The sequence below is a fragment of the Silene latifolia genome, chromosome X (genome assembly GCF_048544455.1).
Source record: "Silene latifolia isolate original U9 population chromosome X, ASM4854445v1, whole genome shotgun sequence".
NCBI lineage: Eukaryota > Viridiplantae > Streptophyta > Magnoliopsida > Caryophyllales > Caryophyllaceae > Silene > Silene latifolia.
The window spans coordinates 215,702,862-215,774,950 of NC_133537.1; positions in this window are offsets into that span (position 1 = coordinate 215,702,862).

The following is a 72,089-nucleotide window of genomic DNA, read 5'->3' on the forward strand; positions in this document are numbered from 1 at the left end:
GACTCTAGTTAGTGTCATTGCGACCCCGTCGCCATGCATTAAACACTCCAGGTATTTTTGAATTGTTTTGAAATGTTTTATTTTTGAAATCGTTTTAAGTTTTCAGACGTAAAGTTGTACACAAACTGTCGATCAAACGCCGCGATTTCAAAGCATGTTGTAGTCCGATAATCATCGGGTGTTTGTTGGAGTCTCGGCAGATACTGGGTATCTACAGTTGGTTAAGAATATATGTAATGAAAGATCGTTGTAGAGGGATGGAGAAGAGTGGTATATAGTGAACTTAGCAGAGACATGCCGTGATGTGGATTTGCAGATAGTGAGTGAGTTTGGGAATTTGTATTATCAAGAGGTGAAACTAATGTGTGATTTCCTTGGGCAATTAACGGTATGAAATGAGTTTTGGGATTGGTGATGAGTGTGAGTGATAGCATGACATGGTCTGGACTGATTGGTGATAAGTGTGAGTGATAGCATTATAAGAGAAGATCTATGGTAAGAAAGAGTGAGATGATACTAATATGAAATAATGGGATTCGATTTTTTGAGCAATGAGAAGGTAACTGGAGCACTAAAGAATTATATAGAAGTAATAAGGAGTTGAACTATTAATTGGTATTGTTGAGTGTAAAGAGAAAAGAAGGATAAAAAGTAAGCTGAGAAAAATGTTGACGGGAGTTATGTGATATAGAAGTAATGAATCGTCGAGATGTGTGATACTATCATGAGGATTTGAGTTAATGGATATGTAGGGGTTCCAGGACGACATGTTAATCATGAGTTTCGAGGAATTAAGGAAAGTAAAAAGCTTGGTGAAGAATTTGCACGATAGGAAATCTTGGTGATGAGTTGGGTGACGATACAATTAATGATAGTATTGGGAAGAAGGTTGAGGTAAATTTTGTTGGTGGATTTGATGTCGTTATTTGGAATGCTAACCGAAGATAGGAAATGAACTGTTATATTTAGGGGTGAGTGTAAGAGATTTGTTATACGAGCAGTGGTGGTATTGTGGTGTTGTCACTAGTGGTTAAGAGTGATGATAAATAGTAAATATAGTGTAATACCCCATATTTTGATAGTAAGTTATGAGAATAATTTATGTAATTTAATAATTGATTAAAGACATTTCTAATAATAATTACAAGTAAGACGATAATTAGTTAATAAATTAATAATCCAAGTTGTGAATTGGGCTTAGCTAATAATCGAGTGTTGGTAGTGTGCCATTGATTAATTGGACCGAAATTTATTAAATGGGTGTGAGTGTAATCGGGATTTATATCGGGAATTAATAATAATATAATATGGAAATAATAATATATAAAAGTAATAATAATTATATCAATAATAATAATAAGTTATGGCAAATAATAAATTAGTAAATATTGTATGAGGAAATCCTATTTATGTTAAGATTACCATATGTAATAATAATAATAATATAATGGTAATTATAATAATGATAATTTCTATGCTAATTAGAATAAGGTAAGATATAATAGTTTCCTAATTGATCTCGTATTCTCTATGTTCCACACTATAAATACCCTATTAAATCTGAGAAATTAATCACAAATTAAAGAGGAGGAGCTTTAGGAAACGGAAAGAAGAAGAATTAACAAAACCAATTAATCGGCTCAAGGTAATATTTCAGACCATCTTATGTATACATTTTAGCATATTATAACTCGATAACTAGACCACCATAGGACTCGGGATTTGGACCTAGAACAACCTTGGACTGCCAAGATTAAGACCTGACCATTATTGACCGTCGTTGACTAAGGTTGGGGTGGTTTTGAGGCGGCTAAAGGTGGCTGGTCAGGAGGGGTGCTGCGGGTTTGACCGTGGGTTTGGGATTAATAGTTGAACCCTTATTTTGACCAGTCGTGACCTGGGCAAGGGTTGGTTGTGATGGGGGATGATGGGCGGTTTGGTTGGTGGTGTCTGAGTGGCGGAAGGTGGTGGTTTGTGCGGGTGGTGGCCGAAAATCGTAAAGCACAGGGAAGAGCAGGGGTTTTGACGCAGCTAGTTTAAGACGAGTGTCGTGTCTTTGTTAGGGGACCATTGGAGAAGTGGGGACCATACCTGGAACCACCGTGGGACAGTGGTGTCAACGGTGGTGGCCAGAGGTGGTGGATGTGGCTGTAGTGGTGATGGCGAGGGGTGTTTTACACGGGGGAATGAGTGTGGTTGGTACTGTTGATATCGGGTTGGGAGGTGGTTGTTTAGGGCGTGAGTTTTCAGGATGGCTGTGGTGCTTTGGCTGGTGGTTGTTGGTTTTCAGGGTGCGTCAAGCTGCGGGTTAGGAGGTGTCAGGCGTGGGTGGAGCTATTGGTGGCTAGGGGAGGCGTGAATGACGGGTTTTGGTGAGGGGTTGGACACGGTGTTGCCGTAATGTATGATTGGTATTGGTATTTTGTTTTCACGTGGTTTTAGGGGTTTACATGGGTTAGGTTTAATTTAGGTGTTGACTCGGGTTTTGGGAAGTCGAGTTTTTAATATAATGAATTCATATTAGTTTTACAATTAATTATAATTAATGAAATAATTAGTTTGTGATTGTAACTCGGGTTATAATTATTAATTAATCGGCGTAAAATATAATTAATTTAATCGATGCATAATTAGTATATATAATTAATATAATTCAAATATAATTGAATAATATAATAAATTGGATAAATAAATAAATAATTGACTTGAATTATAATAATTTGATTAGGTGACGGTTGTGAAGAATTATAATCGGATCGGATTTGCTTTATTTACTGGATTGCTTGAGCTGCGTAATTGGAATTTGCTTAAGAGGTAGGGATAAATTCTACTCAACTTTTACCCGATAATGTTTGTTGGATGGTTTGTATTAAAGAGAATTATTGATCGTATGTAAATTGTGTTGGTTGATATCATTGAAATTGTTGGAAGGGAGAATTATATTGTATATGTTAGATTAGTTATGATGGAGTTACTGCTATTGCATCGGTTATTCAGTTAAATACTGGCAGACATCCCTTCGTGGTGATGTAGATTATTATTGTGGTTATATTGGCAGACGTCATGGTAAGGGCCTTCGGGTGACGTATTTCAGATTTATTCTGGCAGACGATATTTATCGTATTTACTCGAGGTAGGCCCCAGATTGGTCTGCAGGCCATCTAGTGGATATTAATCAACTCTATGTTGAGGCAGACATTAACTTTGGTAATGTAGAGTGTGTTTACTCACCTTCGGGTCGAGGCTGCCCAGGCCAGGGATTGGCGGGATGATTGTGTAACGAGTATAGCTCAGCTGAGGTGTGCTAAGTAAAAGGATAGAGCACGTTGTTAGGGGTTTGTGCAATGTAAAAAGGAAATTGGATTGTTATCGTATGTTTTTGTTGTTAGTATTTATTCCTACTCAACCTCGCGGTTGACTGTGTATTCGTGAACACCTGCGGTGAATCGTTTTATAGGGAGCAGATTTGACAGGTACTAAAGGTTAGCTGACTTGGGAGCTTATGGGTTTGCGTGAGGATTTGGCAAGACTACCTAGAAGTCTAGATCACTTAGTTATTTTATCACTCGGTTGTATTTATTTCCGCAGCAAGTTTGTAATTTATTTAGTTAAATTGTTTTAATAAGTTAAAAGTGTTGATTATTAAGTTTTAATAAAGTTCGTTGGTTCTGTTTTAATTTGTACTCACTGCCTCGGGAAACCGAGATGGTAACGCTCTCATTTACTTGGGAATGTCTAGCTAAAGGCTTCCGAATAAATGGGGGTGTTACAAAGTGGTATCAGAGCAAAACGATCCTCAGGCCTAACCAATGAACAATAATGAACTTAGGATGTGTCTAAATAAAATGAACCCCGGGTAGAAACTGTTAGGAGCCCTTTTTAGTGCGGTTAAGAAGGCGCCCTTAATTCGTACCATAGCCCTCTCAGTTTTGAACCGGAAACCCTGAGAGAATACTTGAGAGTGTGGGATAATTTAAAATGAATATTGTTTATTTTGCCTCGGAAGTTTTGTTTGCCTTGTTTGATTATTGTTTTCATTGATGACTGTGGTTACAGGGACGTAACTTTGCTTCTAGGAAGAGGGGATGTGATATGATTTTAAGCATTGGTAGATGTGTATGGTTATAGAAAAGTGTGACGGTATGTACTTGTGGGAGGCATAGTTGTGATTAATATGTGAAGCATGATGGGTATAAGCGAAATTGTGAAGAATGTGATTTTGGTTGATTTCTCGACATTTTATCCTTAATTGTTTTGGCTGCCATTTACTGTCTGTTTAAAATTATTGTCCGAGATTTTTATGTGTGATACCTTTGTGAGTTAGCTTTCATATGCCACTAGTCTCATGTTCAAATAATATATGGTTTAGGAGTAATAAATATTTTAGTGGACAGTGGTCGAAATATTCCTGTACAGTAATGTTTTCGCGCTATGTTTTTGTAAAATATTCCATTTAAAAACTATTTATTTATGAGATATAATTCCAACTCCATTGTTTAAAAGATTCGTATATGTTTCTAAATTGATAAGTCACGTTGCAAGGTAAATTTTTGACAATTAATAGTGATTTTTACAATTTGACCTAAGTTTCTGACAAGTTGCTGTAAAATTTCTGTTTCGACCTAGTAAATTGTAAAATGCATTATAAATAGACCTTATGGGCTTTTGACTTGATCCTTTTTCTCATGGTTTACTAACTCTCTGTATTTTCTAAAAAGTATAAGTTCTCAAGAATTAATTCTCTTATAATTATTTATGATTTTTAGAAAATATGACATGTTTTCCTAGCCTTGAAAAGTAGAAGTTTTTGTTTCTTATCTTTTGAATATTGATATTTTGATGTTATAAATTATGTCAAGTTGGATGACATGTCTAGTGATATGCGGAATGTGTTTCCCTAAGCGTATATATATGATCACATTAAATGTATCCATGTCTAAGTTAGATATCATTATGAAGAAAAGGTTAAACTAAACAATTATGCGTATTTTGTTATGGATTATTTTTTAGTCTGGCAATGTAATCGTCAATAGCTGAAGTAATAAGTTGAAGTTTAAAAGAAAATTAGTTCAAATATCATTTATGGTTGGTTTTGCTATTTAGAAGTAAATCAAAAATTTTGTATTCATTTAACGATTAATTAGTGTTGGAAATGAAAGTTGTTTTATATTACAATGTGTGCTTTATGTTTTATGGCATTACGATAATGATTTGATTGTTCCTATGGCTGATATTCCGAACTTCGGGGACGAAGTTTATCTTTAGGGGGAAGGAATGTAATACTACGGATGTCTGAGTTATTGTTGTTATACTTTGTGAAAATTGTAAATGGATGATTGTGTTGGATGGTGCTTAGTTATGAGAATGTTTATAGGTGTTGTGGTGATAGTTGTGGGCGAACTTCGGGACAAAGTTCATTTTAAGGGGGGAAGACTGTAATACCCCATATTTTGATAGTAAGTTATGAGAATAATTTATGTAATTTAATAATTGATTAAAGACATTTCTAATAATAATTACAAGTAAGACGATAATTAGTTAATAAATTAATAATCCAAGTTGTGAATTGGGCTTAGCTAATAATCGAGTGTTGGGCCGTGTGCCATTGATTAATTGGACCGAAATTTATTAAATGGGTGTGAGTGTAATCGGGATTTATATCGGGAATTAATAATAATATAATATGGAAATAATAATATATAAAAGTAATAATAATTATATCAATAATAATAATAAGTTATGACAAATAATAAATTAGTAAATATTGTATGAGGAAATCCTATTTATGGTAAGATTAACATATGTAATAATAATAATAATGTATCACTATGCCTTCTAATTGTATGTAATTGGAGATTATGATCTTTAATGAGAAGCTTATATTTCCCCCCCAAAAAAATAATAATAATATAATGGTAATTATAATAATGATAATTTCTATACTAATTAGAATAAGGTAAGATATAATAGTTTCCTAATTGATCTCGTATTCTCTATGTTCCACACTATAAATACCCTATTAAATCTGAGAAATTAATCACAAATTAAAGAGGAGGAGCTTTAGGAGACGGAAAGAAGAAGAATTAACAAAACCAATTAATCGGCTCAAGGTAATATTTCAGACCATCTTATGTATACACTTTAGCATATTATAACTCGATAACTAGACAACCATAGGACTCGGGATTTGGACCTAGTGCAACCTTGGACTGCCAAGATTAAGACCTGACCATTATTGACCGTCGTTAACTAGGGTTGGGGTGGTTTTGAGGCGGCTAAAGGTGGCTGGTCAGGAGGGGTGCTGCGGGTTTGACCGTGGGTTTGGGATAGATAGTTGAACCCTTATTTTGACCCGTCGTGACCTGGGCAAGGGTTGGTTGTGATGGGGGACGATGGGCGGTCTGGTCGGTGGTGTCTTAGTGGTGGCAGGTGGTGGTTTGTGCAGGTGGTGGCCGGAAATCACAAAGAACAGGGGAGAGTAGGGGTTTTAACGCAGCTAGTTTAAGACGAGTGCCGTGTGTTCGTTAGGGGACCATTGGAGAAGTGGGGACCATACCTGGAACCACCGTGGCACAGTGGTGTCAACGGTGGTGGCCAGAGGTGGTGGAGGTGGCTGTAGTGGTGTTGGCGAGGGGTGTTTTACATGGGGGAATGAGTGTGGTTGGTACTATTGATATCGGGTTGTGAGGTGGTTGTTTAGGGCGTGAGTTTTTAGGATGGCGGTGGTGCTTTGGCTGGTGGTTGTTGGTTTTCAGAGTGCATCGAGCTGCGGGTTAGGAGGTGTCAGGCGTGGGTGGAGCTATTGGTGGCTAGGGGAGGCGTGAATGACGGGTTTTGTTGAGGGGTTGGACACAGTGTTGCTGTAATGTATTGTTGGTATTGGTATTTTGTTTTCACGTGGTTTTAGGGGTTTACATGGGTTAGGTTTAATTATCGAGTCGGGTTTATTTAGGTGTTGACTCGGGTTTTGGGAAGTCGGGTTTTTAATATAATGAATTCATATTAGTTTTATAATTAATTATAATTAATGAAATAATTAGTTTGTGATTGTAACTCGGGTTATAATTATTAATTAATCGGCGTAAAATATAATTAATTTAATCGATGCATAATTAGTATATATAATTAATATAATTAAAATATAATTGAATAATATAATAAATTGGACAAATAAATAAGTAATTGACTTGAATTATAATAATTTGATTAGGTGACGGTTGTGAAGAATTATAATCGGATCGGATTTGCTTTATTTATTGGATTGCTTGAGCTGCGTAATTGGAATTTGCTTATCAGGTAGGGATAAATCCTACTCAACTTTTACTCGATAATGTTTGTTGGATGGTTTGTATTAAAAAGAATTATTGATCGTATGTAAATTGTGTTGGTTGATATCATTGAACTTGTTGGAAGGGAGAATTATATTGTATATGTTGGATTAGTTATAATGGAGTTACTGTTATTGCATCGGTTATTCAGTTAAATACTGGCAGACATCCCTTCGTGGTGATGTAGATTATTATTGCGGTTATATTGGCAGACGTCATGGTAAGGGCCTTCGGGTGACGTATTTCAGATTTATTCTGGCAGACGATAGTTATCGTATTTACTCGAGGCAGGCCCCAGATTGGTCTGCATGCCATCTGGTGGATATTAATCATCTATATGTTGAGGCAGGCATTACCTTTGGTAATGTAGAGTGTGTTTACTCACCTTCGGGTCGAGGCTGCCTCGGCCAGGGATTGGCGGGATGATTGTGTAACGAGTATAGCTCGGCTGAGGTGTGCTAAGTAAAAGGATGGAGCATGTTGTTAGGGGGTTGTGCAATGTAAAAAGGAAATTGGATTCTTATCATATGTTTTTGTTGTTAATATTTATTCCTACTCAACCTCGCGGTTGACTGTGTATTCGTGAACACCTGCGGTGAACCGTTTTATGGGGAGCAGATTTGACAGGTACTAAAGATTAGCTGACTTGGAAGCTTATCGGTTTGCATGAGGATTTGGCAAGACTACCTAGAGGTCTAGATCACTTAGTTATTTTATCACTCGGTTGTATTTATTTCCGTTGTAAGTTTGTAACTTATATAGTTAAATTGTTTTAATAAGTTTTAATAAAAGTGTTGATTATTAAGTTTTAATAAAGTACTTTGGTTCTGTTTTAATTTGTACTCACTACCTCGGGAAACCGAGATGGTAACGCTCTCATTTACTTGGGAATGTCTAGCTAAAGGCTTCCGAATAAATGGGGGTGTTACATATAGTCATTTTAAAGAAAATGATTTTATAGAGGCCGAAATGATATGTATGGTTGTGAGAGAGTATAAGATGTGGTTAGAGGAGGCGGTTGCTAGTAGTTGAGTATTAGCGGTATGGTTATATTTGGCAGGAGGTGATGGTTGTGCGAATGGGAGAATGTGTAATGAGGGGCATACGAGTTAAGCTCGGGCGAGAGGTAACATTTATCAAGTGGTAACTTACGTGTTCAGGATTGACTAGTTGGAAGTGATTATGGGTCTATGATGTGTATAAATGTTTGTGTGAGGTTCTGACCTCACGAGAAATGGTATGGTGTGATAGTTATAAAGTTGTTATATGAATGTTTTGTGATATATGTTGGGTACGGTAAACTAATGGAATGATGTTCAAAAGTGATAGTTTGGGTGATCTGGCATAGCTAGTTATACTTGTATGTGTATTCATGATATATGTTTATTCCGTGAAAAGGTATGGATGATATTCATAAGATTCTTGTCTGTTTATTCCGTATAATATGTTGTGTTGTGATCTAGTAAAGCGGTCTTGAGTAAGTTTGCTTGTCCGGGAAGTTGTGTTTATGGGAATTGTATAAGTTGTGATGTCTATCGGTATGGTGGTGGTGCCTCGGGTGGTGATCCGGGCACGGTACTTCGTATTGTGATGCGAGTATTTTCGCGCTGCGGTGCGGCTGTTGGTGGCGGTGTTGCGATGCCGTCATCGATTGTGGTAGAGTAGACGGGATGAGTATGATACGAATTTTTGAAACTGCATACAAGTTATATATATTGTTGTTTTTTTTACTGCTGTTTCTTGTAAGTTTCGTTCGGATATATAGACTGTTGTTTTGTTTATTGATGTTTCTTACCAGTTTCAGCGTGGGTGTGATGGTAGAGTATGATATGGGAGAGAGTTGTGTATGTTTTTGTTGCCGGCATGGTATAGCAATATTCTGTTGATGGGACACAGTTGTGAGAGGTTGTTACAGTAATTTTGATCTTGCTTTATGATGAGGCATTGGTAGACATAGTAATGGCAAGTGAATGGTGGAACATGTGTTGTACTGATCTGAAAGCTGCAAGTGGTTCATAATCTTTTATTAGGACAGTGAGTATAGGGTGTTGGAAATTAGTATCATGTTAAGTTATGGGTGAGTTTTGCGGTAATAAAAGAAAAGAACTTGAGGATCTAGTGTGAATGTGTGTAATAATTGTGGATCATAAGTTATTAGTATGGAGATAAGTGCATGAATAGAGAACTATGTCATTTCGGCGGTAATAGGGAACAATTGGAGTATTGGTTATGCTAAGGATCTTGTGGTATAGGTTAGGTGGTGTGCCGAATGAATTGAGGTATGAGAACTGTTTAAGTAAGAGAGCCTTGGAAATAGGAATGGTTATAGGTGTTGAGGTCATAGGCGGTTATCTTTGACATGTCGTGGTGATGAGGATAAGGAGAAGATATAGCTAAGGATTTTGTATTAGTGAGTTACGAGGACGTAACATTTATCTTAAGAGGAGTAGGATGCAATAAAAGAGAGTTTCATGGTTGTGCATGTTATAGTATAATTGGAAGTAGAGTGTTGGTGTAGCATAAAGGGTGGATCTTTGTTGTGATTGATTTTATTAAAGGTCATGGCCGTGCTTGTCGTAGCGTGATGTTTAGGAGTGTGAGAATATTTTGATAGTGTTGACAGTTGGATGATGAGGTAATGAGTGTTAGTAAACTTCGAGGACGAAGTTCCTTTTAAGGGTGGTAGAATGTAACATTCCGTTTGATGTTTGTGAGTGTCTTGATATTGTTTTTTTTCTAGTGGATAATATGTTATGGAGCTAGCAGCGTTTGTGTGGATGGTAGTTGGTAGTGTATGGAGTTAGTGTCCAGAGAGTGTATAATGTAGTTGATACCATATCGTGAGCTGTGTTGTGGAGGTAGGCATAGTTGGTGGAGTTGGTGTTAAGAGTTCATGTTTTATAGGTTGGGGTTTTGTTTTGAGTTCTTAGTTGCGTTGTTGTGTCTTGATCGGCTTAGTATGTTTGTTTTGAGTATGGGTTGAACTTCGGGGACGAAGTTCTTTTTAAGGAGGGAAGACTGTAATACTACGGTTTTATGTGTCTATGGGTACTCTATCGAGTGGGGCTTACTCTATCGAGTAAGTAGCTTTTTACGGAAAACAGTAGTCTGCCTGTAGGGTACTCGATCGAGTAGGTTGGGGACTCGATCAAGTAGGTTGGGGACTCGATCGAGTAGGGGTCCCTCGATCGAGTAAGTCACTTACTCGATCGAGTAAGTGTGTTTTTACGGGTTGTTTGCCGGGTTTTGATAACAACGCGAGAAGGTTATAAAAACATATTTCGGCATTTCTTTTCACACTTACTTCATAATAACTTTCACAAAAGAGAAAACAAGGTTACACAATTCTCCTCTCTCACATTGCTATCAAATCCTAAGGGCTAGAGTCGTCAGAACGTTGAGTTCTTTACGCCGTTGAGACCGTCGCATTGTGGGTAAGATCCTAGTAAAGTTTTTATATCGTTTCATTGACTTTAGTTGAAACCCTAATTGGTTAATTTGGGGGTTTTGGGGAGTATTGTTGATGTTATATTATGATTGTATGATTGTATGTTTGATAGTAAGTAATTTCATTGAAGGACAATGTTGATTAGCTGATTGTGACGATATTGGTGATAGTTGTTCTAGGTTGGTTCACCTACTCAGTACTGTTGGTCGTCTAGAGTGTCTTTTGATGTGTTTTGGTTGTTGTAGTGTCGGTGTGGTTGATTGATTGTGATAACTGGTTGTTGTTGCGTTGTTTCATTTATCGTTGTTGTGGTGCAACTGATTGTGATTGTTTGTCTATGGTTCTTGAGGTGCGTTCTCGGCTAAGTGGAGTCACTTGCGGGAGTGGCTTCACGCCCGTTGTTCGCCCTCCGCGGAACCCACCACGGGATGGGATGTCCACATTAATGGACAAGGGTTTATCGCTCGGTATGATGAGCGGGGATTTGGTGGGTACGGCTGCGGTCCCCTACTGGTAGGGCTGGTCCAGTGGACAGTCGGTGACAGTGATTGGTTGGAGGAGATGTGATGTGTGTATGTTCTATTGTGCCTGTGTAGTGTCTGTGGTTGGTGTGTTTCTTCAGTTACTGACCTTGTGTGGTTTTGTCTTGTTGTTTGTTTCTGTTGTGTCTGCCGTGATGCCTTATTGTGAGCAGTCAGTCTTAGCAGGTTATGATCTGGATGTTAGTTGCATGCTTGGCGGGATGAGTCTTTCACGAGTTATGACAGAAGTAGTCCACATAGCTGACAGTACTTTGAGTTGTATTTTTATATACATGTACCTTTAGTTTCGTTAATCACTATAATATAACTTAATTGTTCTTTTATCGACACTTGATTATTACTGTCCTCGGGGAACCGAGATGGTGACGCCCTTATATGCTAGGGAAGGTCTTGTTAAGGCTCCTGAGTATATGGGGGTGTCACACCAACACCCGTACTCTTGAGGTCCTAACTCAAAATGATAAGGAGGGATTCACGGAGTTCCTAACCCGTTGGAGGAGAGTAAGCACTCAGTTGGTCAGCAAGCCAAGTGAGTCGACTTTGGTAGAAAAATTTGACAACAATCTCTGCCCGGTGTACGCTAACTTAATGAGATAACAAAACATCAAGATATTCCAGGATCTACGAATCCTTGGGACCCGCATCGAAGACGACCTCCGAAAAGGTGTCCTAGCCAAAACCACCGGTAGAGGCTACCAGGGATCTGCATCAACCAGATCTCGCCCCTATGGTCAAACAAACAAAATTGACGAGGTCAGCCTCCTCGAGCCAACCGCGAAAAGAGCTGAGCGCCCTCAAAGAGTGTTCACAAACCTAAGGTCAACTTATGCAAGCGCCCTAAAAAGGCTTATAGACCAAGGGAAATTACAACCAATCGGACCCACTCCGGATCCATCTGAGGCTAAGAAGACCCGTTTCTGGAATCCTAATGCCTACTGCCAATACCACCAAGGGAAAGGTCATGACACGGAAACCTGTTTTAAGCTCAAACACGTCATTCAGGACATGATCGAGAAGGGGGAATTACCTTTGCCTCCACCGACAAAACCAACCAACAAGAAAAACCCTTTTGGAATACATGCTATCTCCGATGACGAGCCAACCTTGGATTGCTCACATCTCATCTTACCAATTGATGACGAGGTAAATGCCTTATAGAAGGATGCCTCGGATGGGGTATTTGTGTTCAGCGCCGCAACCATGCTTGCCATGGTCCAAGAAGTTGAGGAGGCTATAGCCAGTCTTTCCGAAAGGATTACTCGACTTGACGACGCTTACCGCTGGTTTATTTTCAACCCACCAACACCAACACCACGCCCGAGGGAGGGTCCTCCAAACACCCAAAACAACCCTCACCAGGAAGGATTGCTCCCGCGATCATTCTAGCATACAACCCATAATAATCAACCCCACAACAATCACCCCCACAATAATCACCCTCACAAAAATTTCCCTCACAAAAACTACCCATCGAGGAATACCCCTTCGAGGTACCCTGGAGATCCCGAAGTCAATGGTATCTGGAGAGACGACGCTGAGGATATCTATGTGGTTCCGCGAAAAGAGAAACAGGAAAGAGAGATCGGTCATCTTACCCGGTCCGGACGCCCCTAGCAAAACCCAAACAACTCAACGGTCGTTCCAACAATGAATGACCGGGTTATCCCAGACGCGGACACCCAACCCAAGGCTCCCGAAAATTCGATCCTCAAACAACTGCAAAAAGCAAAAGCCAAAATTTTAATTTGGCAACTTATTGCTACATCCTTCGAGCATCGGCAAGCTCTAGTGCAAGCCTTAGGAAAACAGACTGTTCCCTCTACCTCCTCCCCTGAACAAGTGGTAGTACACATGACAAGGGATGTCCCCGACTTGAACAATCCGATCATCTTCTCTGATGAAGATATCCCTCCATTCGGAGCCAACCATGACCTGGCCCTATATATCACCGTGTAATGCCTCAAAAAGAATGTGCCTATGGTCCTAGTGTATGACGGATTTGCGGTTAATGTCATTCCCTTCAAAACGGCTCATAAACTGGGTATCAAGAAAACTGATTTGGTCCCAACCAATCAAGGAGTACGCGCCTATGACGGCACTCGTCGTAAGGTTGCAGGGCTTCTCACCCTAACTGTTATAACCAGACCTTTGGAATGGCAAACCAGTTTTCAGGTAGTCGATATCGACGCCTTCTTCAACATGCTTCTGGGACGCCCCTGGATTCACACCGTCAAGGCAGTTACCTCAACCCTTCATCAGAAAATCAAGGTCCCCTTCAACGGGAAGACGATCACAATTCCCGCTTCCCCAATCAAAGCCGTCATGGAAAAGGGAATGGCCTCCCAAGCCATTGAAGAGGACAACAGTGAAATGTGGGGATTCCAAGCCGTGAATACCCTAACCGACGAATCAACACCTTTTGATTGTGACCCGTTTTCCAACCTCACGGTCAACTGCATTCTGATGCACCAGGGTTACTTCCCGGGTCTACCCCTCAATCCACTGAAGAACACCTTACCTCCCTTGAAACAGGCTAAGGTCTCAAACATCCCCTTCGGGCTAGGCTATGAACCTACCAATGAAGACATCCAGGAGATGAACCTCCTAATACGGAAACGAAGGAAGCACGGAGTTATTCTCCGTCCCTATCATTTGACCCTCAATGGATACTTTGTCCCCGAGAGAGAGTCCGAGCTCTACCACGGCTTTCCTGAGCCGGATTATGATTCCATGGCCAAGGTCAGGCACCCGGGGGTAGAAGTCTTTTAAGACTGCAATTTCATCCCCAACAATACCAAAGTTGCATCAACCAAATCTAAATCAACCCCATGCCTCGACGGACAAGTTGTCACTCTCCTCTTCGGAGAAGACAACATTAAGCACCTCGGCTATGAGGACATCATCAATATTACTCTAAAAGACAACCAGTTTGACCCCACCGCCTTAATCTCTGATACTGACCCAGAGAAAACTACACAAGGTTGGAGGAAAACCGTCAAGTGGACCGATCATCAAGGCCGCATTCTCAAGATTACAACTGGAGAAGGCCCTATGTTCAAAGAGGGAAGTAAAGAAGAATCTGAGTCGGAGTCGAAGTCAGAGTTAGAGTCTGTCTTAGCTCCTAGCACTCCTGATGTCCCAGTCAGAGTCCCCTTCCCACTATTTTATCATAAACTTGTGGCTGCTTTAGAGGTTGAATCAACGAGGGTCATCCCCACTCCCATGGAAGGTGACAACCTGGAGCTTGTTCCAGGGGCCACCTCCTCTACTATGTCGCCTCTTACTGCCCACGAGATGTCTGTCCTATCCGAGCTTTTCGCTCAGGTCAACTTAATGAACGCTAAGTTTGCTTATGACTCGTCTTAATTTAACTGCAATGCAATTCTGAACGACTATGAGGAATTTTACTTGAGTGACTACCCACCTCACCTAGCCAAAGAACTTGACAAATGGGAAACCAGGACCCCCATCATTGAGGAGACTGAACCTATTAACGTAGGGACCAACAACACACCTCAAGAACTTAGGATAGGGAGAACCCTTGACCCCTCGGAAAGACAACAGTTCATTGACCTCCTACACGTATACAAGGACGTATTCACCTAGTCTTACAGAGACATGCCTGGGATCGAAAGGGAGATTGCGGAGCACATGATACCCATTAAGCCTGGAGCCAAACCCGTAAAGCAAAAGTTGCGCCGAATGCTCCCTGAATGGGCCTTGATAATCAAGGAAGAAGTAGATAAACAGTTCAAGGCCGGGTTCATCAAAGTGTTTGAATACTCTAACTGGGTGGCCAACATTGTTCCTGTACCCAAGAAAGACGGAATAATTCGGGTTTGCGTAGACTTCAGGGATCTGAACAAAGCAAGTCCAAAGGACGACTTCCCTTTGCCACGTGTTGACATCCTGGTGGACAATACCGCCGAGCATGCTCTCCTATCATTCATGGACAAGACTGCATTCACTACACAGTGGTGTACATACTACTATACAGTCATGCCTTTCGGCCTCATCAACGTCGGAGCAACCTATCAAAGAACCGCTACCACTCTCCTATATGATATGATGCACAAGGAGGTAGACATATATGTCGATAACATGATCGTCAAATCAAAAGAACGGGATGGCCAAATCAACGCCCTTCGGAAATTCTTCGCTCGTCTGCGGAAATACAACATCAGACTGAATCCTAAAAAGTGTGCATTCGGGGTCACCTCCGGAAAGCTCCTGGGACATGTCGTAAGCAAAAGAGGCATTGAGATTGATCCAACCAAAATCAAATCCCTCCACCAAATGCCTCGGCCTAAGAACGAGAAGGAAATTCGGGGATTTCTCGTTCAGGTGTAGTACATCAACCGCTTCATAGCCAAACTCACCATGATTTGTGAACCAATCTTCAAGAAGCTTCGTGCCTCCGATCACACCGATTGGGAGGATGACTGTCAAAAAGCCTTCGACATGATAAAGGAAATTCTATCCAAACCTCCTGTCCTCATGCCACCTCAACAAGGAATTCCCTTATCCCTATACCTGACTGTCAACGACACAGCCATGGGAGCAATGCTACCACAAACAGTCGACGGCGAAGAACGAGCCATCTACTACATCAGCAAAAAGTTCATCGAGTATGAGACAAGGTACACCCAACTGGAAAATACATGCCTTGCCCTAGTATGGTCAACAAAGAAGATGCGGCACTACATGCTCAGCTACACGGTTCACATCTACTCCAAGATGGACCCGATCAAATACATCTTCGAAAAACCCGTACTAAACGGAAGACTGTCTAGATGGACACTCATGCTATCCGAATTTGATCTCAAGTTCGTACCCCTCAAGGTTATCAAGGGAAGGGCAGTCGCCGATTTCCTAGCAGAAAATCCTGTCAACGAGGATCCTACGACTTACACATGGTCACTTCTTGACGAAGATATCCTTTGTGCCGACACCGACGCATAGGGCGTATACTTCGATGGTGCATCTAATCTGAGAGGCTTCGGGGTAGGAATCCTTCAAATATCACCAGAGGGAGAACATGTTGCGATCTTGGTCAAACTAGACATCGGCGTCACCAGCAATGCCGCCGAATATGAAGCATGCCTCATCGGCTTACAAGCAGCCATAACACTTGGCATCAAGAGACTGAGGGTTCACGGCGATTCCTCACTCATCATCAATCAGGTGTCCGGATCATGGAAAATCCGAACTGACATCTTAGCTCCCTACCGAGCAAAAATCAATCAAGAGGCCGAGTTCTTCGACCGAGTCGACTACTTCCACTTGCCACGATAGGAAAATCAATTTGCGGATGCCCTAGAAAAATTTTCCGCGCTCGTCAACATACCTGACGACATGTCATCAATGCCCCTATGTGTCGAGAGAAGGAGCTACCCAGCCCACATCTGCGCCATCAACAACGACGAGGAAAACCATGCCGAACCTTGGTACCAAGTCATCCTCAACTACAAAACCCAAAACGAATTCCCTCCCAACTCTGATACAAGAGGACAAAGAGCCATCTGTTTACTTGCATCACAACTCGTGATAAACCAAGAACAATTATACAAAAGAACACACCAAGGGATTCCTCTCCTTTGCATTGACCATCACAAAGCCAAAAAGGTCATGAGAGAGGTCCACGATGGAGAATATGGCCCTCACATGAGCGCAATGATGCTGACCTGAAAAATCATGCGGTTAGGCTACTATTGGACCACCATGGAAGCCGATTGCCACAACTACGTCAAACATTGCCACAATTGCCAAATCTTCGCCAACATACAACACATACCACCGTCCCTTTTATACACCATGAAATCACCCTGGACTTTCTCGACCTGGGGCATCGACATCATCGGGAAAGTCAACCCGATAGGCACCAAAGGGCATTGCTTCGTCTTCATCGCCATCGACTATTTCACCAAATGAGTGGAAGCACAATCCTATGCAGTCTTGACCGCCAAACAAGTGGCCAAGTTCATCCAGGACAACATCCACTACGCCAGATCTGGCAATCAATAAGGAGCATATCACAACAGTTTAATCCATTTAATACCGACACTTAGATTACCGTTTCAAAATATTGGCGGAAACCTAGACCACGCTAATAAGAATAACGGTTCTCGTCGAAAACCGTTCTTATTATAATGTGGCAACGCTTGTTTAACAAACCGTTATAAAAAACGTTTAACGGTTTCCAAAAGCTCGTTATAAAATCTCTCTTATCAACGGTTGTTAGACAACCGTTACCATTTTAAGAAAACGGCATTTCGAAAACCGTTACTAAATTAGCAAGAGTAACGGTTTGTGTTACCCGTTGTTATGTTATAGATACGGGTTTCTTATAACCGTTATCATTTGGTATTATGAAAGAACGGTTTTTCAATTCAAGCGTTGTGACTATTTGATTAGATTTCTCAGTTTGACCACTGCATTCAAAACTTTATCAGAACTTTAATAAATATTCAGTTTGACCAACCGTTTTCAATTTGACCAAAATAATTCTATAAATATGACTTCATAATGTTAAAATCTAAATTATCAAACATTTACTCTTTAATTTCTCTCTAAATTTCTCTCTTAAAAAAATATGGCTGGTGTATCGGAGCTACAATCACGTAATCGTTATGCACAGCCTTTTACTTGTATTCTCCATAATCTCCCGGTTCGTTACGATGAGAATGGAAAGGGTTTAAACCCTATTTTTTGGTGGTTGTGGCAAATGCTTCATGACTCCGGTTTTACTGCCGTTAAAAAAGTGTACCCTTTGTCTACAAACAAGCAAGATTTTATAGGCTTTGCTTTTATCGAGTTTGACGAAGCCAACTACCATGATAGTTTTCGGCAGGCAAGAACATTCGGGGCTAGATTTGCAGCGAAAGATGCGGGGAAGAGGACTTTTATTCGGATGCTAAACAAAAGGGCCCTTATCTATGGGTTGCGACCCATCTTGATCATCGTCTGCTGACACATTATCGGAGGCAGTACATTCCTGCCAACGTGCCTATGTCATGGGAGAAAGAGGCCATTCCACCAGCTGCGCTGCCCGCTGATGATGAACAGTCGATCTACGACTTAATCTATGCCGAAATTGGGCATGAAGACTATCCTAATTATTCATCAGATTCTAATTAAGTCTTTTATTATTATCTGACATTATGAGTTGTATTTTGATTATGGTGGTTATTTGAATAAAAGGTTAATTATTTATATTATTTCTTACTACGTTTTAATCAAGTCCTTACACTCAAATTCAATCCACCAAATAAAATATTATAATGACTAATTTTCTACTTATAATAATAAAAAAGAATGGAAACGGCATAATAAGATAATAAGAATTGGAACCGTTATGTCAATAATAAGACAAAATGATAACAGTTCTTTGTTAAGCCGTTATCATATTACATATATCAACAACGGTTATTTTAAAGCCGTTGTCATATTACAACAATAAACAACGGTGTTTCTTAAAACCGTTGTAAAAACATATCCCGCGCTATGATAGCAATATAGAGTTTATTTTTTTAGGGTGTTATTTATAATGAAAAACTAATTAAAGAAGTCATCTTTGCCGTCGTCGCCGTCATTAATCTTTATAGTTTAAAAAAGATAATCTCATTTTCATAGCTACTGGCTTATATATGGGTCGTACTTGGATGATTGATGGGGAAATTGGTGATCCCATTTATAATGATAGAATTGCTGAATTTTACAATTTCGTTAGTGAAAATTTTCATCTCCACTCATCAATCCCCTGCACTTGTAATAGATTTGGTAATATTAGGGTTTTGCCTATCCCAGATGTCAAAATAAACTTAGAAAAGAATAGTTTCAGTATAGGTTATAGGCGTTGGATTTTTCATGGAGAATTAGAGGATGAGGATGGGGAATCTGATGTAGAGGTAAATAATCATACACCTGAAGCTGTTGGTTTAGATATACGGGATGGGGCATATGATGTGTGTGTAAACAATCGTTCACCTACACCTGAAGTTGTTTTAGGTGAGAAGTTTGCTGAAGATGATGGATTCAATGATTTTGAAGCTACCGGTGATGGGGAAATAAATGATGATGATTTAATTGAGAAGTTGAGTCAATGTGAAATGCCTTTATTTATTGATTGTAAGAAGTATACCAAATTGTCCGCGATGGTAAAGTTATATAACTTGAAGGGGGCAAATGGGTGGAGTGATAAGAGTTTTACGGATCTTCTAGTTTTGTTATGTGACATGCTTCCTGACGGTAATGTTCTTCCGAGTCGGACATATGAGGCTAAAAAAATGATTAGAGAATTGGGCATGGAATATGAGAAAATACATTCTTGTCCCAATGACTGCATATTGTACCGTAAAGATTATGAGAATTTATTATATTGTCCGCGCTGCTCTGTGCGGCGTTATAAGACTAAGGATGGGATCCCAGCTAAGGTGTTGTGGTATTTTCCAATAATACCAAGATTCATAAGGATTTATTTCAATGAAGAAGATGAAATAATGTTGACTTGGCATAATAGTGGAAGGATTGAAGATGGAAAGTTAAGACACCCAGCGAATGGTCAACAGTGGAAAGAGTTTGACGCTAAATATCCTGACGTCGCCAAAGAAGCAAGGAACTTGCGTCTAGCGCTTTCCACAGATGGAATGAACCCTCATGGAAACATGAGTACCCAACACAGTACTTGACCAGTTGTGTTGGCCATCTATAATTTGCCCCCATGGGTTTGCATGAAACGGAAGTATCTGATTTTGTCTTTGTTGATATCTGGCCCTCGACAACCTGGAAATGGCATAAATGTGTATTTGGAACTACTTCTAGATGATCTGAAGATTCTGCGGGAAAGAGGGATACCGGTGTTTGATGGTTATAAGAAGGAAAGTTTCAATCTGAGAGCTATGTTATTGTGTACAATAACTGACTTTCCGGCATACGGCGATCTTTCTGGACATACTTTACATGGGAAAGAGGCTTGCCCATTGTGTACATGGGAAATCGTCGATGGTTATGCCCTGATCATCATTATCGTAAGCTTCACAAGGCGTTTAATGGGTGTCCTGAGCAACGTGGGAGTCCTCAGATTTTGAATGGTCATGAAGTGTATGATAAAGTGAAAGATATTGAGATAACGTATGGGAAGAAGGGACCTAAGTTGTCTACTCGTGGTTATAAAAAAAACCACATTTTTTTACCAAACTTCCGTATTGGCGAGACCTCCCGGTTAGACATTGCCTAGATTTTATGCACATTGAAAAGAACATTTGTGATAATATAATCAATACTCTGCTGAATGTCCCGGGTAGGACAAAAGACAACAAGGCAGCTAGGGATGATATGGTTGAGATGGGTACTAGGCCCGAGCTGACAGCTATAACAAAATGAAATCGGACTTTTTTGCCGCCTACAGCTCATACTCTTTCAAAAAAGGAGAAAAAATAGTTTTGCGAATGCTTGCATGGTATTAAGGTGCCAGAGGGCTATTCATCGAATATTAGAATCCTTGTTTCGTTGCAGGACCTAAAACTTACTGGTTTAAAGTCACATGACTGTCATACATTGATGCAACAACTACTAGCTGTGGCCGTTCGTTTCATTCTACCTCCAAAGGTAAGACATGCTATAATTAGATTTTGCTATTTCTTCAAATCAATCAACAGTAAATTCATTGATCCCGATGAAGCGGAAACTTTGCACGAGATCCTTGTCACCAGTCTTTGTCAGTTTGAAATGTATTTTCCTCCCTCATTTTCACTATCATGGTTCATTTGACTGTCCACCTAGTCCGGGAAGTTTTGTATCTCGGACCAGTGTATTTGAGATATCAGTACCCATTTGAACGATTGATGAAAGTTTATAAGGATTACACATCTAATAGGTATCGTCCAGAGGGGTGTATTGCTGAGTGAGCAATTATCGATGAAGCTCTTTCGTATTGTTACGCGTACCTCTCCTTGGATGAGTTAATTGTAGCTCCTACGAATCTTCATAGTGACTGGATGAATGGAAAAGGTGTAAGGGGTCGTGTTTCCAAGGATATGTCATCTGACATGCGACATAGAGCTTATACATACGTTCTATTTAACGATGATCATGTCCAGCCTTACAGAGCAGAACACCAGAGTTACCTTAAAGGAAAACACCCTCATAAGAACGAAAGGTGGTATGCAAATGAGCATTACAAGAAATTTAGTGACTGGTTTAAGGATATTATTTATGATTATGACAACCCAATTGATGATAGCTCAACCAGCCTACGACATCTCGCTTTCGGTCCTGATGCTCGTGCAACTTTTTATAGCGGGTATGCGATCAATGGGTGCACTTTCTACACCCACATTCAAGATGAGGCGAGCACAATGCAAAACAGTGGAGTTTGCGTGGATTCTCAGGCTATATACTTTGCTAGTTCAAAGGATAAAAATCCTATTTTGGGTACAATGCAATATTATGGAGTTATTGAAGAGATATTGGTTTTAGACTACATAGATTTTGAAATACCTCTATTTCGGTGCAAGTGGGTTGACAACAACAACGGTGTTAGAAAGGCTGATTTAGGATTCACATTAGTAAATTTTGACAAGGTTGGAAACAAGGACGATCCTTTTATATTAGCGTCACAAGAAAAACAAGTTTTTTATTTTACCGATCCTATGGATAAGAATTGGTCAGTTGTTCTATCTTACCATCGCCGAATTCCAGATGATGAAGACGTCTAACTTGAAGGACTTGATCACAGTGCTATATCGCAATTTGGTAATGATGTTGAAAATGTTAACATTCCAAACATATATACACGGGATGATCATGATGAAGGTATTTGGGTTAGTGAAGAGACTAGCATATCCAAAAAAACGTTCCCGGCAGCCGCCGTGAAAATATCAGCAATCCAATCGAGTTATCTTACGTCATCTGTAATTATTGTCTTGTTGTTATATATATCAAACTGCTGTTGTAAACTTTTTCTGCTGTTGCATCGGGCGGGTTAGGGAAAAACCGTATGAAACAAAATGATGCTTTATCTATATGAAAATGATGCTTTATTTCTTGGCGGTAAAATCAAACAAAATAAAATATAAATTAAAACGGATATACCCAAACCGTTGTTCTGGACGTGTACAGTTATAACGGTTGAGGCCGTTGTTATGTTTATAAAAATATTGCTTTATTTCATGGCAGGAAAATCAAGCAAAATGAAAATATTTCAGACAACGGTTATTTCTAACCCGTTGTAGATAGTACTAATCAATTACGGTTTCAAACAAATCCGTAGTCTGTTTGGAAACAAAATATAACGGTTTTTCTTATACCGTGTTTATTACTTTCCAATAAACAAGGTCTTGCAAGAAGTGTTGTATTATTCACACATATATACTCTGAGCTTTCCCTCCCCCACATAATATTCTCAAACATTGAGCTTCCCCTCTACCACCAGCCTACTCCATCGCCGTCGCAGTCATCGTCATCGTCGCCATTGCCGCCGCCAGATCAACCCGGATTCTCCTCTTTAAAGAAGTAATAAACCCTCCTCTCTAGAGATTTGTTTGTTATTATAAGTATGCATTGTTATTATTTGTTTATTAATTTCTGCTTTAGATATGGTCCAAAAGGGCAAAAGAAATGATGGAAATGCGTCAGGCGACGACTCAGATGATGAGAATAATTTGCAACACACTGCGGGTCGAATGCGCCACAGGGTTTCCCTAGAAACAATAAATTCAAAGATACCTAATCCTTTACAATGGGATAAAGATACGGGGCTGCCATATGGTGAGTATGCCGGGTATTTTGCGAGTTGGATTGGTTGTTGTGTAAGACAATATATGCCTCTCGGTACGCCGCGTATCTGTGAACTTAGTCAAATACGGAACACCATGCTAATAAACAGAATAAAGGTATGTATATACAATAATAAATGTTTTAGCTGAAATTAAGTTACTACTTGATAGGTGTATTAGCAGAAACACTTGTTCAACTAGGAAACCGGGGAGATGAACAAGAACCGACCAAAAAAGAAGTATCCGTATGTCAGTCAGGACCATTGGGATAGCTATATCGCTTATAGGTAGTCTGACAAGTTTAAGGTAACTTAATAATAATAATAATAATAATAATAATAATAATAATAATAATAATAATAATAATAATAATAATAATAATAATAATAATAATAATAATAATAATAAAGTAAAGAAGTATACTTAGCTTAGTGTTTGGTCATGCTTACGTTTCTTGATACAATTTATTTGATGAAGGCTATGAGTGAGAGAAACAAGGCGAACATTTCAAAGAAAAAGACTGTCTTTTACGGCTCCCGAGGTGGTTATAGATTGATTAAGAAGAAATATGTAAGTACAACATAATTCTTATAGTATTAGACTATTAGGTGTTATAGTCGGATGTTATATATGTTCATCGTAATCATACATATTTTGAGAGGATATCAATGTGATGAATGAATTGTAGGTAAAGCTTGAAAAATTCAGTCGTCACGACGCTTGGGTGGAAGGTCACACTCCTAAGAATGGAAAGACGGAAACTGAATATGATAAGGACATCAAAGAGAAAATTGTAAGTTTGAATAAATATATCACTCCTACCACTGGTAGTCGGAGTTATATAATTGTGTGTTGCTTAATGGTTTTATGTGTATGTAGAGGATTTGTGAGAAGGAGGTAGAGGAAGGAAAATGGAAGCCTGAAGGACGTGATGACATTCTTGCTAAGGCAATCGGCAAAGCAGAGCATCCAGGTCGTGTGAGAGGGGTAGGAACGCATGTCGGTATCACTAAGTATTTTGGGAAAACTACTCGACGTGGTGATGCTTCCAAGAAGGTAGTCTATAAATACTGTATTAGAACCAACGTAATTAATTTACAACTATATATGCTGACATTAATTTCTACTACACAACTACATAAAATAGCCAGGTTGATGATGAGAATGTTGGAAACTGGGGAAAAGCCATCAGAAAAGGAGTTGGATATGGTTCAAGAAGTCATAAAGGAAGCAGAGGAGGAGGAGGAGGAGGAGGAGGAGGAGGAGGTGAAGGAGGAGAAGGAGGAGGAGGAGGAAAAAGAGGTAATAATATTTTTCTTATATACAGTGTGGTATATGATTTGGAAAATCAGTACGTGTTATATGGACAAGTGTTAATGTAGAGAAGGAAGCCGAGGATGACATGACAAGGGAGAAGGAAATGGGAAAGGAGACTGAAGTGGGAGCCGAGGATCGATATAAGGCAGTTGAAGAGGAAAAGGATGCCAGGAAGGCCGTGACACATGATGAAGTGGAGGTAGTTGATGATCAGATGTTCTTCTCAACACTGAAAAAGGTAATAGTTGCTAGTTTATAATTATTCATATCATACACGTTTTTTACTCAGGAAATTTATTAAAGGTAGTGAATGTATGTGTACTAATTGATTAAAGCTGACGTGAAGGGCGATTGCAAGGTGGCTTGTCGTCTGTCCTATTTATAGGGGAAACAGAAAGTTGTTGTTGCCAGGGGATACGTGTTCAATTACAACCGGCTTCAGCAAGTTAAGGTTCATGGTATACCCCTTCGTCACAATTGCAGGAAAGTGGAAGTGTCCCAATTATATAAAGACGAGTATGGGGAAGTACAAGTACATTTCCTACTGAGCGGGTCACTTATTTGAAAGCCCTAAGCTCTTATGTGCAATGGCCTGACAAACTCATCATTGTTGTCATCCCCGAGGTACCTATATGCAGACGTTAATCTTTACTGAGGGGGTCACTTGTTCTTTAAATATATTAGGGTACGAATATTAACATATCGTAACTACTTTAATCTTTACATTTGCAGAACTTAAGCAAAGCCATGATGGAAGCTAAAGCAATTACTACTACGTTAACGAAAGTTGTTGCAGGCAAGCCTGCTTATGATTCTTATTATGAATCGTGTGAATATAAGAAAAAGATGAAAATTTCTTCGCTGAAGGCTTTGCACAACCTGGCGGTAAAGAGGTCACCTACAGGTGATGTAGTCATGATTAGCATCGAAAAGGAAGTTATGGGTGCAGCTGATATAGCCATACTGGACCCGAAGCAACTGATGGAATTTGTCGACCTTGACAATTTAGATGCTGTTCACATTTTGATTTGGATGAAGTAAATTTTATTAATATAACTATTAAGTCATTTCCATTTACGAATAATGATGTTTGTTAAAATTATCAAGTACAATAACAATCTTCGTTCCATGTGGCGTAATAGGTATCTCAATAATCAGTTCGCTGAGTGAAAGGTCCCTAGTCACGCTTATTGATTCTTGAGTCCTAAGGTGTTCTCTGTTAACAGAATTTCATACGAAGAACAAATCAATAGTATCGCTCGTCGGTTGATGTCGTCCAAAAAACTATGGCTTGCCCCCTACAATGAGAATATGTATGTATAGTGCGTGATTATTGTAATGAATTACGGTTCTATAAATTTATTATTAACATGCTTAAATGCGTGTAAATGAACTAACAGTTCAATGTCTCAAAATGAATAGGAAGCATTGGGTGCTACTGGCAATCCAAGTGGAAACATATACAGTGTACTGGATTGACTCTCGTGAAGGCAAACCCTCTGGCAGTTGTGTAAGGATGATAACTGAGTAAGTTTACAACCTTCAATAATGTCATTTGTTATTGTATGACTTGAGCCATATATATGCAAATAATAATGGCATGTGTATATATATTTATGAATTAGTGTTTTTGAAGCAAAAAAAAAAAAATTATGTCCATTTGGGAAATATGAAAGCAACACTAATCTCAATTTTATCACGCCAATAGTAAGTGTATTCTTAATAATTACTCGTACCATTTAATTAATGTTTTTGCGAGAGGTTGATTATCTAATTCAGCTGATTTGTGTGTGATTTATATAATAGTCTCCTAAAGCACCAGACGACAGACAATGCGCCTTTTACATTTGTCACTCCATGTGGCAGGTTATCGACGGAAAACTTTCTACCATTCCGATACGGGTTAGTGTGATTTAAAAACTATTTCAGATGTAAATTGAGTTCAATTCTGTACACTTCCATGTATTATATCTATTTTGATTATATATATTTTGAATTATAGTTTCCACTAATACTCAACAAAGCCCCAGAATATTCGCCAGAGGACATCAATCGGATGAGAAATATGTGGGCCGGTTATGTTGTTTCATTAGCGGAGTCTCAATAGTTTGCTCATGCTTTATGTACGTGTGTGTGTATATATATATAGAGCCATTGTGTATTGACTTCTTTTGTTTTTTGAGGAAGTTGTGTTTTGGCTTTTGATCTTCCTGTTTGTACTATTTTGAAACTGGGTTTAATTGAACACGGGGTGTAATATTTTGATGCAGGATTGAATTTTTGCAGTGCACAGCTGCTGGAATGCTATTTTCAACAGCAGCTGAAAAATAGCATTCCAGCAGCTGCTACAAACGCTGCTGAAAAAATAGCATTTTAGCAGCTGCTAGAACAAGCTAATTTTTTTTAAAAAAAAAGAAAAAAAAATTTAAAACGAAAACGGTTAAAAACAACCCGTTGCAAAAAAATATTTGACAACGGTTTTATTTAGATAAATAACCGTTGACATCTTTTCCCTCCCCATTCAAACCGCCAAAAATATAATATAACGAACGATAAGCGTTGTCGACTTCAAAATATTAACAACGGTTTATTTAAGAAGAAACATTGTCAAAGTTTCATCAATTGATAAATATAACAACGGTTTATCACGCAATAAAACCGTTGTTAAATATTGACATTTAATTAAATAAGATAACGAAATGAACCGTTATCATAGAAAATATTTAACAACGGTTTTGGAACCATTAAACCGTTGTCAATAGTAAACTAGGACAACAGGTTTGAAACCATTATTAATATCTAATAACGGTTTCTCAAAAGTATACCCGTTGCCATAAACATAATTAACAACAATTTTATAACGGTTCTTGAGTAGTGATAACGGTATTATAGATCCGTTATTGATGTTATATAATGGTCATACAAACGTGGTATATATTTAACAACAGTCGTTGCAATAACGGTTCCGTGTTTCTATTTAATAACGATAATTGCATTATTTGACAGTTATTGGATGTCTTATTTGGCGTAGTGATCATCTGCAGATATGGGGTACCCCATGAAATCATCAGCGATCAAGGCTCTCACTTTCGGGCGGAAACACAAGCCTTGCTGGACAAATAAAAGATCAAATGACATCGATCATCCCCCCACCGTCCCCAAACCAATGGAGCGGTGGAGGCAGCAAACAAAACTCTTGTCACCATTATCAAGAAAATGCAAGATAATTACCGCGATTGGCCGAGTAAACTCCCATTCGCACTCTGGGGATACCGAACCTCCATTCAAACACCAACAGGCGCCACATCCTTCTACCTAGCATACGGCATGGAGGCGGTTCAGCCGGTAGAATTAGAGGTCCTATCTCTACGCATCCTACTGGAGAGTTAAGTTCCTGAGGCGGAATGGACCTGTCGAATGTTCGAACAACTCACGCTTCTAGACGAACGACGGCTCAATGCCTTGCACAATGTCCAGCTATACCAATGATGTATACAACAGGCATTCAACAAAAAGGTTAAACCCAGGAACAACAAAGAAGGCGACTTGGTCCTCAAGTCGGTTCGAGCACCACTACCCGTCGATCCGAGGGGGAAATTCAAACCGAAGGCCGTACCTGGTCAAGAATATACTTTCGGGGGGCGTAGTGAGACTGAGTGACCTAGACGGGGAGGATTTTACAAACCCGACCAACCAAGACCAACTTAAGAAATACTACCCTTGAACCTTACTGACCAACAACCTCACCCTAGTTTTACAACTAGCAACCACCTTATCCCTTTCAAGTCAAGTTCCTCAACGCATTCTGATTTGAAATTGCATGTTTTATCGAGTCTAAGTTGCGGCACCTTGCCCGTTTCGAATGCCCATTGATCTGTCAAAGGCAACATCCATTTGCACTCAAAACCAAAACACCTGAACTATGAGCACGGTTTGATTTCACTTTTTCAGGTGGATACGTAGGCAGTCATTTCTTATACAAGAGGGATACAATCGCAAAACCCAAATAAATCTATAAAACATTTCGAACTACGATCATGGTTTGATTTCACCTTTTCAGGTGGATATGTAGGCAGTCAATTCTTACACAAGAAGGATACAACCATCCCCCTAATAAAAAAAACATCACCCATATCGACTCAAAACAAAAAAGAAAGGGAAAAACATTCCCTTTCCCACAAAAATACAAAGAAAGAAGCCTTTCTCCCTTCCACAAAATCCACCTCCCGAGTGCAATGTTTAGGACGATTCAAGCCGAATTGCCTTTACGTAATGGATGGAAGAAACAAGCGTTCACAGTTTCTTTTGACACAAGCAATCCTCTTATTTAATTAATAATGAGAAGGATTACAAATTCAACAACAAATAAAGCTCGAAAAGTCTACAACTTGTCAAAGCTAAGGTGTCGACTAAGACACCTCACATAGTAAAACTAGCACAAAACACACAATACATAGCCAGTACAACATAATAAAAACTCACAACACTAATACAACATAATAACAAAATGGGGAATGGAGATCTTCATTCTGCCATTCTACCTTTGCCTTTTCCCTTGGGGTACATCTTCCCCTTGTTCTTCTTGTTGGCCCGCCTAACATGAACTTCCTCTTCGGAGCGGATCCTCAAAGGATCTACAAGGGAGACGGCCTCCGGTCTCTTGCATGACCCCATATTCGGACCAAAGCGAGCCCATACACGGCCCACTACATCTTTGGGACCCGAGCTTCTCCTCTTTGGTGGCCTTATAAAATCCGGACTAGCTCCATCAATGAAGTCCTTAAAGAAGGCACGGTAGGCCTTACCAACCTCTCTATACTTCAAATCATCAACCTTGTCATTACGAGATTTGGACCTCTCCTCCAAGGTTTGAGCTCTTGACCACTTGACATAAGCGGGAGTCACCCATGTCGTGGCAACGGGGTTGGTACCTCCCAAAGCGGCCGAGTGGCCCACCATCTTTCGAAGACCTCCACAACCTCGGAGTTTCGAAAAACACTCTCTTGGACGAGAGTATCTTGAGCGGGCACCTTTTGTTGACGCCCCATTTGCCTCGTCAGCCTTTCGGGATAAATGAAGGAAGCAACTTTCAAACCCACCACCATCAAAGAGCAAGAACTAGCAATCGGAGCGGGCAACCCCGTGAAAGACCTCAAGTGCCACTATGGCACCACCCAACGGATATGAGGACCACCCTCCTCCACCAATATTGAGGTCCAATAGGCCTCGGTGGATGCAAAACTATCCGAGTAAAACTTCTTCCTCATAGTAACGTGACGGAAGGAATAAGAAGAAGAATCGGCCGGAGCCTCTACATAACTTAGCCTCTCCAATAGCCACACTTGGAGGATCCTTGGAGATCCAAACAAGGGAGCTTCTCCACAAGAGCCCTTCTTGTTGGAGCTTGTGTCCTCCACAAATTAGTGTGATAACATTTGTAAATCTCTTACAGGTTCACAAGGGTATACTTCATATTTATTCAGTTGATTAACGATTACCTAATAACGGTTGGCTTGCTAGAAAGTTTGACGTTATTATCATACAGATGGCGGTGATCAACTGGTCCCTAAAGGTCACACCTAAAGGATGTGTTTGGGAGATGTGGTTATGGAAATGTAATCACATTGATGCCTTATATGACTAAACAGTTAGTCAATGTGTTGATGAGACGATTATTTAATGCCGATTAAATAATATTAGCTGAGACGAATTAACTGTCAATTCGTAAATTGAATATAATATGTTATATTTAATTAATGTATATAATGTTAAGCTTGGACGAATTAATATGTTAATTCGTAATTAAATGTAATCGGTTATATTTAATCAATAAGATGAATGTGTCATAGTGGTAATAGTAAGGGTACTCAAACCAAGAGGTTATGGGTTCGATCCTCACTAGATGACAATTTATATTTAACACATTTTATACAGTTTTGGAATAACCGAAAATAAGGATTTTAATCCTTATTATTTCGGTATTTGGGCCGAAAATTAGGAGAAGAAAAATCCACCATAATCTTCCCTCGTACACGGTTTAAGAGGTAGAGAGGAGTGAATTTTCTAACCTAATTTTTCAACTCATTCTTGCCTCTCATCTCAACAAAACACAAAACTCTAATTTTAAAGAAAATTTGAGGGATCGATTCTAGCAAAAGAACAAGGGCATATCTCATATCGTCTTGAGTGCAACTGATAGGAGAATATTATTGCGATATTGTTCATAGGCCATAAAAGCTAGGATCGAAGGTTATTTCTTAATCCTTTATGCTTTTGTTTATGCAATTTAGTTTTATGACTCGTAATCATCACTCTATAATTCGTTATAATCCTTAAAATTAAAGGGATGCATACAGATAAATCCCACAAGTGGTATCGGAGCCAAGGCCACGAATTCATTTTGATGATTTTCATAAAAATTGGATATAAACAATATTGGGGTTTCGAAAAAAAAAATTAGGGTTTCGGTTTAAAATTTTTTTTGCCGATTTGATTTTTTTTCCTGCCGAGTTTATGCTCTTGTTTTTGATGATTATTTCCATTTCGATTTTTCATATTGTTGTTTAATCGGTTAATATAAACATATGATAAATTGGTAGTTTTTTTATCTAATGAAGATTAAGTTAAAATTGTAAATGGAATCGTCATGTCGATGATATAGAAATTTGTTTTTGCTATATAATTTTTGGCATATACGATTAATCATGTTTTATTAATTCATGCTAATCATGTTCTAATAGCAACTATAAACGATTTCCTTCATCGAATTTTTTGTTTTAGGGCATTTTTGCCGCAAAAGAGACATAAAAGAGGCATTAGGGTTCTTGTTTAATTTGAGCCGTGAAAAAAAAAAAAATTATGTTTCGGTTACTGTTCACAGTGGCCAGATTATAAAAAAAAAAAAATTTGTTTTGTTTTGTTTTGGTTTTTACAGAAAAACCGCAAAAAGAAAAAAAACGGGCTGTTTTTGTTTTTTTGGTTTTGCCGAGAGCATTGTTTATAAAAAAAAAAAATTCCTGTTTTTTTTTTTCTGTTTTGCCGAGCCTCAAAAAGAATAAAAAAGGGTTTTTTTTTGTTTTTATGGCCAATTATGATTATACATTAAATTTGCAATGTATGATAAATAATTGTGAAGCGGTTCATAATTCATAGATACCTAATTATTTTAAAGCAGTTTAAAATATTGATGGATTAAATTCATTTTACAAGTTTAATATGAATTAAGATTAAAATTAAGGGTTATTTCATAACAATAATCCATCCTATTGGTGGTCTGCAATAATCACTCCATCCTATCAATAATCCCAATTAAATCCAATCTAAACACCATACCTTCTAATAACGAACCAGCTGATATTTTGTGATGCTTATGTGTATCAAATAAACCAAGTTCTTGATTCATCACTTGAAAATATTACACATAAACTTCACATATACCAGCTTGGTTGTCCAAAAACTATCAAATATTTCAACATAAACTTCAAAAAAATATCAGTTGGGTTATTATTAGAAGGTATGGTGCTTAGGTTTGATTTAATTGGGATTATTGATAGGATGGAGTGATTATTGCAGACCACCAATAAGATGGATTATTGTTATGAAATAACCCTAAAATTAATGTGATTAATTGAGGAATTATCACTTAATTTAATCAATTAAATAGGTGGTTTGGATAAAATTAATCAACATAATTAAAGAATTATGTCTTGCAAATTTAATTTTTAGTTGATGTTTTTCTTTTGTTGAATGAATCGTTGAATGAATTTATTTACGTATTTTCTTTGCAATCGGTTGTAATTTGTAATACTTAGTGTGGCCTTAGTCAAATTATGTTTTCGTAATGATGGGAACATAATTTTTAATGTAATTTGAGATCTCGAATCTCCTTTATTTTTTCTTTAGTTTTTGGGTTTTGAAATTAGAATGTAATAAATAGGTTTATTATGTAAATTTATTTATTGTAATTTTCGAAGAAGACTAAAGATGGAGATTGGAGCTCACTCCGCTACATGGATCAAGATGGAACATCGAGACAAGCTTCTCGGGTCCAAGGATGGGTTCCAAACTTGTATTTAATGTTCATTTTGATAGGATATGCCACACTAGGACTTTATTATTGCTTTTACGTTTTTCATTCCTATTGCTTTTCATTCACATGATAGTTTATGCATTATTTTCCGCCTAAAACCAAACCACCTACTACTAAAATGCATGAAAATTGACACATATAGGTTGTATGTTAGTTTTCATAGACATACAGATGTCACATGTTTTTACGCCATCACCTTAGTTTATTCATTCACGCATGCTAGATATTAGTTCACTTAAAACGAATTAAAATAAAGTTGATGGGATCTTCCTCTAAAACGGAAATTGAGATTAGTCTTTATAAGGGCAAACAACTATGAATCCCTTCTTCGTCGGTAGGCATAATATGACCCCTTCTACGTTGGGTAAGTAGTTTGTGTTGACTTAGTTTATCTCAACATTATAGTCCGAAGAGTTTCTCGTGATTATGATGGACTAAAGATAGAATTTGCAGAAATTTATCGACCAAGAATTCTAACAGTAGAATTAGCCAAAAGGTTGGCTTATCAATTTACAGATAATTGAGTCTTGGGATCATTTATATAATTCTTGAGGAAGGTCAATTGTATAAATGCTTGAGTCTTTGCGTTATGACAATAGTTCATTAGACTTAAAATTATAAACGATGCACATGCTTATTTTTTTTATTCTTCTTCTCGCAGTGTAGAACACGTATATTTTGATAATACTGTTACAACAAAATGGCTGGAAATAATGCAATCCCAATGCCTAGTGCCACACTTGGACGAGAGTCCTGGCTGAAAGTTTTTATGGACAACATGAATCAGTACACGCGACTGAAGAATGATGGGTCCAACTTTGCGGACTGGGAGGCAGCACTACGGAATGCTGACATTGCTGACGGTAAGCTCAAGTACTTAACTGAGCCAATACCGGTAAACCCAGGCCCCAATGCGAGAGTTAACGAGTCACTTGCTTATAGTGATTTCGTTATGGAAGCGGGTGCGATAAAGAACGTATTCATCTTTGCAATGGAAACCAATTTGCAGAGACGCTTCATTGCCCAAGGTGCGAACAAGATTTTCACCACGCTCACTAACGAGTTCTCAAAAGCACCGAGGATCGTTACTTATGAGCATACCTGTCGCTTCTTTGATGCGAAACTCCAAAAGGGCCAACCGGTTAGCCCACACATTCTTAACATGATTGAGAATGTCGAGAAGTTGGAGGCACTTGATTGCAAAATCAGTGAGAGCATTGTCATTGACCGAATGCTTCATTCTCTTCACGATGGTTTTGCCCTTTTTAGGGCGAACTACTACATGAATGACTTGAAAAAGAGTCCTCATGAGCTACACTCCCTTCTCGTACAGACCGAGAAGGATATGAAATTGAGTGGGAGCATGAAGCAGGATGTTCTCACGATTTCCAACAAGGGTAAAGGTAAGGGCAAAGCTCCAGGCGACCTAACTGTAGGTAAGCCAAAATTCAAGAGGCCAGGAAACGGTAAGAGTGGGCCCGGTGAGACTAGTGGCTCACAGGGCAAGGCAAAGAGCAAGGGCGGTGACATTGAGTGCCAGCATTGTCACAAGACTGGACATTGGAGGAGGAACTGTCCCGTGTACCGTAAGGACATTAAAGCAGGCCGCGTCGTTCCTGTTGGTATGTCATCTTATATTCATATGATTGAGATTAACCATGCAAGTTTCGGAACTTGGGTACTTGATACTGGTTGTGGTTCTCATCTGTGTAATTATTTGCAGGACCCAAAGAACATCATACCTCTCGAAAAGGGTGATGTGGACCTGCGAGTCAGGAATGGAGCACGAGTTGCTGCAGTCTCAAAGGGAACATACGTAATCCAACTCCCTAGTGGTTTTGAGTTATTTTTATATAACTGTTACTATGTACCTAGTTTATCTAAGAACATTTTTTTCTATTTCCGTACTCGATATAGACGGTTTTGCATTTTCAATAAAGGATAATAGCTGTATTTTCTTTTTAATGAAATGATTTATGGCAAAGCAGTTTCCATGAATGGAATTTACATCTTAGATAAAACCACGGAAATATTACACGTGAATAATAAGAAATTAAAGGTTGGTGACAAAGATCAAACCTATCTATGGCATTGTCGAATGGGACACATAAATGAGAAACGCGTAAAGAAACTCGTCGATAATGGGACTATTCCCGCATTCGAATTTTCTACATATGGCACGTGTAAATCATGTCTCATTGGCAAAATGACTCGAATTTCCTTCAAAGGTGTTGGAATGCGCGGTAGTGACCTATTAGGACTTATACATACTAATGTTTGTGGACCTATGTCTATTACCGCTAGAGATGGCTATAGATATTTTATCACTTTCACGGACGATTTGAGTAGATATGGATATGTCTACTTAATGAAGCATAAAAGTGAGTCCTTTGAGAAATTCAAGGAATACCAGAACAGGGTTGAAAACCAACTGGGTAGAAAGGTTAAAGCACTCCGTTCAGATCGGGGTGGCGAATATCTTTCAAATGAGTTTGATCAACACCTTAAAGACTGTGGAATCGTTCTACAGTTAACTCCACCTGGAACACCTCAATTAAATGGTGTATCCGAACGGAGAAATCGAACCTTACTTGATATGGTTCGATCCATGATGAGTCACACGGTAGTGCCTGATTCATTGTGGGGTTTTGCTCTTTTGTCAGCTGCTCTTATACTTAACCGAAGTCCGACTAAAGCTGTCGACAAGACTCCATATGAAATGTGGAAGGGAACGGTACCTAACTTATCCTTTATTCGGGTTTTGGGCTACGAGGCTTATGTCAAGTGGAGACACGAGGATAAGCTTGGCCCGCGATCGGTCAAGACATACTTTATAGGTTATCCAAAAGGAAAATTTGGTCATTACTTCTATTCGCCTACCGAACATTGAGTTTTTGTTGCGGCTAGTGCGACGTTCTTAGAGAAAGAATTTCTCGAGAACAAGACGAGTAATAGAACCTTCGAGCTGTCGGAGATTCAAGAACCAACAACCGAGGAACGGATGGAGGAAGTGGTTCCTCCAACTGATGACATGGTTAATATTCCTGAGGAACCTAGGAGGTCGGGTAGAGTCTCTCATCCTCCGGAAAGATACATTGGTATGGTCGAGGAGAATGACGTTTTACTCCTAGAGAGTAATGAACCCGCTACCTATAAAGGTGCTATGGCATGTTCCAACTCAAAGCTATGGCTCAAAGCCATGCAATCCGAGATGGACTCTATGTATGAGAATGACATATGGGATCTTGTTTATTTACCTAATAAGGTAAAACCTCTACAGTGCAAATGGCTTTACAAAATAAAGCGTTCTGTAGACGCGCAACCAGAAACCTATAAGGCATGACTAGTGGCAAAAGGTTTTACTCAAGTGCACGGATTGCATTATGATGAGATTTTTGCACCTGTAGTCATGCTACGTTCCATTCGGATAATCTTAGCGATTGCCGCTTTTCATGGTTATGAAATTTGGCAAATGGATGTGAAAACCGCCTTCTTAAACGGTTATTTGGAGGAAGAGTTGTAAATGGTGCAACCCGAAGGTTTCATAGATCCTGAACATCCTAAGAAAGTATGCAAGCTTAAGCGTTCCATTTATGGACTTAAGCAAGCTTATCGGAGTTGGAATCATCGTTTCGACCAGTTGATAAAAGAGTATGGTTTCACTCGATCGGTCGAGGAACCATGCTTATATATCAAGTCGAGTGGGAGCAAGATTGTATTCTTGATATTGTATGTTGATGACATACTCTTGATTGGGAATGACATTCCTCTCCTATCTTCGGTTAAAGAATGGTTGAAGAACCATTTCCAGATGAAAGATCTGGGTGAGGCACAATGCATATTGGGAATCCGTATCTACCGAGATAGATCACGACGGACGTTATCACTGAGTCAGGAGTCTTATTTGGATAAGATTCTTGAAAGGTTCAGCATGACCAACTCCAAGAAGGGGAACCTTCCAATGACGTCTGGGATGCAGTTGAGCAAGTCTCAGTCACCCACGACGCCTGAAGGGATTGAGCGCATGAGTCATGTTCCTTATGCATCCGCAATAGGATCAATCATGTATGCCATGATATGCACACGTCCAGACGTGGCATATGCATTGAGTATGACGAGTCGGTACCAAAAGAATCCAGGTGAAACACACTGGATAGCTGTTAAAAACATCCTCAAGTACCTACGGAGGACTAAGGATAGGGTATTGACTTATGGAGGCGATACTAAGCTATGCGCAATCGGTTACGCAGATGCTAGCTTCCAAACGGATCGAGATGATTCAAAATCTCAGTCCGGGTTCATCTTCACTCTTAATGGTGCTGAGGTCAGCTGGAAGAGTTCCAAACAGAGTGTTGTAGCATATTCTACTACTGAATCGTTGAATTATGATAAGCATATAGGGCACGCTATTTCCATGGGAATTAAACGTGTTCCTGAGTTGTAGTAGTTGATTATGGATTTGATACATTATCTTTTTCATATACTATTTATAACTTCATCGTTTTATTATAATATTTTGTTTTTCATGTGGATGGTACTGACAACATTGAACGCCACAAAGTGAACTGAATTACATTATATTAGTTTTGGTCCGTAATGGCCTCCAAGAGCTGATAACTCTGGCTATTATATTGTGCAGTCGATTGATGGTGGGTTCAACGAGCCATAAGTCAAACGGTTGAGTGATCGTTCACAAATACGAGATTATAACGATACCTCGTAGGACAAATTTTTGTGATAACGTAATGGAGTCCTAAATGTTTAAAAACATTCGGTGCCAGGTCGTGGATAGGACATCCATTGTGTTCCTAGAGTCGATTCTTTTGACTATCGACTGTCTCTTGAGATTAAGGCAGTTTTTGGGTGACTTTGGTTTCTTTCTCACGGTCTGCTGTAACTGGAGGCTAAGTAGATTTATTCTGGCTCATTTCATACTGTGCTTACATCGGCAGGATTCGAGTTGAGGAAAATATCCAACCCTTTTCAGGTATAGTTATTTCTCAGGGCCACTCGAGGAGTTGTAACTGAAATTCATGGCCATGCTCGAATGATGATTCGTTTATCAGTTAAGTTACTCTCTAGTCGGGGAAACCACCCTTGATAATGATCGCTTGTAAAATACGACCTTTGTGAATTCGGATTTGCAAATTGTTTTACATTGAGTGGGAGAAATTTTAGGATATGAGAATCGGTTATCGCACATACACTTGTGAGGACAAGTGGGAGTTTATTGGAACTTGTGTCCTCCACAAATTAGTGTGATAACATTTGTAAATCTCTTACAGGTTCACAAGGGTATACTTCGTATTTAATCAGTTGATTAACGATTACCTAATAACGGTTGGCTTGCTAGAAAGTTTGACGTTATTATCATACAGATGGCGGTGATCAACTGGTCCCTAAAGGTCACACCTAAAGGATGTGTTTGGGAGATGTGGTTATGGAAATGTAATCACATTGATGCCTTATATGACTAAACAGTTAGTCAATGTGTTGATGAGACGATTATTTAATGCCGATTAAATAATATTAGCTGAGATGAATTAACTGTCAATTCGTAAATTGAATATAATATGTTATATTTAATTAATGTATATAATGTTAAGCTTGGACGAATTAATATGTTAATTCGTAATTAAATGTAATCGGTTATATTTAATCAACAAGATGAATGTGTCATAGTGGTAATAGTAAGGGTACTCAAACCAAGAGGTTATGGGTTCGATCCTCACTAGATGACAATTTATATTTAACACATTTTATACATTTTTGGAATAACCGAAAATAAGGATTTTAATCCTTATTATTTCGGTATTTGGGCCGATAATTAGGAGAAGAAAAATCCACCCTAATCTTCCCTCATACACGGTTTAAGAGGTAGAGAGGAGTGAATTTTCTAACCTAATTTTTCAACTCATTCTTGCCTCTCATCTCAACAAAACACAAAATCCTAATTTTACAGAAAATTTGAGGGATCGATTCTAGCAAAAGAACAAGGGCATATCTCATATCGTCTTGGGTGCAACTGATAGGAGAATATCATTGCGAAATTGTTCATAGGCCATAAAAGCTAGGACCGAAGGTTATTTCTTAATCCTTTATGCTTTTGTTTATGCAATTTAGTTTTATGACTCGTAATCATCACTCTATAATTCGTTATAATCCTTAAAATTAAAGGGATGCATACAGATAAATCCCACACTTCTTGTCCAAGGCTTGGATGATGTCGCCAAGCACCAACCATAATGGATCTCTACCATGCTCCATTTTCTCAACCACGTGCACAAGGGTCATGCTACCATAGAATTTCGACCCTTCCTTCTTCAAGGTATGAACAAAGAGGTATGCATGTACTAGGCAAAAGGCAAGAGCCCTTCTCCTAGACACCTCCGAGACATTAACATCCAACCGGTTGGAGAAAATGTTGATAAGAGCCAACATATCCACACCATGAGGAGCAAGGAGAAAGTTGATTTGACTTGTCGACAAGCCCAACATTGAACGAAATTTCTCTTTATAACACAACCGAGTCGGGGGAAGCACCGGAACACAACCCGGCCATCCACCAATGGCGCCTACTTCTTCGGCAAGAGGCCAAATTTCCCCTTTCGGGAAAACGAAAACATGATGCTTCGAGTCCCAAAACCGAGAGCGTGCTTCAAGAAACGAGGATTGCACCTTGACTTGATGAAGCACAAACAATTGACCAACTCCCATGCAAATGAGTTGATACTTCTCGGGAGGCGTCAAATCCCGACACCATTGTCGCAACACATTTTCGAAAGCATCAATGAATAATTTTTTGGAAGTAGAAGAGATGTTTTTCGTGTTTCGGATGATGAAACAATGAAGCACAAATGTCTCTATTTATACAAAACAGTTCCTATTTATACAAAACAATCAGCGCGTTTTTCCGAAAAAAGGGGAAGGCAACTTCTATCGCCGATAGACTCGCGCCTCTTTGGGCTGTTCCTCAGGATTCCCACCTTGAATTATCCCTTTCAAGTTGTGTTTCTTCCTGACACCTCAAACCTCCCGCCTCAAGACTCGCGCCTCTTCGGGCCTATCCAGGATGTTTTTTGTGTTTTCTCACACTCACATTTCCTTGTTTTCGCGTTTTACGAAATCCGACACGGTTTCCATGACGAAACTTTAAACATACGAGTTTTTCTCTTTCTTTTTTTAGGGGGAAGGCCTAATTGCCCCGATCCGCGATGGATCGTTTCCATGACAGTCGAAATTCCGAAATTTTTTCGCTTTTTCGCACTTTCCACAAAAATCGAAAACTGATAACACAACAGTAGTTTTCTTTAAAATTTCAAGCTCTCACAAATCCGAGTCTTGATCTCACAAAATATCGAAAATTGATAACACGACGTCAGTTTTCTTCAAAATTTCAAACTCTCACAAATCCGAGTCTTGATCTCACAAAAATAAAATCAAATACACTCGCAAAAAAATCTATCCTAAAAGTCACCCCTAGCGGTTTGAGTTTTAATTCCTTTTTCGAGTTACAAATCAATTCCGACAAATCTCGATGCAATTTAATTCAAGACACGAGTTAATTGCTCAAATTTCAAATCAATTCTTTTTGAGAAATCCAAACGAGACGACTTGTCGCGGAATTTCCAAAATATCATTTCAAATTTCTGTTTTAACTTCGAGTCATCATGCTTAATTTTGTCTTCAATCAAACGCTTTTTACGTGTTTACGTTTATGCATACGTGCTACCTATTGCATTTTTCTTACACTAACGATGCAGGAACTAGTGTGAAGCAAAGGGGAACTAACAGCCGACAGCGCTTCTCCGAAACACAACACAAAAAAGGCCAAAAATCACAAATAAACCACAATCCAAAAACACATATATACAAACCGCCTCATGCAAAATACATCAATACACGTTTGATACAAACGACTGACCATAAAAACAGGATCTAGTACAGACATTATCATAAAGACACTAGCCTAAAACAGCAAACTGGGGGCTATCAGCCACCTACCGAACTAAGCACTCCCTACCCTTCCTATCGGAAAAGAAAAGGAGCAACACGGAGAACAAAGGAGCAACAGCGGAAGCAGAGGTGGTTACCACGACGGTAATACCTCGTTCCTACTTCGCGACAAAAAGGAAAATAATGCCTGGCAGACTTCGGATGAAATGACAATCAAGAATTTTGACTCTGTGCATCATTCCGACGTTGACCCCCCAATCGTCAGAATTCGGCGATGAAAAAGAGCCATGACACCGGGCGCTAACCCGATGTTGAACCCCAATCATCGGAACTCAACAACAATCAAAGACGAAAAGGTAGAACAATGCACCCGTCTTGACCCCCAATCATCAGATGTCCGAACCTTTGCAGATAACCGCCAATGATCGATACTCGATCAAAATCGGGGCAAAGGCCACCAGGGAGAAACACAACCAAGCCTCTAAAAAAAAACAGTCATATATCCTCCTCCAGGGTCATCCTCGTCCTCCGAAGTCTCAGCAACAGACCCGGTGGGCCCCGAACACTCTCTTGCAATTAGAGGAAAGGCAAGAACGTCAGCCGAAATGTCAGCATTACGACGGAACAAAATGGACAAATCCAAAAAAGAAACCTGCAAAACAAAACAAGGGCAATCCCGCCCAAACCCAACCAAACAAAAAACAAAACAATCCACAAAAACCGCAAAAAAAATGACTCGCCCTTCTTTTCAAGCAAAAGACGGGTCAAAACAACGACAAAAAAAACGGCACCTCGAGACCCACACAAGGTCCGCCAACAACCAAAACATTCCCGACACAATGGGGTATTTTCCCCGACTTGAAAAAGGTGGTTTTACCCCAATTCGAGCGCAAACAGGTCAAAATTTCAAAATACGGCCACAACAAAGCAGCGTGACTTAATCGCGTCTCAAAGCGACGTAAACTACCGTTAAGGTCCATTTCAAAATAAACTGACTCAATTTGAGCTCAGACAGACGCTTATTTTGATAGACATAAGACTGCTTCAAAAGCGAAAATTCCAATTTTGCCCACAATACTCCAACAAAGGTTCGATATGGCAAACACGATCTTTCCCGACTACAATACAACCTAGTGGGGCACACAACTCAAGCAAACGAACTTGACTTTGTGAATTCACGTTTTTCGAACATAGGGAGCGGGAACAGGGACCAAAAAGCAAACTAAAAGCACCCCTATACTCCTAAACAAGTTTCTAATCTAATACAATCATCAATTTCACTCGAAAATGGCTTAATCAAAAACGCCCAATTCGATTTTTGAAGGTTTAGGGTTTCGCCCTAATTCAATTAACAAAAAGACCAACAAATTCAAATGGATTCAAGAGGATTTACATACCTTGAGATGACATGTTGGCAAGGGCACAAAAACAAGCAAGAAATGAGGTCGGAAATGGCGTCATTCTTTTTCGGGTTTTTGTGTTTATGAGGAAGACGAAGTGAGAATGGAGAGCAGCCTACTCTCCCGTCTTTTCTACAAAACAGGGAAGCTCCCTTCTATCACCAAAGGACTCGCACCTCAATGGGGTGTTCCCTTCCTTTGTTCAGCGAAATTTTGGGCTTTGGCCAAATTTCCCACACAAACTCCCAAATTTCAACGACGGCAATAAAAACCATCATTTCAAAAAACAATAATAATGAAATTCAAGATTCACTATTTCTTCAAATTTCAACGACGGCAATAAAAACCGTCTTTTCAAAAAACAATAATAGTGAAATTCAAAATTCACTATTTCTTCGAATTTCAATGACGGCAAAAAATACCGTCATTTCAAAAAACAATAATAGTGAAATTCAAGATTCAATATTTCTTCAAATTTCAACGACGGCAATAAAAACCGTCATTTCAAAAAACAATAATAGTGAAATTCACTATTTCTTCAAATTTCAACGACGGTAATAAAAACCGTCGGTTCAAACACAAAATAGTGAATCTCAAAATTCGCTGTTTTCAAAATTTCCACGGCGGCATATAAAGCCCCCACCTATCAAAAACAAAACCAATAGCAGGATTCAAACCCGCTATCCTCACAAATTTTTCAACAAACATTCATCAATCTCGAATCGCGGGAAGACGAAATTAAAGTCATACTCCCCAACACACATCAGACGACAGAGCACGAATCTGTCCATTTCCTATGAAACCAGCGGTAATAAAAACCTCTATCGCTCTTCAGATTTAAAAATCACCGCCGACCACGGGTGCCAGACTCACAAACCTGTCCCTTTTCCGGCACCACGAACACTCAATACAAACACCGAGATTCCCCAACAGGATATCGGAGGCTTCCTCACGAAGCCCGCTAATTCAAACAACTTCCCGAAATAAGCCTATCCAACACGGCTATTTCCCACGGTCGATCAATCAACATTCGGTATGGCTGGCGAGCCTTACAACGCACGTTCGATATGGTTGGCGAGCCTTACAACACACATTCAATATGGCGGGCGAGCCTTACAACGCACATTCAATATGGCTGGCGAGCCTTACAACGCATATTCGATATGGCTGGCGAGCCTTACAACGAACATTCCATATGGCTGGCGAGCCTTACAATGCACATTCAATATGGCTGGCGAGCCTTACAATGCACATCCAATATGGTTGGCGAGCCTTACAACGCACCGCGGCTGGCGAGCCCCTTTCATATACGAATCGGCTAGCGAGCCCGTTTCATATACGCACCGCGTCTGGCGACCCCTCTCATATATGCTCGAAAATCATGTGAAAACAGCCGCATAAAACCAGCCCATATCAAACATTATTCTAAGACGGAAGTTATCATACAAATGAGAAAAACGCAAGGAATAAAACATAATCAAACAAGAGCATATAAAACGACATATAAGACAGAGTTTCAACATTTTTGTTGAGTAACCTATCACTGTTACCTTAGCTTTTTCAATCTCCGAGTGAATTGTCTAAAAAGTACGAGCCTCCCTCCGGGTCTTCAAGTTCTTCAACTAGAAGAAGGAAAACGAGTTGTTTGAGTCACAAAACCGAGTTTGTCTTAAGATGGCATTTTCGAAATCTCACTAAAACTAAAACTTTCTTACCTAGAAAGATGAAGGAGGAAGTAAGGAGGAGAATGGTGCAAGAATTATAGAATTTGGTCGAGAATTGAGAGAGAAATCTAGGATTTAAGGGAGGGATAACAATGGTGTATTGTGTTTGTTGCTACTGTTTGTTTATTCGAAAAAAGGAAGAAGAAGGAGTGAGGGAGAAGTGCCGGTTGTGTCACGTAAGGGTGTGTGTGAGTGAGACAAATAAATTAAATAAATGAGGTGTAAAAAGATCAATATGTGTTGTCGACATGAGGTTGGTCCGGATTTAACTTAGATTAAAAGTGACATGTGACGGTCTTATGCTAGACGGGAATACGTCTCAAGTTTATTTCAACTTAAGACGGAAAACTATTATTATTATTATCACTATTATTACCATCCGACTAAAATACGTATTTTTATATAAATTAAGCCTTACAAATATAATTTTATAGAAATTGGGCTTAAAAATAAAATTAATTAAATTGAGAAATTTGAAAATATAAATAGAGCAATAGAAAGGTTAATTAACTTATAAATGCTAAAATAGAAAATTCGCGGGTGTTAAACACTCGATCGAGTTAGCGTTACTCAATCGAGTTCATATCAGGCTACTCGATCGAGTTAAGCGTAGTCGATCGAGTATGCGTAGAACAGAGAATGCTCCCTAAGATGTCATACGCATGCACTCGATCGAGTTGAGGGCACTCGATCAAGTTACTGCAGGTCAGAATACCTCTAAATGCGATACTGAACAGAGAAAATATACCAATCTCTGGGGTTTCATCACCGACACCGTGTTCCTACATATCAAGTTTAGAAAATCCAACAAAATACGGCCTTATGGCCAAATAGAAACCGAGTAAAAGTCTAAATAAGAACAAAACAAATGTATCAAACCATCATAAGTCCGCTAAAACAACACAACCGAGAAAAATCACTCGAGGTCGCCACCTCGATCCTCCTCCATCTCATCCTCTCCTCCTGCTCTTGAGGGGCCAGCTCCCGATGTGCCTCCTCCGGTGGTCGCTCCCGTGCCGGGGTCTCCTCCTGCTCTCTATGGTGAAAGGCACCTATAGGGGTATCTCGTGGGGGTTCCCCATGTAGCCGAGTCAACTCCATATGACTAAAGGACACCGCTATCATTTCCCACGCCTTGCCACCACACCGGATGGGCCAGGTTGGTCCCAATATATACCATGCACATAGGCCATCTCATGGAGGTTCCGAAGAACCAAGGCCTTGGAAACTCTCTCTGTAAGCTCTCTAACCTGCATTTGAGGGCTGAAAGAAGACGGGTAGCAAGGATACTGGTACTGGGGCGGTCCAGGCTGCACAGGCTGGGACGACTCTCCAACCACCTCTCTCACTCTCCTGGCGCCTCTCCTCACCCTGGGCACCTAGTCCTCCGCCCTAGCGTGGTCTCCCCCGACCGGCTCAGGCATCTCCTCTAGAAGGTCATCTATGATCAGGTAGGTCTGCTCGGGGAGGTCACTCTTAGCCAACGACTCCGTCATTGGAAGATGGTCCGGGTCGGGCACTCTCATCCAACTCCTACCTCTCACCCTCCAAGCTAACCCACTAACACCCAACACTCTCAGCCACTTTTGAGAGATTAAGTAGGCCATGTCCAAAGTCGGAACAACCAGAACCAAGGGTTTGAGAGCCGAAGAGGCCAGAAAACTAGTCAATCTCTCTGCTAGGCGGGTGGCGATAACACCACAGCTAAGGTAACGGATCGAAGACTTGGCCATCAAGGCCAAACTGGCACACACTATGGCCGGGGCATTGTAAGCAATGCGCTCCTGTCGGATAGGGTTTAGGTAAGAAACCAACAACATGACCTCGTGTGAGTTAAGCTTACTTATAACACCCCGGCCCAAACTGGGTCAGGAGCGGTTACTTATGATAGCTCACTAGGCTGTGTACATGGCTCACATGTCAACATGGGTCCTTTATAGCGCATTTTTTTCTCACTCATGCGCATCCCGGGAACCTTCCCAGGAGGTCACCCATCCTAAGACTACTCCCAGCCAAGCACGCTTAACTTTGGAGTTCTTTCGCATGGATGACCATAAAAGAAAGTGCACTTTGTTGATATGAGTAGTACTTTCAATTCCTTTAAGCACTAGTCATTTAAGCCTACCACTGGACCTCTTCAATTACCATGAGGTGTTACAATCACCCCCACTTGAAGAGAGAAACGTCCTTGTTGCGCCTAGGAGGATAACCGCTAACCCAGAATCTTCCCCCGCTAGGTAGGTGATCACAATGGAGCGTATAACAACTGCCTCCACGAGCGTATAACAACTGCCTCCCATCACCACACGGTCGCAGGGTTGCTCTGATACCACTTCTAGCACCCCGGCCCAAACCGAGTCAGGAGCGGTTACTTATGATAGCTCACCAGGCTGTGTACATGGCCCACAGATCAACACGGGTCCTTTATAGCGCATTTTGTCCTCACTCATGTGCATCCCAGGAACCTTCCCAGGTGGTCACCCATCCTAAGACTATCCCCAGCCAAGCACGCTTAACTTTGGAGTTCTTTCGCATGGATGACCATAAAATAAAGTGCACTTTGTTGATATGAGTAGTACTTTCAATCCCTTTAAGCACTAGTCATTTAAGCCTACCACTAGACTTCTTCAATTAATGTGGGGTGTTACATTACTCACATTTTCGGACCATATAGATATATGTTTGAGTTTTGATAATGACAAGTTTGCTCTTTGTGTTATATATACTCTTGCTCGTAATCGTTTGTTTAGTCTTTAATAGATTGACTTTAGTTTACAAGTTTAGCAAGTAATGTTATAGCAACTTTGGCTATAACATTGAAGATTTGTGAAGCATCGTTCAAGTAAAGTTATAGCAGCTTCAGCTATAACATTGAAGATTCATTAAGGGTCATAGTAACTGTAATAAGTTTCAAGTATGAGGATCACTCAAGCAAAAGGCTCGATCAAGTCTATAACAAGCTCAAGATGAAGAGCTTATGATCAAGATAAAGAGAAGATCCTTTACTGAAGATCTCCAGGAAGATTAGCTAGTATAAGTCTTCATCTAGTAACAGTATCTTAAGAATAAATATTGGAAAAGTAAAGTTATAGCTATTTCACCTATAACTTTACTTACCAGACTTAAGGTTAGCTCTATTTCTGCTATAACTTTGAGTAGCAATTTTATGGCACGATTTTAATAGTTTTAAAATCATTTTCAAAGGATAAAATTCTTCAAATGTGTTTCAAAATCATGTGTGTATATGATAGAGATGAAATATGGGTTGTTATAATGAATAATTTGCATTTCTCTATTGGTTAGTAAAACGGCTTATGGGTCGTCATGCTACCTAGGGTTTGCTAGATTATTTGACCTAACCCTAATCCAAGGAGTGGATTTTCGACCAAGCTGGACACGGCCAAGGGTTCGGCCGCACGGCCTTGAGCCGTCTTGGTTTCGTGAGTCCTCTAGTACAAGTGACCTATCAAATTAAATCTAATAATATTTTTACAAGATATTCTCATATCTTAAATATATATTTGATTTAATTTTTTTACTTATCTGAAAATCATAGTGATTAAGTTAAGGTAAGATGAAATTTACTTTTATTTTATTTGCTTAATTTAAATTATCTCATGGATTAAATTAAGGAAGAGATGATATTTATTTCTTGCGAAATAATCTACTTATCTCACGGCATCTATTAGGGTTTCGATCCAAAACCCTAATCTTCTTCTCTTCTATAAATACACATGATAATCTTCATTAGAAAATAAGCTTTTTGAAATAAAAAATTCCTTGCAAACAATTTTGAGTTTATTTCTAATCAGTTATTTTATTGTTTTGCATTTGAAAATCTTTTCGAAAAGTCGTGCTCTTTAATTTGCATATTATTCTTAAGGTTATGTTATAAGATAATAGTACTTCATATTGTTTCTTACTCGTTCAACTGTGTGAACACTTAGAAGAACAATCAAGTGCTTTCTTAGTAACTTAAGAGAGTCAAACCGAATATCTAGTGATATTCAAATTGAGTTATAACTAGAGTTAGTTATACGAGTTGGGTTGATAATTTTGTAATCCGGAGAAAGGTACTAAAATTATTAATCGAGAATAGTGGACGTAGGCTTCGACGTGTGAAGCTGAACAACTTCAAAACCGTGCGTCTTTGCAACTTTCGTTTTCCTTCATTTCATTACGTTCATAATCATTTAGTTAATTAGTTAAAGTTTAATCAATAAACTTTAAGTAATTAATTGTTTTGATATAAAATAAAAAGTGGGCATAAGTTTTTAAATACTCAATTCACTCTCCCCCCCTCTCTCGAGTATTTCGAATGTGGTAGACTCTTCAATTGGTATCAGAGCCTCGTGTTCTTGATTGCCTAACCGCAAAAAGGCTGATTCGTCTATCGCTTTATCTTTTTATTTTATTTTATCTCCGATGCCTTACACGTGTGAAATGGATTTCAAGTATCTTAAGTGTCCTATCTTTGATGGGAAGAATTATGGACTTTTGAAAAACATGATGACACATTACGTAAAAGGACATGATTGGGAGTGCTGGACGATTATTAAGAATGGACCACACAAAATTTTGGTTGCATCTTCGGAAGGCACTACCTATGAGAAAAAGGAAGAAGGCTATATTAAGGCTGATTACAAGACGGCTGAGAAAAACTCGAAAGCGATTAGCCTGTTACAAAACGGCATGACATCGACCGAATTCGATCGTTTTTCTTCTTGCACTTTGTCCAAGGAAATATGGGATGGTCTTGAGTTGGCCTATGAAGGAACGTCGGCTATTAGAAAATATCTTATTGACTTGCTGATTCAAAAATATGAACTTTTTAAAATGGAAAAGAATGAATCACTCGATAGCAGGTCAGCACGATTTTCTACTATAGTCAATGAGCTTAAAAATCTTGGAAAAACTTTTAACTCCGAGGATATTGCTAGAAAAGTACTTAGGCGTTTAACCAAGAAATGGCGTCGCAAGTTCACAGTTATGGAAGAAGTCAGAGATCTCACTTTTCTACCTTATGCAGAACTTATTGGTGCTCTTATGGCTCATGAACTCGTCTTGGAAGACGATGAGGCCGAGGCCAGTAACAGTAAAAGTATGGCTCTACAAGCTTCTTCTAAGGAAGAAGAAGACGTTGAAATAGAGCATGAAACCGTTTTGTTTGCTAAACAATTTAACAAACATATTTTCAGAAATAAGCAAGCAAAATCTTTCAACAACAACAACAACAAGTCCTATAATAAGAAAACTTCCGCGTCAAAGAATACGTTTGCTTACAGAGGACGCTTTAAGTGCGGAGAATCCAGTCATATGATTAAGGATTGTCCCACATGGGAGAAATTAAAGACAAAGCAAAACGTGAGAAGACCAAGAAGGAATTCAAGCAAGTAATGATGGCATCATGCCGAGGAGATCTCGACACTGAGGACGACGAAGCATCAGAAGAAGAAGAAGTTGCTAACCTATGTCTAAGCAACGTTAGTCTTGACCTCTTTTCAGACAATGATAGAGATAGCATGGACTCCTACTGCTGCTTTCTAGGAGATTCAGAGTCAGAAGAAGAAGAAGAAGAAGAAGAGGTAAGCTATATTGAACTTAAGAAACACTACAACAAATTATCACTTGCGCCACGAATTACGCCACGGTAATTTGTAATTCATGGCAAAAAATTACTTGGCCTCGGGAAGAAATCGTAGGATGAAATGATTTGAAAACTTGTGCCACGGGAAAAATCCAACCGTGGCTAATTTTCACTTTGGCCACGAATAATGGCCACATCCGTGACAAATTATATTTTTAGCCACGAATTAAGCCACGTCCCGTGGCAAAAATGTTTTCAGCCACAAATAAGTTGACCGTGGCAAATAATTATCTTAGCTACGAATAAGGTTGACCGTGGCAAAAATTGTTTAAGCCAAGGATACGCTATGTCGTAGAAAATAAGTCTTTCATTAAGAGAGGAATTCATGACTAATACCTAGAGTTTTAGTGTTGCCACTTCGGCACTTCCAAAGTCGGTTTATATATGAATTTGTGAACAAGCATGACTTGACATGAGCTTACTCGATACGACACGACGAAACTTACTTATTCTCCAAAAAAAATACAAAAGTATCTTAAATTTTTTAATGAATTTGATAATTTTAAAATTAAAATAATTTTAAGTCAATATCATGAAAAAAAACCTGAAAGACAAAAACGAAGTCTTGAGATGCCATTTTTGGAAAACATAATGGGCCAAAAGGACTTGGTATTAGACTTGTCAAATCCTGACCCAACCCGAAACCCCGACCCTAATTGACCATTTCTTTCGAGGGTTATTAAGACCCAAAAATCGCGACCTGCGATCCGTTTAACCTGAATCCAAAATGATCCGTTATTTTAGGGTAAAAACCTGACCCAAAATAGTCGACCGATGATAAATCAAGAATTTTTAGTACTTAAAACTTCAAATACAGTTAAAAAATCTCTTTTTTATAACTTTTATTGACATTTAATGATAAAATGATTATTAGAAAACCTTTATTTTTATACTTATATAAATGTAAATAATAAAATAATGACCCGTTTTAGCTTTTTAAAAAAATTGATTGTAAAATCGGTAAAAAAAGATTTTATTTTTTAAGCCTTATTTCGACCCTAATCCAACCCTTGACCAGTATGACATGACCCGTATTAAACCCGACTCGCCCGACACATATGACAGGTCTACTTGGTATTGTGTTCGTCTCATCGGAATTAGTGACTTGAAAAAAAATTATATTTAATAATATGAAAAAAAAAGCCTAAAAGAAGATTAATAGGTGGGTAAACTGTGTTCCAAAGTCCAAACCCACAAAACAAAAAGTTACATTTGCAAAGTTCCCGAATGTTGTAGCTTTTAACCCTTCCGAAGTCCCAACAAAATCACTAGTCAATTCCTCACGCGAACCATTAGCGAAATAACCAACAACCATCGGACGACCTGCGGAGTTCATTGACCATTTGAATTCTGCATGAAACATCATCGACCATCTTTACAGGTAATTACAAGAACCCTAATTTTCATTTGAAGTCACGTTTTTTTAACTTAATCGGGTTGCTAATCAGATTTTTGTCGTTGATTGGATTCTTAAGAATCAACAAAAGCCCTAATAGCGATTATTATTAATTAATCGGATTACTATGAATTAATCTCATCTTGCTAATTATTTTTCACAATTTTTTCAATCCTCATACGACTATGAATTTTGTGATGTTTGACGGGTGTGCTTGCTAATTATTAACAAGAGCTCTTATGTGATTACTAAAGTTTGATGGGTGTGATTTCATTGTAGTTTGTTGATTCTAATGTGTGTTTGTTGATTATCGTACTATTGTGTTTATTTGTTGACTTAATGTTTGTAGATAAGTTTTATCATTAGATATTTAATTGCTCAGTTCTCAGAGCTGAAAGAAAAAACACACTTGAACCTGTTGAAATTTAAAAGGTTCTGTTTTGAGTTCATTTCGGGTAAACAGCATAGAGTAACTAGGGAGTACTTAAAAATTTGATAACTCAAGTTCGGTAAGTAAAATATACTCCGTATGCAATTAAAGAGTGTATTTGGCATACACAAATCCTTGTTTAAGACGGATGTGTCCGTCTTAAACTTTGAGCCGGGTCGACTAGATACCAAATAGAATGATAATTGCCTGGAAAATGCTAAAAGTTTTATCCCTATTATCACTAATCACTATGTACTAGTATTTGATCCTTTATATAGGTACAATGGATATTCCATCATAAACAAGACCTATTCATATACATAGTATACGAATTAGAAACAACTTGCTTGGACATATTACTATATTTGAGCCTATCTTACCAATAAAAGTTACTGCTCCATTCCGATCATCTGTTGGCTTTTTGTAACATTAATTAAAAGGGCATCTATATTTCAAATATAGCTTAAGGATATTTATATTTTAACTCTAGTTAGCAACTATAAAGCCATCATGGCAAAATTTCTACCGTCACCTTTTCACATACAAGTGCTATTAAATCAGTACATACAACTTAGTAACTGTTAGCAACAAATCACTAATACAACCCTATGTTGTTGAGCTAAAATATCCGGTCATTTGTTCAATTGACCAAGATATCTCAAAATGGAATAGACAAACAAATAATCAGGACGGAGGAAGTAACTTTTATTTGGTAAGCTAGGCTCAAATAGTAATATTACCATCAAGTACTCTTGTGTACAACAATTTTAGCACGAAATTACCATAGAAGTACTCACATCAAATGGCATGATGTTTTATACTACGATGATAAGATCTGTAAGGTTGTCTTTCATAAGAAATTGGACATTACCATAAAGGACAATTAGGATTATATTGCAAGAAAAAAACAGCTCAAAAGAACCTCATGCTTACATATATTACAAGAAATTAAAACAGAGGTGGAAAAAGCTACGAAAGATGATGCTGAAGAACCCAAAAAAGAAGCTATAAGCACAAGTGAGGTTTATGCAAATATTTGCCGCTAATAACAAAATTTGAGAGGAAAAATTTGAGGAATTGGTGAAATGATATGGTTTGGGACCTTCTTATTGGGGTTAGTAAAATTTAAATTTTTATAATAGAAGTTATAAGTAACAAAAAAGTTATTATATAATCTCATTGGTTTGTCTATATTGATATGAAGAAAGATATAAGGAATATTATAAACAATCGGTTTTTATAATTCTCTTTAAGATTAATAACGTTTTGGTCGGTGTTTACGCGGTTAATAATATGTGTCATGTGGAGTTGATGAGTCGATGCAGAGCGTCCGTAGGAAGCAAGAGGGCAGTATGATGCAAGCAACAAGCTGACATATATATTAAATAATCTAAACTATTTTTTTTTACTGTTATAATTTGGGTGTAATTTTTTGTTTAATTAAAGACATTGTATGTTTGATTAAATATATCGGTAATATCAACGTATTATTTTGCACGTACGGCTCTAACTCACTCACGTGTTATGTGTTGATAAATGTGTTCTTTAAAATCATTGAAGCCACATGAACAAAAATAATAACCAAAAAGCCCGAACAATTTCCCGTGGCTAGACAACCACGGAAAAAATATATATTTTGCCATACTAGCCACGGGAAAATTATATATCTTGCCACACTATTATCTTGTATATATAAAGGCTTTAGCCATGGGAAATCAATGTCTTGCCACGGAAACAATACTTTTTTTTAGAACATTTAGCCACGAGAATCTTTTCTCATTGCCACGATCGAATCCCGTGGCTATCAAAATTTTAGCCACAGGAATATACTTTTAGCCACGACTTTTAGCCACGGACCAATCCGTGGCAAAAGAAATAGATATTTGTCACGTCTTAGCTTTTCCCGTGGCTATTTAGTAGCCACGACCACTTGGGCCACGGTAGATTTTCCGTGGGTAACTCCTTTAGCCACGGGAATTTTGCACTTGCGCCACGAATTAAGACGTGGCGCAAGTGTAAACTGTTGTAGTGAAAAGTGTTCAGAAATTGCCTAAGAATGCTTTAATTGAATACTTTGAGCAATCTCTTGATAAGTGTCACGAACAAGAGATGGAATTGAAAGACTTGAAAGAACAAGTTCTCGATATTGCTGAAGAGAATCATCTCCTTAAAGCAAAGGCCAAAAAGCTTAAATCTAAAGTTACAACGAATATGGATACAACTTCAGATGTGACAAATGCTGAGAAGAAAGCTCTTGAGTCTAAAGTTGTAGCTAATGAAGCTATAACCTCAGACCTGAAACTCAACATTAAGCATCTTCAGGCCAAAGTTACAGCTAGTGAAGCTATAACCTTGGAATTGAGGAAAGTCAAAGAGCTGCGGCTAGAGAAGCCGTGATCGCACATCAAAAGAAGGAAATTGAATCTCTAACTCAGCAATTAAAGGAATCTAAAATTGTTCTATCAAATACTTAAACAACGCATACCGAGATGGTACAAGTTCTTAATGACAGATTCCAGAACTTTCATGATAATTACGAAGAGACTCACTCTCTCAAGGTCATAGAGTCAGACCATTCCAAATGCAACAAAGAGATACAGTACTTAAACGAATTACTCTTGCATGCTAGAAAGGTTCACGAAAAATGGGAAGGTAGCACACGTGTCCTAAATTTTCTAACTGAGCAATCAGATAATAACATAAAAATGGGATTAGGGCACGAGTGCTATGGTCGTAGAGATCACTCTAAATGCAAATCAACCCCTTCCGAACGAGATTTCAGAAAAAAGATAATATTCAAATCTACCAGAATACTTGGTTTGTAATTAGTGTGGTCATACTGGACATATCCAAGAAAACTGTGTCAAACATGCTCAGGATTTAAGAAAAGGAATCAATTTGTTAAAGCTTCTTACACTGTTTTTGAGGATAATGTGAAGGAAATGTAGATTCATATACATAAATAACATACTCATATATGCTAAACTAATTTGTCATAAAATTAAATACGGATTTTATGCATGCAAACAATATGATAAAAGAGAAGAAATCATTTTCTTACATTCAATATTTCGGCTATATTGGGCACAAGAGAGATCACCTTTCTCTCTTGTTCTTGAGCTTTTCCTTTATGGATGAACAAGATCTAAGTGTAAGATCTCTCCCCAAGCTTTATACCCAAGGCTTAACACTTAATCTAATTAATATTATAAGTACTAGTATAATATTAATCTTAGTAGAAAATTGACCCAAAAATGTTTTGTTTTCACTCCTAAAACCGGGTAGGAGAAGGTAATTTTGGAGTATATTATCTCTCTAATTATCTCTAAAATGTAGAGAGGAAATTATCTTTCTTACACTAGGAAAATGATAATTGAATGAATGAATAATTTTAGAAGAGAAAACTCTCTAAAATCCCCTTGGAAAAACCGGTGGGTAGGAGCCCTTTTGGGGAGCCAATGCATGCCCATATTTGTCTTCACAAGGTGAGTAGGGTTGCATGGCTACTTAAGCTATTTAATCATTATGTTTTCTATTTAAAAATAAACACAATTTTAGCCTAATGCTCCTCCATTATTTCGGCACTTTTACATAATATGGATTCCATATTATTTTGTCAATTGTCAATATGTCACATGTCATGTGTGACATAAATTTGTTATGTATTTTTAACATATTAAAAATCAACGTATTAATAAAAATACGTCACACACAAAAATCGACTTAGTAATTCCATAATTACTAGTGCCAAAATATTTTACCATTTATAAATCACAACTGATTGTATTTATAACAATTCATTCAATTTAATTGTTACATTAAACAATTATTTCATCCGAGTAATGATACAATTCAATTACTCAGACCGTATCTTATTTAATCACATTTCAATATGATACGTAAATTTTACTTCCAAAATCGTCCGTCAATTTTCAAGTAATTTAATCAACTCGTAACGTTATACGATTAATTAAATAATCAATTAAGTGTATTGCCCTTTAGGTATGACCTAGGGGTCAACTGATCACCACCGTCACGACGAAGAATGTCAAACTCTAGTCACCAATCATTACCGATATATGTTGACCATTGACATAACAAAATTACTTCCCAATTGTATTCTTTAAAATGAGATTTAATAATGATATTTAAATCATGTGATCGCACTATTGTTGAGGACACATTTCCCAACAATCTCCCACTTGTCCTCGACAAGTGTGCGTCACCAATTCTCTTGTCCTATTACTATCTCCCACTCAATGCAAGGTGTCTTTCGGTCGTACTTGCAAGTGATCATATCGAGAGTGGTTTCCTCGATCTGGAGAATAACTGATTGACCGGATTTATCCACTCTGGATACCTTCCGAGCGTGGCCACGCATTTCCAATTCATTACTCCTCGAGTGGCCCCGAGATATTGTTTTAACCCTGACAAGGGGGTGGACAATTCCTATCGCACTTATTCCCTTCGACTAGCCACCACCATCATAACCCAAAATATGCCCATTTGACCCCATTTACGAAGGTCGTAGTAACACAAATCAAAGTTAATCTGAAACTGAGCCATCTTAGGTGAATAGTCTTTAGTCAAAAGAATCGACTCATTTGAATACTATAGCGGCTCTCGCCACGACCAGGCTATATAAATTTGCCAGAACTCTATAAGCGGTCATAAGGCCCGACAAGGTGTTCCTAACATCTGCCTATGTGATCGACTAGTCATCTCACATGACTGTATGGCACTTGAACTTGCCATCAATCGCATCACACTCTAGTCACTTCGAGACGTCACCTCATACAAGTGACTATGGGCGAATACAATGCTAATCCGTGTTCACTTTAACGGGGTTCAATTGTCTCCACAACCCGTTTGGATGTAACAAAGTATAATAAAAGAGTTTTAAAATAAAACTCGAACGACAAATGCGATTATCACACATGAATAGTCAATGCTCGATTACTATTTCATGTTCTATAATCTAATTTGATCTTGTACGTAGTTGTTCATTTCAATTCAATTGAAATGACATGACTCATCATGTTTAGCCTTTGAGAAGGCTTTGGTTAGTAGGTTTTATCAATTTCTTGTACCTTACTCAACCTTACTACATACTCGTTTTCCTTTGTAATGTATACATTTGCATTACAAAACTTTCTGAGTACGTGTCGAGATCCAATCAAGACATAGGCCCTCTTAGCCTAAGAATAGCTCCCACTTTGTTTTCACAAAGTGTGCGGGACTCATCCTCTTGCACATCTCATGATTGCAAGTGTACTCAATTTCCGTTATATATATATCTCTCATTGTTCTTTATTGCCTAGAACGATTCTAGAAAATCTACTTCTTAATTATCATAGCCACAATGGTATCTTAACCATCCTAATGTGTTTTGATTATGGTTTTGTCGGAAACCATGCGCAACCTCAATTGTCAATTGTTACTTGTGTAACACCCTTACACAAAATTGCATCATAAACACTTTGCTTTACTTCCTTAATGCTTCTGCAAGCACTTAAGGGTAATCTTTATATACTAGGTAAAGATTACTTAAATTCGATTTTGAAAACAATTCATCATACTCAAAGTATATGAAGTGTTATACATCATTACTCATTTAATTGATCCGGCAGCGGAAGCAAATGGAATTAATCAAATATGTTCAAATTAATTGAACTAGTCATGAATCTTATCAACATAAGACTTCTTACTGACGCTAATATCATGTGGATTTATCTTCATAAATCCGGATATTCAAGATGTATTATAATACTCCAAAAGTCTTAAATCATTCTCAATGATCAATATGTCATCCACATATCGGACTAATTAAAATTCCGTAACTCCCACTAAACTCCATGTATAAACACAACTTCTCGACTTATCGAGAAATGTTTTATCACATGATCAAAATGTTGATTCCAACTCATTGATGTCCTACTTAAGACCCTCTCTTAAGTTTCACATTATCTTAGGATTGCAAGAATCTACAAAACTCATGACATGTATTGAATACATTCCTTCTTTTGAAGAAGCGGGTTTTAGATTTACTTGCTACGTATTTCATAACCTCATAATGAAACACAATCCTTAAGAAGATCCAAATAGACTTAAGCATTTCAATTAGTGCAAAACCCTTTGCAACCAATCTTGCATTGAAATATCTCTTTATTAGTGCAAAAGCCTTTGTCACTAATCAAGCCCTTATGTTTCGGATTTTCATGGCTCTAAGCCTTGTATTGAGTTGTGACTTAAACACTCTTATGTAAGTCATATGTTCATTACTTTCCAGAAGTAGTAAGTCATATGTTCATTACTTTCCAGAAGTAATCAACTTGAATCAAACAATTTCTTTGTAAGTTATAAGCTCTTTACTTTCTTAAAAGTAGCATGAATTCATCATTTTTGACAAGTGACGAATTTAACCTCCTAGGTTTTAAAGAAACAATGTCTTACACAAAACGTCTCATGTAGCCAAGAAGGACCAGTTTCTTGCGACATAACATTCTCTGTGGCATTCTTTGTGGCTCTTGAATAATTTCTCCCACTCTGTCTTCTAAAAATAAACTTGTATTTTAGAAAGACAAACTTTCACGAGCCGCAAACCCGTCGTATTCGTGATAATTTAAGAGGGAAAAATGAGCATTTGTTTCTTGTGAAAACTTACAAACATGGTACCCTTACCATTTCATATCACATATGATTCGATTTAGTGGAAAAATAATTTAGACAAAATGATAAAATCCCCAAAAGGATCAAGTAACTCAAAGTAACTTGATTGAAGTCCAAATCATATTGAATAGCGTTTGAATTCTTATCCATCCACACATTATTTCATAATGCGTGCTAAGAGAGATTAACTTGTGATACTATATCACATGTCCTTTGGCTTATATCAAAGTCTTTACTTTGATAATCCCATCGCGACTAAATCGTGATTCCTTGAACTCTTGAACTTCTTCAAAGATTTCTCTACTTACCTTATTAAGTGAACACACTAGTGTCAACTTAAATCGTTGGTAAAAGATAATGATCAACCTATTATGGATCAATGATTTATAACCTCGATCTCCTTTTCAACCAAAAGGCACGAGACATCTTGCTTTGAATACAAGATACGCATATACCATTAACAATCTAATGGTTTCAAGAGTACTCGATAACTCTTTGCGTTCATCATTCCAGAAATTAAGGTTTAATCTTGGGTTACCAATTTGAGTCTTACATCATCTACATGATATATCATTCTAGTTTGGTTTAGAATATATTCACCTTGATAATGGGCCAGCCATACATCAAATCGTGGTGTATAGGGTCATAAAAGTGAAACCTCTTTTGTATCTTAACAAGTTTATATTCTTATTTAGAGTTAATGCACTTAATAGTCATAATTAAGTACAACTTTAAATCCAAAAACTAGATTGAGTACACAATTACTCTATCTCTCGTCATTATTGATGCTAGTCGTCATATTCTAATCATTCTATGTATTAAGTACAACGATGTAAACCACCACCGGTTTCTAATATTGACGAAGTAGTACTAGCAAAATTTATGTTTAATCAAATAAACATTTAAAGAAGAAGGTCCCATTAGATGTCCCACAACTAACTCGTTGATTCTTCAATAATTTGGGGCGTTTTCCTTTCTCGTGTCCAACATTTAAGACAATGGAAACTTTATCGGTCGGGATTGATGGGTTTAGTATCGTCATTCTCAACAACTTTACCTTTAACATTACCTTGTATCAATTCCATTATATCTTTACTTCTTGAACCTCGTCCTCATCTTAACGGTTTAAGAGAATGCTCCCACTCATTTCAATGTGTCTTTGCTTTGAGAAGCAAAATTGAACTCATGAAGATTACTCTTCATTTGTTCGTTTTAGTCTTAAAACTTTCATTGAAGTGGTTGCGTTATTTTGGTCAATTACGAATTCTGAAAATCTAATCACCAAAACAATTTATCGCTTCAAGGCACTTAATTCAATTAAGTATATGAAACATAATCCATTGTAAGTAGAAGTGTTAGTCAAGAATCAAAACCTGTTTGATAATGAATAACTTTAATCTATACTCTTTACAAGAGATCCTTAGCAATGGTTCGTATGAGGTTTTAGAAGCAAATTCATATTTGTCTTTAGTTACGATGTTTTAATGGAGATTTGAATCAAAAACGAAATGATATCGTATATGAATTGTGGTAAAGAAATAGAACAATATGATAACGGAATAATGGAAAACAAAACATTTATCGTTTTATTAATACTTGTAAATAACAAGTATAGCATTTATATAGTGACCTCTACCCAACTATGATAAATGATTCCAAGACCCAAATTCATATTGACTTAGGCACGGTGGGGCCGATACATCCTTTATCAATATAACTCGGTGGATTAACGTTTAATCGATTCTACTTTTAGAACTCTTGGTCGATAACATTACATTAACAATTATCTATAGCCCAAAACACATCGACAAGGGCACGGTGGGGCCGATACATCCCTTATCAAATACTTTTGTTGAGTTCAATCCAAATTTCGAATAAATGTGTCCATGATCCAAACCCACATTAACTTGGGCACGGTGTGGCCGATACATCCCTCATCAACATGAATTCGGTGGATTAACATTCATCACCCACTTCCCCTACGTAACAAGGTTTGTACCCCGGTGGGGCAATGCGCGCACTCCCTCGCGAAATAGGTTTTCATGGTTTCTACTATTTGGTAAGGCTATGTCTCAATTGATTGTTTTAGCGAGAGGTCATGTCAATTTATTATCTATCACATTTTAAGTGAACTAAAGCGGTGAACTACGATAATTTTAATTGACACGGTCGATAAACTCGATAAAGGAAGACAATGCATGTTTAGTTATGGCGATTTAGCGATGCATGTGACATAAAATAAAATGCAAGCATAAAGATAAATAAATCCTAGTATGGCCTTCCTAAAAATAGAAAAACTATTAATCTATTACAAAATCGGAAACCAACTCCATTGGTCCCTTGAACTTCGGTTGTGGCATGCATCTCGAGGTAACACCGTCTTTATGTATCGCCATTCTTGAAGAAATCCGTCTTTGGGAACTCCGAATGAATAAAATTACATAATAAATTACATAATTTCCTATTATACATTTGTAACTAAAATAAAATAAATCTATTAAATTACAAAACGGTGATACGAGATCACAATAAAAATTACAACCGAATCGATATTCCCATACATTTCGGAAATACCAATTAAAATCTAAGGCCATACTAAGTAAAATTACATAATTCAAAATTACATAAATTAAAAATTATGACAATCATAAAGAAAATGCAGCATTATAATATGTATGAACATGCTCAATTTTATGCTAAATCGCCTTTTAATTAGCCAATATCGTATATTACTTACGGTTTTTTTTGATTTGCGTGATTTCAACATTTTATAATCACAAAAATGCATAAACTCATATTTATGCATAAGTTAATTACCCTAACCTCTTAGGACTCAAAATATAGTCTTCACTAATAATTTGACCATAATTAACCCTTATTTATAAAATTGTTCATAAATAGACCAAAAATTACAAAAATAAGCTATTAAACTTCAAATAAATCCAAAAATTCCAAATAAATTCAAAATTTGAAATTTAAATTCATGAACATTCTGGAAAATTTCCATGACACTCATAATGTTCAAAATCTTAGGTTAAAAATTTCGAAATTTTTCCGGAAAAACAATGTTGCGGTTTATCGATTTATAATAAAATAATCATAAAAACATGGAAAAATTATTTTCACTAACTTTTCAATTTTAGATCTGAAAAATATAATAAAATGCAACATTAGACGTTTTTCTTAAGTCATAGATTATGTTTTTATTAATTTTCACTAATAATGTCACTATTTATGCCATTTTTCTTCAAAAATTCATAAATCATGCAAAAAGACTTCTTTATAGCCAATTATTTTACACACATCTTGTAAAATTTCATGTGACAACATATTAAGTTTCTATGACCAGATTCGAAATTTAACTCATATTAACCTATTTTTCTCTTAAATCCGAATTTAATAATGAAAAAAAAATCATTTTTCGAGCATAACAAGTGCAAAAATTATGAAACTTTACAGGTTATCTCAAAATAATATATGTGATAACATATCCAAAAATCAACTTAAAATTCGAAGTATAGCTAATTTTCGATCAAAAATGACATTTTTACTCATAAAATCACATTTAAATGCCATTATTGTAACATATGAACAATAAAAATCCGAAAAATTAACCAAAATATCCTAAAACATTTTAGGACCAGAAATATTAACATGCATGTAATAATTTCGTGATATATCATAATAACACAAATTTTTACAAGTTTTATTTGTTATTCATATAACTCGGAAAAACTTTTAACCAATTTGCATGCAAACAACCGTGGCTCATGATACCGATTGAAGGAAATGTAGATTCATATACATAAATAACATACTCATATATGCTAAACTAATTTGTCATAAAATTAAATACGGATTTTATGCATGCAAACAATATGATAAAAGAGAAGAAATCATTTTCTTACATTCAATATTTCGGCTATATTGGGCACAAGAGAGATCACCTTTCTCTCTTGTTCTTGAGCTTTTCCTTTATGGATGAACAAGATCTAAGTGTAAGATCTCTCCCCAAGCTTTATACCCAAGGCTTAACACTTAATCTAATTAATATTATAAGTACTAGTATAATATTAATCTTAGTAGAAAATTGACCCAAAAATGTTTTGTTTTCACTCCTAAAACCGGGTAGGAGAAGGTAATTTTGGAGTATATTATCTCTCTAATTATCTCTAAAATGTAGAGAGGAAATTATCTTTCTTACACTAGGAAAATGATAATTGAATGAATGAATAATTTTAGAAGAGAAAACTCTCTAAAATCCCCTTGGAAAAACCGGTGGGTAGGAGCCCTTTTGGGGAGCCAATGCATGCCCATATTTGTCTTCACAAGGTGAGTAGGGTTGCATGGCTACTTAAGCTATTTAATCATTATGTTTTCTATTTAAAAAATAAACACAATTTTAGCCTAATGCTCCTCCATTATTTCGGCACTTTTACATAATATGGATTCCATATTATTTTGTCAATTGTCAATATGTCACATGTCATGTGTGACATAAATTTGTTATGTATTTTTAACATATTAAAAATCAACGTATTAATAAAAATACGTCACACACAAAAATCGACTTAGTAATTCCATAATTACTAGTGCCAAAATATTTTACCATTTATAAATCACAACTGATTGTATTTATAACAATTCATTCAATTTAATTGTTACATTAAACAATTATTTCATCCGAGTAATGATACAATTCAATTACTCAGACCGTATCTTATTTAATCACATTTCAATATGATACGTAAATTTTACTTCCAAAATCGTCCGTCAATTTTCAAGTAATTTAATCAACTCGTAACGTTATACGATTAATTAAATAATCAATTAAGTGTATTGCCCTTTAGGTATGACCTAGGGGTCAATCGATCACCACCACACACGACGAATGTCAAACTCTAGTCGACCAATCATTACCGATATATGTTGACCAGTTGACAGTAACAAAATTACTTCCCAATTGTATTCTTTAAAATGAGATTTAATAATGATATTTAAATCATGTGATCGCACTATTGTTGAGGACACATTTCCCAACATAATGACTGTACCTCATCTTAACCAAGTACAAACGAAGAACGCAACAATGATCATCATTGGTTCTATGATATGAGCTTTGATTTTAGAAAGGCTACCAAATCAGAACAAACACCTAAACCTAAAGAGCTCTTCAAAACCAAAGCTCCCCCAAAACAACCTAAAAGACCACGACATGAGGAACCCAGAAGTCAAACCAAGATGGTTCCCAGACAAACCCATTCGCTTCCAAAATGTAAAGTTATTAAAAAGGCTTGGTTCAGAAGAGATTTAGTTTTTAGAGTGACTAACGTCAAAGGACCCAACTTAGCTTGGGTACCTAAAAACTGCCTCTAATTATTTTGCAGGTTGTAGTGAAAGAAAATAACTTATGGTACCTTGATAGTGGATGCTCAAGGCACATGACTGGAGATGTAAATTTATTTCTTTCACTTGAGCCCTTCGATGGAGGAAAGGTAATATTTGGCGATAACAAGAAGGATGATCCGTGTCTTTGGTACAAAAGTTTTGCTCACATAAATTCAACAACGTTGAATAAGCGAAATAAATGGGATTTGGTTGAAGGACTTCCCTCAATCAAATTCGATCAAGAAACATTATGTGACTCGTGTGCTCGTTGCAAACATGTGAGATCATCGTTCAAACCTAAGAGAATGGTAAGTACCAATGAACCACTAGAACTCGTGCATATGGATCTATGAGGACCAATGAAGGTAAGAAGTAGAGGTGGATCCAGGTATGTCTTCGTTCTAGTTGATGACTATTCTAGATATGTTTGACCAATCTTTCTCTATTCAAAATATGAAACTTTCTAAGAGTTTGCAGTTCTAATGAAGCGTGCCCAAAATAAATACAAATCAAAATTAGTTTCCATTTGTACGGATCATGGCACCGAATTTGATAACCATGCTTTTATAGAATATTGTAGGGAGAATGTTGTTGGACATAACTTCTCAGCACCACTAACCCCACAACAAAACGGTGTTGTTGAACGTATGAATAGGATGTTCGAGGATATGGCACGCACTATGCTGTTATGTAGTGGACTACCTCGCAATTTTTGGGTTGAAGTTGTTAGCACTGCATGCTATGTTCATAATCGACCTATGATTAGACCCATTCTCAAGAAGGCTCCTTATGAGCTTCTTAGGGGACGTAAACCTAACATATAATATCTATGTGGCTTCGGGAGTAAATGTTTTGTCCATAATAATGGCAAAAATAGATTAAGCAAATTCAATCCCATAAGTGACGAAGCTGTGTTTGTTGGTTATTCTAATCATAGTAAAGCATATAAGGTCTTTAATAAGAGAACCTTATGCATCGAAGAAAGTATTCATGTTGTTTTGGATGAGAATAATATGTTTGATAAAGCTGAACAGGATGAGGAAGAAGATTTGAACAAACCTGATTTCCGACTATCTAGAGATGATCTTCCAGAATTCGATGAGGAAGATAAAGAAATTGAGGGCAGAAATGATGAACAAGGAAGCCCTTCGAATGATAAAGGAAAGAGAATTGAGAGTTTAGTTGATGATACTAAAACCTCTTCTCAATCCAAGCAACTGGAGAATAAAGTTATAGCTGATGATGCTATAACATCAACTCCGAGCCAGCAAACTAGATCCAATGTTATACCTGGCTCTATTATAACCCCAGGATTGGATTCAGGCGGAACAAGGCTTGAACCCCAATCATTCAAAGAACGTGAGACTAGTTCAGATGAAGATGTGCCTCCTGTTTCAAAGAAATGGAGATATAAGGACTCTCATCCAATGGAAACCATCCTAGGAAGTCTGAATGAAGGTGTTCGAACTCGTAGAAGACTTAACAACTTTTGCTCGTTCTACTCCTTTCTCTCAACCATTGAGCCAACAAATATCAAAGAAGCACTTGCAAAACCAGATTGGATCATTGTTATGCAAGAAGAGCTTCAACAGTTCGAACAGAAAAAAGTTTGGCATTTGGTTACAAGACCTGAAGATCGAACAGTTATTGGTACAAGATGGGTTTTTAGAAACAAGCTGAACGATACAGGAGTTATTGTACGAAATAAAGCCAAATTGGTTGTACAAGGGTACATTCAACAAGAGGGAATTGAATATAATGAGACCTTCGCTCCTGTAGCTAGAATTGAGGCTATTAGATTATTAATAGCATTTGTTGGTCATAAAGGAATTAAACTTTATCAAATGGATGTTAAGACAACATTTCTTAACGGTTATTTGAATGAGGAGGTTTTTGTTGAGCAACCTCCGGGATTTCTCGATTCTCAAAACCATGTTTTCAAATTGGATAAAGCGTTGTATGGTTTGAAACAAGCTCTGAGGTCATGGTACGACAGATTGTCAAAATATCTACTTAAAAGTGGGTTTAAAAGAGGATCTGTCGACAAAACCTTATTTCTGAAAACTGAGGATTCCGATTTACTAGTTGTACAAATTTACGTTGACGATATTATTTTTGGTTCAACTAATGACCGTTTATGTAAGTATTTTTCAGAATTAATGACCTCAGAATTTGAGATGAGCATGATGGGAGAACTCAAGTTCTTCCTTGGACTCCAAATTCAACAAACTGCTGAAGGAATTATGATACACCAACAAAAATACATCAAGGAGCTAATCAAGAAATTCGGTATGGAAAATTCTAATTCTAAGCCAACTCCTATGGGTATAGATAAGAAGTTGACTTTGGATGAAAACGGTAAGTCAGTCGATGAGAAGACTTATCGAGGTATGATTGGCTCACTTCTTTATTTAACTGCAAGTCGTCCTGATATTATGTTTAGTGTATGCGTATGTGCTCGATTTCAATCGTGCCCTAATGTATCGCATATGATTGCAGTTAAGAGAATATTGAAGTATTTAATTGGTACATCTAAATTATATCTATGATATCCTATTGAGTGTAATTTCGATTTCATAGGATATTTAGATGCAGATTATGCAGGTTGTTCACTTGACAGAAAAAGTACTTCCGGCATAGCTATGTTTGTTGGATCGTGTATTATTACATGGGGGTCAAAGAAGCAAAATTCCATTGCATTATCTACAGCTGAAGCTGAATACATTGTTGCTGGGCTGGTATGTTCTCAACTTTTATGGCTTAAGCAACAATTATATGATTACGGTGTTAATGTTGGATGTATACCTATTTTATGAGATAACACGAGTGCTATAATTATATCTAAGAACCCTGCGCAACACTCACTAACTAAGCATATAGACATTAGACATCATTTTCTACGTGACCATGTAGATAAGGGCAACATAAGACTGGAATTTTGTAGTACAGAAAAACAATGGGCTGACATTTTTACCAAGGCATTGGCTAGAGAACATTTTGGGATTTTATGGTTGGAAATTGGTTTAATTGGTGGCAACTAAACTTGTCGCGAATATTTTGTTTTTCGTATGACTGACTAGATTTGACGAGATTGTATGACTGTGTCCGTATTCTTCGTTGCAAGTTTATTTGTGTTAAATGTTATATTATATTACGAGAATATTCCAAATACTAGTCATGTATATCTTATGTTTTATTACGAACCATAAAATCGGTAACAAATTATTCTCTCATATCTCTTTACCGAAATTCCTTACTATAACTCTATCTTTTGCCAAAACTTTATCTTACCCTATCTCACAAAAGATTTACCCTAGCTAATTTACCTAAAGCCTTGTGTATAATTTGGTAAGTAAATAAAAAAAATCCTACAAAATCTACTTACCTAATCCTACACGCCACCCTACTCCCTTTCCTAATCCTACATAAATTCAACTTACCATAATTCATATTGACTATACCGCATAAATACCTCACCTCTATCCGTGACAATCACCTCACAACTCTCAAAACTTTACCACTCTCAATACTCTCCCACACTCAACCTCAAAGATTAAACATCATCATGACTCCTCCTTCAACCCGCCTCCACTCACCTTCAACTCGGTCCACAACTCGAACCGGGTCATCTAAGCCACCATGCAACAAATCCTTTACTCCTACCACAACTCCCTCACCTCAACCGAACTATAAGCCTACCAATCCCGATCATAACCGGGTTGATCCTAACCTAGAGGGGAAACGATGAAAGCTTAACAAGGGTAAGAAAAAGGTTGTTTGTTTTGAGGGTTCGGTTGAAGAAACCGAGGTAGTTGTCAATCAAGATGGTCCTCAAAGAGCTATGTTTCGTGAATACATGCCGAATGCAACATTGACGGGTCTTTGTAAGGTTAGACTTACCGCGGATGAAAGGACTCGGGTAAACCGTGTTATGCGGTATGGTATTCATGGAGGACGGTCCTATTCCGAAAAGTGGTATGCAAAAATTGAAGCTTTTTAATTTTTCAAGGATTTCTTAACTTATCAAGAATGGAAAAAGGATAGCTCTTTCGTTGGTTCCGTATATCCGATTGAGGTAATCCAATTTTATTCTTCGGTTTCAATGAGGAATAACATGTTGCATGCTATGGTAAATGAGTCCTAAATCACCATCTCCCTTGACGATTTTTGCACTCTATTTTCGGTCCCTGATGATGGGATCGAAATCAACCCGAGTGCGGAATAGGGGGATGTGACGGAGGAAGAGAAGCTCAAAATTAAAAGGTCCTTTGATGATGGTGCTATGGGGTTGAGTAATATGTTAGCGGGTCCATTTACTCCTAAGTTGAAGTTCTTTTTAAATTTTCTTTGGAATACGGTTGTCCCGAGGAGAGGTCGTCATGATAAGTTGTCAAGTTATGAGATGGTTTTGGTCTCAAAGTGGCTCGAAGGAACTAAGGTTAGTCTTCCTCGTCTTGTTTTTCATTGGATTATTCAAACAAGTATTTCCGTCACCGAGGGGAAATTGTATACTACCTTGGACTTGCTGTTTGGGATGTGGATTTCTCGACTTTTGGAAAATAAGGCCGGAGGTTGTCGGTCCTACTAGCTATGGTGTTATGATTAAAGATGAGATGTGTGACACTCATCTAAAGTTCATGAAAATTGGTGCAATTGGACCCGACTTGGTGTTCTTGGAAAAAGGGTAATGTGGTGGAGAAGTCTTCGGATGTGGTGTCGGTTGTGGAACAGAAATTCGACTCCTTTATGACGAGTATTTGTGAAAAATTAGATGTGCAAAATAAGTTGATTGTGGAGTTGGTCTCAGGTTTGGGTAAGGACAAGGATGGGACTTCGGTTTCGAATGGTTCAAGTAATGCCGAGGTCTTAGCTTACTTGCATGGGTTGGAAGATCGTGTTGATGCTATGGCTCGTGATGCGGCTAAAGCGGCTAAGTAGTGCGTTCATCATTCCGGGTCATTGTCAAATTTGGCTAGTCAAGGAGGGGCGATTTGGCGTGAAGGGAAGGCTATGCATAAGGATATGAGGGTCATTTACGAGGCTAATAAAGCCTTGTCCTTAAAGGTGCTCAATTTTAAGTCGTCCCTCACGGCGCAAGCTAACCATGTCCAGTCATGCTTTGATCGTCTTGACTCTCTTGAGTTTAGGACTCGTCCCGGTTATGTGAACCCGAATGTCGTGAAATGGGACTATCCTTAAACCCGCCACAATCCTTTCCTTGATTTCTTTTTATTAGACTTTATATTTTGGATTTATGTCTAATTCGGCACATTTTGGCTTACTCTTCTATTCGGCCCAATTAGGCTTTATAACTAGTTAATCAATTCGGCCCATTGGCATTATACTATTTGGTTTGTAGTAGACATATGCTATATTTTGCGTGCTTATCGTAGATTATTTTCTCGTTTTATAAACTTTCTTTGCACGAATAATACGTGTCTCGATATATATTATTCTAGTTGTTTCGTGTCTTTTCTCGTCTTTTCGATGATGTCAAGAGGGGGAAGAAAATGATCGTGACTTAAGTATTTGCCTAAGCTTGCTCCTTGTCAGAACCGTTAATCTCTTAAGGTCCTCAGATACTATACTTTGTATATAAGTGGTTTGTTCTTGCGTTCAACTGACTATGACTTTAATGGTATTATGTTGAGGGGGAACTTACACTTAGTCACAAATCGTAAGAGACTTGTCATCATCAAAAAGGGGGAATTTGTTGGACCATATAGATATATGTTTGAGTTTTGATAATGACAAGTTTGCGCTTTGTGTTATATATACTCTTGCTCGTAATCGTTTGCTTAGTCTTTAATAGATTGACTTCAGTTTACAAGTTTAGCAAGTAATGTTATAGCAACTTTGGCTATAACATTGAAGATTTGTGAAGGATCGTTCAAGTAATGTTATAGCAGCTTGAGCTATAATATTGAAGATTATTTAAGCGTCATAGTAACTGCTTTGTGTGGATTTTGCGCAAGGCGAAATCAGGTCAGGGTATAGTTATGCAAGGTTAACTAGCTCTAAATGGTCTATTTGTCCGGTCGTCAGGCTTAAATGTAAAGCTGTAAATATAATAACAATAACAATAATGAGACAAAGAATTTTGTACGTGGAAAACCCTTGAATGGGAAAAAACCACGGGCACCAAACCAGGGGAGGATTTCACTATGTAATTTGGGAGAATAATTGTATGACAATAATACTGCTTATATTTCTCTATGTATTGCGTATGTATGTGTGTGCTTCTTCTTGTGTGAGAACGAGATGAGTCCAATATCTTCAAAGTGTTCCTTATATAAGCTCCAATCTTGAACGACTGCTTGATATGGTATTAAATGCGGATTATTCTCTATTATTGCCTGTAATAATGGCTAAATATTCCTCCCTTAATTACTGCATTTACTGCGAGACCTTCTAATTCAATGCTGCGTATATAATCCTTCTATAATACGCGTTTATGGTCTAATATCGTCCTGATATTTTGACCGTTGTCCTCTCCATGGCCTGGCGCCTATCTTCATATGCCCTGATAGCCTGACACCCTGACGGCCCGGCAGTCAGGTTTAGATGAGATACTGATCAGGAAGGTCTGCGGATTTCCAGGCCTAACAATTGCCCCTTATCTCCTTATTTGCAGTGTGCTAGGACGAAAAAATGAGGATATAACTTTATTTTTAGGAAGATTACCTAACAGTTAAGTTATGCTTAGTCAGTTTCCTGTAACGGCTATTTTACTGCAGTTTATGACGTGTGTAAGATTTACTGTAACTTCCTTAATGATTATCCACTTCCTTTGCGGTTGAAACCCTAATCTTCTCCGCTATAAATACCTGCGTGCTTCATTAAGTTGAACTCACCAAAGCAATTCTTCTTATTTCTCTCTTAATAATCCTTCTCTTCAGTTCTCTTAATTCCCAACTTCTTCAATCTTCAATCAATTCTTCATAATCTTTCAAATAATGGCTGCAAAAAAGAAGTCTACCAGGGCAGCGGTTCCTGTAACCCCTCCTCCTCAGAATCCTGAGGAAATTTCTTCTGAAAATCTGCCTACTTCTTCTCTTTGCACCTTCCGCGATCGATCGATGCCGAGTGATTCTCCATTGGAGATGATCTTAATATTCCATGGTGATTTTCAATTCAAGCCTACGAAGGCTTTAAATGAGGATCAGTCTGTTGCAAATCATTTGAAGCCCGAGTTTGAGAAGATTTTGAAGGATAAGGGGATCATCCCTGCTGATGCTGAAGTCTGGATCCCTGAGAATTCTCCTATCAGGGCCGACTGGGCTTATCCTGGTTGGTTATGTATCCATGACTGGGCTTTCAGGGCAGGTTGTAAGTTTCCTTTTTCTCCTCTTATAGTTGAGGTTATTAAGGAGATCGGTGTTCCATCTTATCAGTTGATGCCTATGGTGTGGAAGGTTGTGTGTTCCATTGAGAATCTCTGTAAAAAACACAATATTTCTTTTTCTCTTGACGATTTGAAGGCTTGTTATGCCGTTAAAACAAATAGTCCTGGCCGTATAAGTTTTAAGGTCAGGGCTTGTACTACTCCTCTTTCTAGAAACCCGGACAGCGGTCATGATAAAGGCTGGGCTGCTGGGTATATGTTTGTCAGGACCAATTCTGTGGGTCCTGATTTGCGTATTTAAATCACGAGGCTTGCGTTGCTGGTGAGTCTTTTAGTTTTTCTCTCTGCCCTGCATGTTTTACTTGTTAGTGAAAAATAAAATGAAATTTATAATAAGTCATACCTCTTATGTGTGCAGTTGATGATTGGGTTCTTTGGCCGGTATCCCACTCCCAATATTTACCTTTTCTTGTTATTCCTCCTTTGGAGAGGTCTTGCCTCTCTGTTGTGGGGTTGGTCACCTTCCTCGCGCTTGAAGGTGACGGTTACGCCGAGCCAGCTAAACCTTCTAGGGCTGTTAGTGCCACTACCTCAGGCAGTAAGTCTATCTTAGTCTTTCTCTTCTTTTTGCTTTGGCTTCCTGATAATATTTGGTTTATATTGTTAATATAGTATTTCATGTTGTAGCCACCAGGTCATCTACTCGACTTGCCAGGTTTGGTATGGCTGACCTTTCAGCCAGGCTGGCTAAGATCAAGGAGGAAGGTTCCCAGGGAAGCAGGGATGCTGAGCCTGTTATTGATTTGAATGAACAGTCGATCTTGCCAAGGTCATCGCTTGTGTCTGCTTTGCCCCTCTTGAAACGAGTTCAGCCCAAAAATGAAAATTGAAGATGTTGACATTTACGCCCGGTCGGTAAGTGAGAGCCGGGGTGGACAATATGGAGGCTGCTAGGGTGAAGATCGGGGATTCGCGCTTCTAAATCGGATGTCATGCTCACCCTTGACCCTGTTGAGACTGCTACTCAGGCAGTTGCTTCGGTGGATCATTCAGTCAGCCTCTTGGCAGGTGCTTTGGCTGCTGTAAAGGAGGTAGGTTGGAACAATATCAAGGGAGGGTTGACTTGGAGTTCAAGCTAGATGACGCTTCCCTCTACTTCTATATCAAGGGAAGGGTTGCCGCTATGTCAGAGCCTGTTGAGGCCAGGGCGAAGTGGAACCCAGAAGCTGAGATGGCTTTTGCTGCTTCAAAGTATCCTGACCTGCATAATATGGAAAATGAACAGGAGGTCGACTCTCCAGGGGAGCAGGATGTTGATGCTGATCCGGCTAAGAGTAGGGAGCAGGATGTTGATGCTGATACTGTTTCTAAGGAGAAGCAGTAATTTATTTTTTCAGTTGGTATTTTGGCCCATCCAGGGGGATGTCCTTGGACAAACAATATTTTTCTTTTCTTGTCTTGGGTCAGGGAGACTATCCCTGGCCTTTATGAATATTTTGGCGCCTTTTCCCCAGGGGGTAAGGGGTTTTATTAATATAGGCATGGTGGCCTTCTTTTGGCTGATTTTGCTTTTGAATTTACTTGGTTTGTGAGTTTCATCCTGTTGGGCCTGTCAAATATTTTGTTTGAATAACCT